Below are 63,632 nucleotides of genomic sequence, written 5' to 3' on the forward strand. Positions count from 1 at the left end.
GATCTGTAGGTGAGGGGACCCTGTGTGCTCTCTGATGGAGTCATTGACACAGTTAGTAGGATCCATGTTCCCTTGATGCCGGTCAAAAGTTCTGTCTGCTGTTCTTGCTACTACTACCTAACACCCAAATGTATAACATACTTACATGTATTCTGAATACAGTGAGAAAGAAATGGGCTTCTCTCACTCTCCCTTAGAAGGGTAATCATAGGCCAAGATCTCTCTTGGCTTCAGAGGTGCTGCTATGGATGAGGGGTAACATGGGTTACCCCTCTTCAGTGAATTCAACCTAGGAATTTTTTGATCCCATATTGTCCTGCTAGACTCCTGGACTTCCACAAAGATCTCCTGTCAATGGATATTTATCTAAATGGGTATTCTTTGAGTGGAAGACTATAGACAACTCTTATTCTGCATAATGAAGATGTCACTCATATCTTAGGCCGATTATTTAAAGCCAGTTTCTTATAGAATATTTAGTTCATGTGTCTAAAGTGTCATTATTTTCATAAAGAAAATAATAAATTTGTTTGATTGTTTTCCATGGCAAAAATGCTTTTTCCCCAGTTTTTTACTTTAAAGATTCATGAAAATAAAGAATATAAATGAAGCAATTACAGTAAACCACAATTAATATGTAGGAAATAACTCAAGGAGTAATATACATGCTGATAACATGTGATAAGTAATAGGTAGTATCCAACAGTTATTTTTACAAAATTTATTCAGTTAATCAGAGGTACTCAGGTAGATGTTGGGTTTCAAACATTAAAATAGTTATAAATATTGAATTTTGGGGTGTGTTCTATTTTTAGAATAGCAGAGGTTTTAAATCATTAAGTTATAAATTCTATTTCTTAATTGTCTTGGGATATTATTAATAGTAATAATCATAAAGTTGCAATTCGATTCTATTTAGGAATTTTTTAAATGTACAAATAAGAATAAAAATTGTCTATTACATGAAATCCAAATATACTTTATCTGCATTTACGGAAAGTGTATAAGCTAATAAGATTTTAAGATTATTATGTTTTTATTTTTTTTCTACAGTCTTATTTTAAATGTCATAAAGCCTCATTGATTTTAGATCTGATATGGTCATTTTTAAAAATTCCATTATGTTTGTTTTTCCTAATTCATTTGTGCATTTTCACTTAAAGAATGTTATTTTCCCTGCAGGGAGAAAATGAGATTGCTCCCCATACATGGTTATTTTAATTCTCTGTTTCTAAGAACATAAGCATTTTCAACAAAAGATCACTCATTTATCCATTAAAATCAATGTTTTTAAAATAACAAATGACATAATAATATATTTGCATTCCATCAAATACATATTACACATTTATTAAAGCATGAAGCTAGAAAAACGTTAATTCAACTATGTACATTTCTAACTTCAACTATTAAAATTTTTGTCTTTACATCGCTATGAAATGAAGTGTCTGTCACTTAAGTAGTTTTAAAGTGGCAAAATTCCATATGTCATTTTGAAAGTCACACACTGGATGGATTAGTAACACAGTATGAAACACTTTCCCCTTCAGGGGAATCTATTAACCCAATAAATTATAACAACTGACAACTGCACCAAGTTGAAATTTGCTGTTGCACGGCACAGTAAGCAACCAAAACATTTTTTAAAAATGGAATTATCAGTTGCCTACATACTGTCTTATGTAATATTTTGGACAACACTTTTCAGACTCAAATTTAAAAGTAGTGGTTCTCAGTTCTGGCTGATATGTTGAATCATCCAGATAATTTTAAAAATTCAGATGCCTGGGTTTGTTTGTTTGTTTTTCCAGTAATTTTGATATAAATGCTCTGGAGTATAGTTTGGGCTGGAGTTATTTTTATTTAGTTACTGCCATAAATATAGAACATAGCCAGAGTTGAGAAACATTGCCTTAAAAGTCAGTTATATGTTTACCCTTAGCATATTTCTAATTAAAGTAAATAATTATTATACCCACTATTCTTAGACCCTCCAGAATATTACCAACTATGGCCTGCTGTATCAGTTAAGCACTTCACATTTGGGAGAAAGTCAAGGTGAAGAAAAATAATTTCAGAAGAGTTGAAACATCATAACATTTTAAAAGTGTGTGTGTGGGGATCCCTGGGTGGCGCAGCGGTTTGGCGCCTGCCTTTGGCCCAGGGCGCGATCCTGGAGACCCAGGATCGAATCCCACGTCGGGCTTCCGGTGCATGGAGCCTGCTTCTCCCTCTGCCTATGTCTCTGCCTCTCTCTCTTTCTCTGTGACTATCATAAAATAAATAAATAAATAAATAAATAAATAAATAAAAGTGTGTGTGTGTGTTTTAAGATTTTGTTTATTTATTCATGAGAGAGAGAGGGAGAGAGAGGCAGAGACGCAGGCAGAGGGAGAAGCAGGCTCCATGCAGGGAGCCCGACGTGGGACTCCATCCTGGGTCCCCAGGATCACACCCTGGGCTGAAGGCGGAGCTAAACCGCTGAGCCATCTGGGCTGCCAAAAGAGTGTTTCTTTTTAAGGGCATAAATGCCAATTTCTATAGGCAATGAAATACTCTGCAGAATGATATTTGAAACACATTATCTTTAAATAAACACAAATCTTTAAATCAGATCAATGCAGAAACACAGGCTCTATTGTTTAATATTGGGTCAATTACTTTCCCTAAACTTTGATTTCTTCCTCTCTAAATTAGAAAAATCCCCTATAGTCATTTTGAAAATTGAGTTAAGGTAACAAAGAAATAATTTAATAGGTACATTGTGAATGCCAGTTTTCTCCCAAAGTGTTCTTACTTTTTTATGTATTAGAAAATTAATTACACAACTAAAAGTCAGCTTAATTCTTGGATAAAATATGTATGATTCTTCTTTGAAGTCCACCTAGTAATTACATACTAATTAATTCAAACTAATTAAATCAATGAAGTAAGGATTGACTACTGAAATTTCAAAAGGAGTTGTTTTATAAGCACTCCCACACATAAATACTGTAGTTCTTACCCAAGTCTTTCATAATATGATTTAATCAAAATTTAATTAGCTCTCAAGTTTTCATAAATATATCAGTTATGTAAAGTAAATTACATCTCTAGTTTTTCAGGACTATTGAATGATAGGAAATGTTCCTTTGGGTTTATTATATACAATACAATTTTGCCTTGATCACTAGTACTTCTTTATTATATGCACATTCACATTCTTCTTGCTGTGGTATTGATTGTTTCAGAGTTTTTCTCTATGGCCAATACATCCAAAATTTTGTTGCAAATCTGTATGGTCATAATTTTTAAGTATTTTTTACAAAAGGAGATAGGATAGGTTAATGTCCCAGAGATCCAGAAAGCTGTATTCAAAACCCAAAAGGTCATCAGTTCTATAAATTGGATGTCTTTGCTCTAATGCCCAGCCTGACAGGCTTGGGGTCAGGGTCATGGGATATAGAATACGGCCACCTATAAAACGGAACTTCTTTGGGCAACTCCTTCAAACAGAATGCTGTTGAAGCATGGCTTCTGCAGCATAAGTAACAGAATGCCTTTATTCACTGTAATCCCTTTCTATTGTCAACTATGCTGCCTAACTTTTAAGTCTACAAGTTTAGCAGTTTTTGACTATTATAATCTCTCTTTCTTCTGTGGTTTCCAGAATTGCGGTTCTCTTTACCAGGAATGACCTTTCACTTTCTTTTCCCCTAGTTAACTACACTTCATCCCTTGGATTCAACTCAGTGCTGCATCTTCTGGAAGCCACCCACTCCTGCATTCCACCTGCTGGCAGATTAGAAAGTCTGACCTGTGCTTCTCATAGCATAGTTTTCTCATTCCAAATAAAATACTTCTCAGAGTCTACACATCTCTGGGTAGAGACCTCAGACAAGCTGATTTGCCTGGCAAGTGTCTTATCTGTATCTGAACCAGTAAATTACTATCAGGACATTTCACAGAAAAGTCCAGATAGTTAGCTTTTGAGGAAAAACACATACATCCGCGGACACTGGAATGGCATGGCAATCATTAGGGCCGAGTAGCTGCAGTCTCCCTAGAAGGGGAATGACTATAGCTTTGATAAATATCATTTTAAAACTAAACCTGTGCTCTCTAGCTAAATGTTACAATGTGTCCATATAATTATCAAGATAGCAATCCAAGATCGATAATGTCAATGTAAAAATCACATTTAAAATTCAATATAATTGAAGAGATAGAATAACTACAAAATAATAAAAATAATAAGTCAGCAGAATATACATACATTCATGACACATCAATCATTGTATGCAAGGAATATTAGTGGAAGGATTGAACAAGACGAATTCTTCACTTGATAATGGTCTAAGTGGATATGTAAAATAATGAAAAAAATCTGTCTCATAAAGGTAACATTATTGTGGCTCTGGTAACATTCATGACCTAGAATGTAAGGGAAAGAAAAGCAAACTCTGCCTATAATGTATTTAATAAAGGCTGGGAGTCAAAACTAAGCACAGTCAAAATAAAGATTTATTACATCAAACTAAATTTAACACGAAGGAGGAAAATGTATCAAAAATGTGCTGTGCATGTTAAATCAATAGCAAGAATGCACTAGTTGTAAGGAAAAACTATACTTGTAATATATACAAAAGAACTAATATTGTGACTTCATGAAAATCAAAACCTACAGAAAAACTAAATATTGAAAAATCTCTTGCTTACTTTATAAAATCATTCTGACATGATTCTTTATAAAGAGTATCTTTTTGATATAGAACATTCTAATAGATGCTTATTACATAAAAGCACATAGCAATTAATATTAACATTTCATGGAGTAAGACCAACATTAAAAAATTGAAAACAGTTTAGTTGTCCCTTTTTAACTCTACACTTACATTGAACTGTAATTAAAGGCAATATATACAAATAAAAACAACTTCTTAAGATGTATTATGTCACTTTTAACATTTTAAACTGTTTTAGGGATCCCTGGGTGGCGCAGCGGTTTGGCGCCTGCCTTTGGCCCAGGGCGCGATCCTGGAGACCCGGGATCGAATCCCACGTCAGGCTCCCGGTGCATGGAGCCTGCTTCTCCCTCTGCCTATGTCTCTGCCTCTCTCTCTCTCTCTCTCTCTCTCTCTGTGTGTGTGTGACTATCATAAATAAATAAAAATTAAAAAAAAATAAATAAACTGTTTTAGATGGAACTAGATTCAGTTGTCTTTCAAATATATCCAGAAAAATGAAATTTTCCTTACAAAGTTATTTCCAATAAATGTACTATATTATATTCTGGAAGTGCAAAGATGAAGCTGCATGGCTCAACCACACAAGACAGAGTGAATCAGCCTTTTTTCCTGTCTGCATGGATCACTGTGTTGAGTGACTTCTGGTTTCAAATAGTCTGGAAGAGGGAGAGGGAGAGAGAAAAAGGGAGAACACGTATTCCAGTTGGAACTTATTATCCCTGAAAAACTGATGGAGTGCACATGAGAAATGCTCAGAAAACAGTTGAAAATATGTGTCTGAAAATCAGGCCAGAGTCCAGACCTATAGATAAAATTGGGGAGTTATCTTTCTGAAGGTCTAGAAGGATTTTTGTCATCAAGGCTTTCTGCCATCTGGCCCATGCTTTGTTTGCCCCTCTGCTCCTCTTCTACGACTGATACTTTGAACCTAGTGAATAACTTATAATACCCCAAATGTGTCATATTTCTTCAAGATACTACCTGGAATGCACCCCATATTTTCTTCCCCCACCATAGTCTTGGAAAAATTCTACACCTCAGGTAAGACCCTGCTGAAGAGCTTATGTCTATAAGGTTTTCCATGCCCTCTGAAATGAGAATGACTTATTCTGTTTATTGTTTCTCCCCCTTAGTATTTATCACATTAATCGTAGTTATGTGTTTGGTCATCTCTCCGCTCTTAGACTCCTTTAGGGAAGTTTGTACCTTATTTGCTGAGAACATAAGCAAATGTTTGACACATTTGTTAAATAAATGGATTAATTACCTATTTAAAAAATTAACATGCTTTCCTGCTAATTCATTATAGCATATTTGCTTTCGCAAAAATTCTACAAATACGTTTGCAAGAATTTTTCACGCAAAGTGGATACGAGTAATTCTGACTGTCCTTATCTGGAAATAGATCTGATTTTATCAAAGTCGGTTTTTAAATCAGTGGTAAAAAAATTTCAGAGCAATTCATATAACAACTCTGCTGTAGCCGATACAATCTGAAATTGGTTCCGTCTCCATCTAGACTAACATGACACAACAAAAGGCAGGGGAAAATGCTTTCATAAATGTATATGAGCTGTCACTGTTCAACTTCTTTTTGATAATACCAATATGATCCCCATTTAACTGATCCAGACTCATGTTTGTTTGATTGATGTCCATTTAGTACCCAGTTTGTGCCAGGCACTGCACCACTTGCCCCTGATCCCTGCCTGGTGATTCCTGGGAGGGACATTGTTAAGAAATTAAAATGTCATTATCTATAAGCAATAGCAAACATTGAAAAGGTTTAGAATAAATTAATAACAAATATTATCCTATAGCTAGAAATGTGAACATCAGTACACTCAATAGATTACACTTCACTGAAATTATTGATTTTGAAATTTCTTTTGATATTTTACAATATTTTACACACTAACATTGGGCACTGGAGAGAACAGTGCTCATATAGAATATAATAAGAAAAGTACTGAAAAGTATATTGTCTTCAAGAAAATCTCCCTCTTTGCTCTTAAACATGATCAAATTAGAATCAAATGTTTAAAAACTGAGAAAACTATAAAAAGTAAATATGACCAAACATGCTGGATATTTAAAGTTACATCTGTTTGAATAAAGGAAGTTAATTGAATTGGTATAGTATAATTTAATAGATGCTTCTTTTTGTAAATAGTTTTGTGAGATGGAGGATTTTTCCAAAGTTTTAATTTTTTCACCTTGGATTTGATTTTGTAGACTGAGACACTGAAGGGTTCATGCAACCCGCAAACCCACAAACAGGCTTAGGAGGAGTGAACTCCTATGGATTTGGCTCAAGGAGAAGGCAACAGAACTCCTAATGCTTACAGTGTCTGACACCTTCATGCAGTATTGTTGTGGCTCCAATCAAGCCTTTGGATAGTCTGATCTATCCCTCACCCTCTCTCAAAAACCTGAATTATTTTAAGGCAACTTGTGACAGATTAAAGGAATATCAGTGGTGACAGGATGGTTTCCTGGAGCCTTTTGTGGACTCAACTTATTCCAAGAGAGGAAATGGGATGTATACTTAACAGAGATTTTTTTTATTCCAATTTTAAAGGCAATCCAATGCCTTTACAGTAAGCAAGATGGATTATCATCCATTTCCTACAACTCAAAACCACCTGTTTGGATCACAAGCTCAAGATCCACTTGGTCTTAAGAACACACTCCATACAAATGCTTATCTCTGATAACAAATACAATTAGAAATAAATATTTTAAAAGTAAACAAGATTTCTTAGCTATTTGGTATTAGACAACACACATATAGATAACCTTTTAATCAAAAGAAATCAAAGTAAAATAAGATATGGAAGGTAATAAAAAGGATCTATAAACATTAGAATATCTATAGTTAGAGAAAAGTTTTTTAAATTAAAATAATGAAAACAAAGGAGTTTACACTCACTTAAAACCTTTGTAAAAAAAGGGAGGATTAATCAAAAATAAATTAATTATAGGGACGCCTAGGTGGCTCAGTGGTAGAGGGTCTGCCTTGGGCTCAGGTTGTGATCACGGGTTCCTGGATTGAGTCCCGCATCAGGCTCCCTGCAGGAAGCCTGCTTCTCCCTGTCTATGTCTCTGCTTCTCTCTCTGTGTCTCTCATGAATAAATAAATAAATAAATAAATAAATAAATAAATAAATAAAATCTTTCAAAGTAAATAAATAAATAAATGAATAAATTATAACATATAAAAGATTAAGAAAAGAAATCAAGTAAAGGTACAAACTGAAATTAATAAAAATCAATAAAATAGGTAGTCCCTTATAAAACTTATAAAAGATGGAATATAGATAAAAATATACATTAGGATTGAGAAAAAGTACGTAGGCACCTTAAAAGTACACTCTGTCCTTTCTCTCTCATTGAATGCAGCTAAATGTGGAGAGAATGCACAGAGAAGCAATTTGAAGATTCGAAAGAAAAGAAAATGGTAACAAAGGAGATCAGGGAAGAAGACCAGAATTTGCAGTATCACTGAATGGGCTTACAATCTATTTTTTTTCTTCCCTATCCCTAATTCCTCACCCCCAGCCCCATCCAATCCCACAGCCACTAAAATCTAGAAGTGGCCAGCAGTCCAAAAACGTTGACAGTTCCAAGACCTATCCCTCCCTTCTAGCTCTGGTTCAAGAAGAGGCAATAGAACTTCTAACACTCAGGGTGTGAAATTCCTCATTCTTTTTTCAGCCACTCACTCCAGTCTTGGTCCCCAAGCAATCTTGTGAGACCATGGCCTCAGCAGCTAAAAAGTGCAGAGCAATATCCAGGGAAGGTAATCTTCCTCTCCAGTTGGTGGAGCTGTAGTTCCAGGAGTCTGGGGCAACACCTCTCACCCATTTGCCTTTTTCTCTTTCTGTCCACCTGCTATTTATTTATAGAGAAATAAGTCTAACAAAAATAGAAGATTATTGAAAATTAGTACAGAATGAGGTCATGGCTCCTTCTATTTGCCTTAGGATCCTGAAAGGATCAGTAGTTAAAAAAGCAAAAGTTTGAGTCTTTCAAAACATTCTTACAAAAGATTTATTCTTCGACTTCTTTCCCCTACTCGCTTCACCCTTGTGCTCTCCTAATGAGACTCAAGTATCCACGAACACCTATGGGTTATTATTTCCTGAGTTGTGGGGAATATAAATGTGATGGTAAAACCTTCTAACGGTTGTCAATAATCTAAATGGGATCTTGTTTTCCAGTTGTTCCTGGTGGTACTGGGAGTGGAGGCAGTTGTAAAGAGTAAATGAAATATAAGCTAAGTGACTACTTTGCTAAAACTATATAAAGAAACCATGAAAAAAAAAGTGTCAACCTTGACTCTTAAACACGGAGAAGTAACTGGTACTTGCCAGAAGGGTGGTGGGTGGGGGGATGGGTGAAATAGAGGACATTAAGAGGTGCACATTTTCAGTTATAAAGTAAATGAGTCACGGAGATGGAAAATACAAGATAGAGAATATAATCAATAATACTGAAATACGGTTGTTTGGGGACAGATGGTGAGTACACTTATCATGTTGAGCACTGAGTAATAGCATTGTCAAATCAATACGTTGTCAATCAATACAAATCAATACACCTAAAAATAATATAACATTTCATATGTCAATTATACATCAAAAATACAGGAAAGATATGATAGAAAAAAAAAGGTAAAATGGCAAAAATAAATAAATAAAAAATACAGTTAACCAGTGCGTTGCATTTTGTGATCAATGTATACAAACATATAGATGTAATACTTTAAGGAAGGGGGTTCTATTTTTGCTTTTCTGCATTACTTAAATCCCTGTGCAAGAGTGCAGAAGTCATTTCTAGATAAAAAGAGGATTTTGTTGTAGTTCGGATGTGACCTAGATGTACACAGGAAACAAAGAGATGAGGAAAATTTTCTACAGCATTAATCAGACTGAAAGTCACTCTCAAGATTAGTTCAATTTTCAGGAGGCCAACTTCTGAACTGTTTTAACCTCGAAATAAGAAATAGGGTTCCCACAGTAGAGTCTCTTGGATGATTAAACCCTGTCATTTAAAGTAGGGCAGTTCTTAAGGGAAAGAGAGCCTGGGATAGTCCTGCTTGCAGACCCTGCAGTCATGTTGAGCCCTTTTTAGCTTAAGAAGCTTGTGATTGCTGTGTTCACCCCAAAACATCAGTGAATATTATGCAATTCTACTTTCTCTACAGAAAACTTGGCAGTAAAAAGCAAACTCAAGAGTAATAGAAAATAATGAGGAAAATAGTAGTTCAGACTGAGAGATACAATGTGAAATGAATTGCACTTTAACCATGTGAAGAGAAATGCAAGGCCGCCAGGTGTCCTGGAGAGTACCAACAAAGCCATGGCCTCCCAAGGGAGCGCTTGATAAACGAGGAACAGATTGATACCACTTCCCGGCTTATATTTTAATGTTGTTGTTGTTGTTGTTTTTAATGTCAGCACATTCCTGAATTCATATCTGAGTTGTTTTCTTAGTTGTATCTTATGAGAGTTGTCCTTCTCCTCTCTTCTGTGTAGAGGGATCTTGTACACTTCTTCTACCAACGTGAAATTATTTTATGTTCCGCCATGACAGCTGTTAAAAACCTAAGCTTATGCTCATGAAAAATGCAGAATACTAAACATTTATGTACCGACTCCGAATGTGAAATTAATTTTATGATTCTTGAGGTCCTGTTCTCTCTTGGCCTTCATTGCAAGTCTATTTATTCAACATCGGTTGCATTGCTAGTCTGGCCTATTCATGCGGAAGCGGAAGTGGAAGCTGAAGGTGTATGCGATGGGATGCCCTGTTGTGAGGAGATGCGTCCTGAAAAAGAAATTAAGATTTTTGACAAGCCTCCTGGAAATTCTGAAATTACCAACATGTGGTTTTTTTTTTTGTTTTTGTTTTTTTTTTTTTTGACTTTCTAACCACAGCGGTAAAATCCCCTCTTGGAATTTAAGAAGCACCACTGTATGCTTCACACAAACTTGAGTCACTCCCGAATTATGAACATTCCTTCAGCAGTGTTGCAGCTGATGCTAGAGGATCCGACAGAACATAACTGCGAAATATCAAATGGTGCTTTCCTTGAGGCAATAATGTTATTTTACCTGTAGGCCAAAGTCTTTGAGAATTTTGAACAAATAAAGCAGCATCTGTAGTTCTTAAAAAATACCTGCTAATGAGGTAACTGCTTAGGCCTCTACCTCAGGAATATATGCTGCCAAAGCCCCCACTAGCAACATTAATGGAGAATAAGATTGGAAGAACAAAAGCTGCCGAAAGAATGGAATAGTTATGTCTATGTAATGATATGTACAGTGTGTAATAATGTATACTATTATTATATAGAATATATTTTAACTATAGAACACTAATATTTATGTATAATTGATAATAAAATTTATTGTTATTTTAAATAAGTGTGCTCTTTAATCCCCATCACCTACTTCACCCACCCCCCACTCATCTCCCTTCTGGTAACAATCTGTTCTCTATAGGTAAGAGTCTGCTTCTGGATTTGTCTCTCTTTTTAATTTCCTTTGTTTTGTTCCTTAAATTCCACATATGAGCAAAATCATATGGTATTTTTCTTACTCTGGTTTATTTCACTTAGCATGATACCCTCTAGCTCTATCCATGTTGTGACAAATGGCAAGATTTCATTCTTTGTTATTATAGCTGGTTAATATTCCACTGTGTATATATTCCACATCTTCTTTATCCATTCATCTATCACTGGACACTTGGGCTCCTTCTATATTTTGGCTATTGTAAATAATACAGCAATAAACATGGGGGTGCATGTATACTTTCAAATTAGCATTGTTGTATTCTTTGCATAAATACTCAGTAATGTGATTACTGGATGGTTTGATTTTAAACTCTGAGGAAACTCCATTCTGTTTTCCCCAGTGTCTGCACCAGTTTGCATGCCCACCAACAGTGCATGAGTGTTCCTTCTCCACATCCTCACCAATAGTTGCTGTTTCTTGTATTTTTTCTTTTAACCTTTCTGACAAGTGTGAGGTGATATCTCATTGTGGTTTTGACTTGTAATTCCCTGATGATGAGGGGCAATGAGCATCTTTTCATGTGTCTGTTGGCCATCTGTATGTCTTCTTCAGATAGAAATATCTGTTCATGTCTTCTGCCTATTTTTATTTTTTTATTTTTTAAAAATATTTATTTATTTACGATAGACATAGAAACAGAGAGAGAGGGGGGCAGAGACACAGGCGGAAGGAGAAGCAGACTCCATGCCAGGAGCCCGACGCGGGACTCGATCCCAGGATTCCAGGATCATGCCCTGGGCCAAAGGCAGGCGCTAAACCACTGAGCCACCCAGGGATCCCCTGCCCATTTTTAATTCTATAATATGTACTGTATATTAGCAGGTGGAAAATGGGCCCACTTTATTTTTAATTTTTTTAAAGATTTTATTTATTTATTCATGAGAGACACACAGAGAGAGAGGCAGAGACACAGGCAGAGGCAGAAGCAGGCTCCATGCAAGGAGCCTGACGGGGAACTCGATCCTGGGTCTCCAGGATTGGGCCTTAGGTAGAAGGCGGCGCTAAACCACTGAGCCACCTGGGCTGCCCAAATGTACCCACTTTAGATGCTGAGAATAAATATGTTGACATACTGACTGACTAACTAAAAAAAATTAAAAGATGAATATATTTTTAGCCCTCAGACTACAGGATGATGCTTTGGGTTATAAGAAGTTCCCCAAAATAGTATTCCATTTACCAATCTGAGTTGTGTACCCACTGGCTAAGACAAAGGAATATGACAAATAGAGATCAAAATATAATCCTTGCTACCACTAAAGGCTAGATATTAAAGATTAATTATTTTGAGGACAATTAAATTTATCTACCCACTCAGACCTAAGTAATACTGGATGGGGGTATGGCTTTCAAGATATGGCCTTGCTCCAAGAGTCATAGAAAAGAATAGCTACATACTGCAAATGGCTTGATTCCCATAAAATTATCATATCATGCTCTTTACTATTTGGTTAGATCCAAATTTCCATTTGGTAATTTTCTTCCTGCAAGAATATACATTGTTAAGATATCCGTTCTCAAAAAAATAAAATAATAAAATAAAATAAAAATATCTGTTCTCTTCAAGATTCTCTGTAGATATGTAGATTCAGTGCAGTCCTTATCCCACCTCAAAAAAAAAAAAAAAAAAAAAGAAAGAAAGAAAGAAAAAAAATCCCAGATACTTCACCAAATTCTGTTGACGAATCACTTGCTATTAGGAAAATGAAAGCTAAAAGTGCAGTAAGATTCCATTACATAGGTATTACTATGGCTTATATATAAACAAACTGACAATGGTTAATGCTGGCAAATCTGAGGACCCAGCAACTAGACCTCTCGTATGCTAAGGTTGGGAATAGAAAATGCTATAGCCACTTTAAAAAATGGCAGTTTCTTATAAAATAAATCATACACTTACCATATGACTCAGCATTCCTTTTCCTATGTATGATTTATCCAAACTAAAAAAAAATTCATGTTCATGTAAAATACACTATGTACATGTTCATAGTGACTTTATTCATAATTGCCAAGACCTAGAAATGGCCCAATATCCTCCAATATGTGAAGGGATACATAAACTAGATACATCTTTGTGATGGAATACTACATGGCAATAAAAAGCAATGAACTTTTGATTCATGGAAGAACACATAAATAAACAATGATAAGTGGCAGGAGGCCAACTCATATAGTTACATACTCTGATTCCGGAGGGGCATTTCTACACACAAGGAGGTAATTTGGGTTGATGTAATTGATTTATATCTTGATGAGGGGCAGTAGTTGTATAGCTAGCTATATTTATTTGTCAAAACTCATCAGACCGTACAATGGAGTGGGTGGGTTTTAATGTATATAAATTTCATCACAATAAAAATAAACATGAATTGGGAATTAGGAGAATTTTGATTGAGATGAAAGAAAAACTTTTCCAAACATAACTTGCTTTATTACAATAATATTTGCCATGTTATCAACACCCACCCAGCTTACCTGCTTGCTTAGGAACCAAATTTAAGTTTAATTACATATAGTCACTAAAATATTTATTTTAATAAAGAAACCATTCTTTCAAAAAAGATTTAATAAGACCATTAAATACTTGTAATATGAGAATTGAAGCAGTATACTAGAAAAGAAAAAGCCAATTTATTATTATTATTATTGTTAATATTATTATTAAGAGAATTAGTACACAAAGAAAATGTCATTTTTGAAAGGAACTTTGAATTGTCCTTATAAAATGGTATAAATGAAATTATTGATTCGATTCATGTAATTCACCTACATGTAGTTGGTAAAAATAGATCTTTTATAGGTCAGACAATACTCTTAGCATTTCCGGTTCTCTTTTCATTATTCGTTTCAAATTCTATTTAAACTATTGTCATATATAGCAGCATTTATCTAGAAGGAAAACTAGTCATTATCTAGTCCAATCATTTATGTGGTGTTATTCCCTTTCACTGAAGGCAGAACAAATGAGGTGGAGTGAAGTAACATGCCACACAGGTCTGTCTTTAACCTGGGTTGTTCAACTATTACACCACTTATTATGAACCGTCGATTTTTGGGACCTTCAAAAATTCATTTAAATATAAAAAAAAAGTTCTTGACCTACAGAAACTTAGTATCCATTTCATCTGCACAAATGATATTCCTAAGGGTTTGAAGGCAAAGACACAGGGACTTTCATATGGAACTCAGAAAGACTGAGAAAACTAAGCAAAGATATGTATTATCAGACTGGGAAGTATCCTCCACATGCATACAAAGGGTAGCTATAGAGTGTTTGCAAAATAACTCAAAAAGAATAAACCAACATGCCTATCTCCACAGGATTGGAGTTGGGTACATCTGTCTACTTATTATTGAAGGAATCATATCATATTCATCTTCGAATTAGAAGAACTAATTCATAGTACCGACCACAGTTCAGGTTCTCGGGAGGAAACTACAACTACTTACTTACTGAATTTAACTCAGTCATCATACAAACCCTTTTTTGACTGAAATCAAGCCTGACTCATCAATATGAGGGGTGTCTGGCTGGCTCAGTCAGTAGAGCATGTGACTCTTGATCTGAGGTCAAGGGGTCAAGCCCCACATTGGGCATAGAGTTTACTTAAATTAAAAAAAAAATACAAAAAAAGTCTGTCTTACAAATATAAATATAATGCTTCCTGGAAATATGATGTTTATGGACTTGCTTTTTCTCTAGATTTTACATATGATTAAAATAAGGTAGGGAAATTAAACATAAAATAACTGAAATTAATTGCTTACATAATACAGAATCTCTTGTAAATCAAGTTTCTATTGTTGGCCCTAAGGAATATTTGAGTAAAACATTGACTAACTTAGATCCCAGATAATGTAACACAGTAAGCACATTGGCCAAATTAGCTTATAATACAAGAAATATGTGTAAGTAATAGTTAAACTACAAGGCAAACATACAAATAAATACAGACAAATAAATAAATAAATACATACATACATACAAATAAACACACTATTTAAGTTAATATGATTGTTAGGCGTCAAAGCCGACAGAGAAGCAACAGGCTTTACCACTCTCATTCTATAAGAAAAAGAAGTATCTCAGTTTTTATTTTATTTATATATATTTTTCTTGCCTTGAGCAAAATAGTGAATATTGCCTTGAGCAATAATTTGATGCTACTAAAGCATTATGTCCCTCACTATTGTAGCACAAGCAGTTTACTGACCCTGAGGCCTGATAAGAATTGCATTTTAGTAGCATGAGCATTTATAACTGAGGATCCATCTATTTTTTCATATGTTCATTTTCCACCAATATGTTTCTTCAATAATTATTTGTTCTATCTTGTTCTAAGATTGACACCATGATAAGCACCTAAAATTACTTTAGTTTTATAGAATAAAGTAAGCCTTCCTGATTTTGGCAAAAGGAGGTGAATGTTCACCTGAGATTTTTACATAATACTGTTTTCATCTATTTTCATCAGTTTTTAAGCTCAATCTATTGAAATACTATGTACTTTCTACTTTATCCAAAATAGCATTCAGAAACAGTTGGAAAACCCCAGATTCTTGGATGGTTTTTCATTTTTCCTCACACCATTTCAAATAACTGGCATTAATACAAGTGTTTACTGCTGAGTACAGTGTGTTGCTGGGCAAATTAGTGGGCCTCACTACATATTACAACTTCTCAAAAAGAAATCAGATAATTTTTTCTTCAGAAATCAATAGTGTTTATGATGATCACACTTATTTTTAGTAGCAATGCCATGTAAATATACTCTAATGTATACACGTATACACAAAATGCATTATACTTGTATAGAAGTTGAAGTTTTCAGTATATCAAAAGCAGTTGATAGCAGACAAAACAAGGCTAAGTTGTACGAGGATATATGCCCATCAGAAATAAATCAATGTCAACACCATGTGTATTAGCAGTGCCTTCCGGTACCAGTTTCAGAGCACTAAAAAAAGGTAAAGCTTTAAATTATTGCAGTTGGAAAGCAACAACAATATTTTAAAAAATAATATCTGTTCCCTTAGTTTCTCAAACACAGGTTTTTTGGTCTTGCCTTAAAACAAATCATTTAGATGACCTCTGAAAGCAATAATGGAGTCACAGAAGGCGACTCTATTAAAAATACCAATTGAGCTAATAGCTTGCTCTGTGTCCTGTGAAGCAGTGTTTTGTGAATTGAATTTCCATGCTGCTATTTTTAGCTCTGTGTCCATCACTTAAAGAGGATCATCCATCTCTTAACTAATGCAGTTTCCATTTTCTATCTTAGCCTAGAAATCAATTGAAAGCGATTGAAGGAACAGGGAATTCTATTTGTGCCTATAGAAGACTCTCAGCAGTTTTGACAAACAATAGAGAAGGTCTGCAATAGCCTGAACTTGTCCTATGCAGCCGATATTTCCCAAGTCCAAACTACAATCATTTATTACAGTCAGAGAGATCTCTTTGCTGCCCTCCAAATGTGGCGGATAAAGGCCCGGCTGGTACTTTAGAGCCCTTGCCCCACAGCCAGGCAGCCTGGATTCAGGTCCTAGGGCTGCCACTTCTTGTACTTTGGCAGCCACCCATTTTGAGACTGCTCCACATAGTAATGTGAAATCATAATATTACCTTCTCACAAGGTTAGTGTATTAATATATAATACATGTAAAAATTTAAAAATACGATCAGACACACAGTAAGGGCTGTATGAGTATTTATTCAATTCTTTGCTCAAATTCTTTTCCATCTTTCAAGTGCCAATTTTATGCTTTTCAGTTGCCAACTTGAGCAACAATTTTGTCTAACTACTGCAGTTTATTCAGACTTTGATTTCTTTTGAATTTCTAAAGCACTTTTGTAATACCAATATCATATTCTTGTTTCATACACTTCATCACTATACAAAGAAATTATTAATACTTTAAATAGATAAGTTTTCCTTTATTTCAAAGTTTAGCCCAGTGCTAGGAAAGTAATGGACCCAAATTATTTTTAAATGAATGACTTAGAAAACGTAATTTATAAAATTGAGGACTATTCCATTGCAAACAACTAGAAAACATCAGGTTCATAGATTTTTTTTTTTCCCCCTGAAGCCCCACTATGCTGTTAAGCCTGTTTCGGAAACTGTTATCGCAAAAACTATATCCTGAATTTAAAAATTCCACTTGTTAAAAGTCTACACTTTGGGGCTTCTATTCTGTGTGTACATACTAATAGCGATTTTAATACTTTATGCTAATTTCCGCAGTGTCATTTCTGAATCCATTTTTATTGATTCCTAATATACCTAGTTGTGGGTTATATTTTTATGTTTCTTGAAATATTCAAAAGAAATTGTGGGTATCATGTTGTTAATATTTATTCCCTTCATTTAAAGAATGCTGTTATTTCTAGTTCCTTCTTAGAATACAGGAAGCTGGTAAAAGCATTGCTTGCCTTCTTCAACCAACCAGCCCACCAGGTGAAACAACACGTACTGTCAGATTTTCTAAAACGCGGGGCCGGGGGCGCCCGGGGAAGGGGCGACGCGGGGATGGGGGCGCCCGGGGAAGGGTGTGTTCCAACAACACAAGAATCTTGTCGCTCATGTTTGCTTCTGGCCCTGGATTTCCAGAAATTAGAACAGAGACTGACACAAAGTAGACACTCAGTAATATTGAATGAATGATACGTGAATAAATATTTTGCTAAATATAGTCTTTTATAAGCTTCAGCATCTGATTTTTTTAAATTCTCATTTAAATTTCTTAGACTATTCCTTTTTTTTAAAGATTTATTTACCTATTTGAGAGAGCGAGCAAAGGAAAGGGCAGAGAGAGACAATTCTCAAGCCGACCCCCCTCCCCCCTCCCCTCCCCCCCCCCCCACCAGCCCAGCATGGAGCCGACGTGAGGCTCCATCCCATCCCACAACTCAAGGGATCACAACCTGAGCTAAAACCAAGAGTTGGCCTGCTAACTGCCCGAGCTTCACAGGTGCCCCTTCTTGGACAATTCTTAATTGTGGTATCTATTTACTTCCTTTTTTTCATATTTTATGTCCACGATTATTTAAAAGTGTAGAAAGTTTTCTTGCTGTCAAAATCAATATATATTGAATATGGAAAGCATTTATGAAAATCAGCTCTTCGGAGATAACTCTAATAACAGAGGACTCTTTAGGAAGGTGTATGAGTTTACTTTAACAAAACATTTCTTGGGATTACGATAGCTTTCTTTCCATATAAATATTCTCTAGTTCCACACAAATGACATTTATTATAGTAGTGCTATCTTTGTCGTTGGATAGATCGAGGTTATAAGAAATACCTTTGCTTGTCTATTTAAAGCTTTTTTATTTTCTGAAGTCTTTATATTTAAATAATTTTTGCATTTATGGAAAATTCACAGTGCAGAGTTCCTGTATACCATTCCCACAGATCCTTTTTTTTTTTTTTAATTTTTATTTATTTATGATAATCACAGAGAGAGAGAGAGAGAGGCAGAGACATAGGCAGAGGGAGAAGCAGGCTCCATGCACCGGGAGCCTGATGTGGGATTCGATCCCGGGTCTCCAGAATCACGCCCTGGGCCAAAGGCAGGCGGCAAACCGCTGTGCCACCCAGGGATCCCCCACAGATCCTTTTAATGTTAGCTTCTTACATAACCATGGTACAGTCACTAAGATTAAAAATTTCATGTTAATAGTTTATATATATGTCATCACACTTTATGCAGATATCACCAGTTTCTAATTTTTTAGAAGTTTTGGGTTCATAGCAAAAGTGAGAGGAAGGCAGGGAGTTTCCCTTCCCTGTATGTGCTCCTACACATACATAGCTCCCCCACAATAAACATGCCCTCCCCCCCAAGAGTGGCACATTTGCCATAATCATTTGAACCTACATTGGCCCACCATAATCACTCAAGATCCATAGTTTGCATTACAGTTCACTCTTGATGTGCATTTCTACGGTGTTTGGCAAATCTGTGTCTTATTCACCATTAGACTAGTTTGCCCTGAGAATCCTCTGTGCTCTGCATAGCCGTCCCTTCCCCCATTAGCCTCTGGCAGTCACCAGTATTTGTACTAGCTTCGTAGATTTGCCTTTCCAGAATATCATATCATTGGAACTACACAGTAAGTAGCAGATTTTCAGATGAACTTCTTTCACTTAGCAATGTGCATTTAAATTTTTTCCATGTCTTCTCACGGCTTGATAGCTCATTTCCTTTTAGTGCTGAATCATATTCCGTTGTCTGGATAGGCCACAGTGTATTTATCCACTCACTCACTGAAGGACATTTTGGTTGTTTCCAAGTTTTAGAAATTATGAATAAAACTGGTATCAATGTCCACATGCAGGTTTTTATGTAGACATTAGTTTTCAACTAAATCCTGTGGGATACCACATTGCTTTTTGCCATTATGTCTCTTTGCCAAATTTCCTCAGTTGTTATTTGTCTTTCATGACCTTAGTATTTTTGAAGAATACTGGGCAGGTATTTCACAAAGCACCCCTGATTTCCAGGTTTTCTGATGATTTCTCATGCTTGGACTGGAGATAATATGACAGAGAAGGGCCCTTTTTATCCCATCATATCAGGAGGTACATGGCATCAGCATGACTTATTATTGGGAATTTTAACCTTAAAATTAAAATTAAAATCACTTTGCTAAGGTGATATCTGTCAGATCCCTCCATTATCATTAGTGTAAGTAATATTTTTAATTATAGTAGTTGCTCACTTCCTGAATTACGTAACCAGTAAAATGAATTTTCATCCTTGGGCCAATAATGCTGATGCTGTTGCATTTTTTAGTCTAACCATGAGTTACTTATCAATTTCATCATAATTCCTCATGCATCTCTCTTGAGTAGTTTTACAAGCTGATCCACTGAAATGCATGAAAATAAATTTAGAGGAACTCTCAAAGTCTTACTGCTTTTATTCTATTATTACAATGGGGAGATTGATGAAAGGGAGGAATGAGAGAACTTCGTTTTCTATTTAGTTTTTAATAAAAGAAAAGTCAATAAAGCCATTAGGCTAATTTTAAGATAATGTTTAATCAATATTATTAACATTAATGTATTTTGTTCCCTTTGTGTTACTTAAGAAAAATTTGAACTGAGAAAATGTTTTCTTTGATGCTTTTTACCCTCCTTCAATCTCTCTTTCAAAGAACTTAAAGCCTCTGAGCCTCCTGGCTACACCAAGAACACTCTTTGGCAGACATGTTCCCACACTATCCTCCTTCAATTTTTCCAAAACCATTCATCTACATAAGGATACATAGCTAGGCTAAGCTCACAGGTGTACATGAAAATTATAGAAAGTGTGAACAGTATTGCTTAACAACTCACAATCTAACTGGAGAAACAATAGTTATCCAAGGAAGGAATCAGTGAAACCATAGTAAAGGAGATGGAAATTAAAATGTCTCTTTTATCTAAGTGGAGAAAAAAATATTTAGGAAGCATGATAAAATAACTGGAATGTGGGGCGGTGGAGGAAGTGAGCGTTAGAAAGCCAAAAGAAATAACGGGGACTTGTCACGTTAAGTAACAGGATGTAAAGTAAGAGATTTTTCTAAATCATCAATAAACCCACATTATATGCAGCAAAAATTAAGTGCTTAGCAGTTTTATTTCCAAATTATATTCATTTTTGTAGCTAGCTGATGTGATTAATAAGGTTTGTTAATGAGTGCTAATGGCTAATCTGTGATGTGTTTGTGTTTTTAGGCAGTAACCGAAATAAGTGGATATGATAAATGGAATTGGATATTGGAGAAAATACTCTGGCCTTGGTTATATCCAATAACACAAACCTTTAGAGATACTATTTAAGTGTATAAATTGACTAAACTCATCCATTAAATGCAAATCAGTACTCACTAATTATTAGGCATGACAAATACCTAAAAATATAACACTGCTCATATATCTAAAATTTTATCTCACTTCATATTAAAAACTTTTAATCCAATATAGAATCTAGAATTGTCCATATAAGAAACTTTTCAAAGATTTATTAAAAATTTTAAAAATAGGCATTTCAGTATGAGGTACATGATTGTAATCTTTTATTAAATTTGGATATTATTCTTTCTCCTAACATTCAGTTAATTAAATCATTTTAATGACTCTTTTTCCATCAGGAGCTTAATCACCACATTGCCTGATAATAAATGTACCAGGCATGTTCACAAAATGAACATGCTAACAAGTTTCCAATTACTGTACAACCTTCCGAGTGACAAGATTTCCTCCAATGATGTCTACTAATCTGTCTACATTGGTCCCTAAAACTCTAGTTAAGATATTTTTAGGAGCACCCGAGTGGCTCAGTTGGTTGAGCATCTGACTTCAACTCGGGTCATGGTCCCAGGGTCCTGGGATCAAGGCCTACATGGGGCTTCCTGCTCAGTGGGGACTCTGCTTCCCACTCTCCCTCTGATGCTCCCCTGGCTTGTGCTCTCTCTCTCTGTCACATAAACAAATAAAATCTTTTATAAAAGATATTTTAAAATGATACACTTAAATTATCTCTACAAAACTAAATTAGATTGTGAAATCCAAAGATCTTAAATTTTTGATGTAAAAACCTTCCAAGGTCCACAGTAAAATTTGTATACAAAGCATCTGCACAATGGTACCAAAATACTTTTACTAAGAAATAGTTAGCCATTGGATTACTGCACATAACCTTTCACATAGGGTATTTAAATAGTTATTTTCAGTTTCTTTATAATTCTTCTAAACAACCGGGCTTAGTGGAGTTTACTTTTTCCACCATTTCTTCATTCATATATATGTTTGATGTCAGGTATACAGAAGCGCACATGATAAAACTAATTTTGGATCAGTGTTGTCCATGTGTTCTGTGTTTGCTATTGTATTTACTCTGTATTTTTTTTTATTGTGGAATTTGATTAATCTTTTAAAAAAGGAAGAAAGCTATGCTGGCTTAGCTGTTGTTTCCCCAAATCCCATCATAATATTTAAAAACAATAAATCAGATTGCATATACTACTAGCATTTTCAGAATGTTTCAATATCTTCTGCAGTTTAACACAAACTGTTAATTATCATGCCCAACAGGAACTTTATGATGCCATCTTTTGATCATAACCCAACTTCATTTTGCACCTCTTCATTCTTCTGTCCTTTGTCCACTGTTGCTTTTTGAGTTGTTCACCACATGGTAGTGTCTATTTTTCACACATGTGTTATCTTAGCAAATTGCAGTCTTTCTTTTCTCAGTCCCCTGCTCCCAACCATGTGTGCATATGTACACAAACACGCATATCTCATACAAGGGTGACTCCTTTTGCCATTGCTTTCTGACAAACCTATATAAGTAATCTCCCACTGCATTATTTCTATCCTTAGGCCCTGTTTTCTTACTCAGTTTTGCTTTCATTACATTTATCACATTTTTAAATCATGTAATATTTTTTAAAATCTGTTTATCTGTCCCATATTCCAAAATGAAGTCTTAAAAAAAAAAAACAAAAAAAACAAAATGAAGTCTTGTAAAAGTAGATATTGTGAATTTTCTAGCACAGTTCCTGGTACATGTGACTTGCTCAGTAAATATTTCTTAGCTAAAATAAATCTTTCTCTCATAATATAATGCCTGTTAAAGCTGGTTGAACCTTTTCCCAACAGACTACAGGTACAATGACGTTAATCAAACCTTGCTGCAAATCATAGCAATCTACTATTCAAACCCCCCTCTCATTTCCCCATTCCCATGTTCTGTAGTCACGGGGACCTTGAATTATATTCCTAGGACTCTCGTTATACAAGCATGTGAATCAGAAGCATATTTTCCTTTATGTAGTGCAGGCAGGAGGCAGAAATACTCCAGCATATGCTACCGCTATTCTCTAATAGGCTTCTGGAAGCATCACCTTATATCACGCCAGCAGCTACGAACACCACGGCAGGCTCTGCTCTGCAGATATCCTGGTCCTCTGCTCAATGACCTGTACCCACATGGGCAGCCATTGTTCTTAGTCTGTCCTTACTCAGCTCAAGCACTTTCTACTTGGTTCAGAAGATTCTTACATAGATGATTCTTAATTGTACTCTTTTTCAACCAAACTTATAAAATAATACATTTTTCTCTTTTGGAGCATTTAAAGGATGTCACTGGGGCTGGCCCAAAAAGTCTGTTCAAGTGGTGCCATTATGTTTTGACTGCTTAGTAATCTTCAATGCCCTTAAATTTGTGTGTTCTGAGTACCAAACCTGGGCACTTTTTTTACAATCCTGATGTGAGTTCTCAGGAATTGGATTAGCTTTTATCTATATTTTTGTAATTGTTAAGTGTTTTGTTTTTATTATTCTTTTTAATCTTAATGTTGGTATACTGTAGGTCCAAAACGCTTCATTTCCCCCAGAGGAATGTAGGGTCTTCAAATAAGTCTATATTTTTATCATTTAAATTGCCTTACCTCAAGGGTCTTAATTTTGAGGGGCAGATCTGTACTTTGGTGACAAATAGCATTTAAAAATAAGGTCTTATCACAGGCTTGTTCAATGGATATTCTTTCCCTTGGATTTTGATCTAGAGATATTTTGTCTTTGTGGATGTATACATATGCTTCCAGATGAAAGGTTACAATCCAATATGTTTTCTCTTTTCCTTTGTTCCAAGAAAACTAAGAATAAATTTCAGTGCCATGTTGTAGCTATCAATTTATCTTCAAGTGTTTAGAAACATTTACTCCTTCTGTTTTCTATAAATGTATTTCATTTTGGTTAACCTCTTTATTTATTTATTCTTCAACAGTGTGTTTTAAGCAGGGGTTACTTAAAGTCTCCTTAGAAGCTGATCACTTGTAAACCACACACACACATGCACACACTATGTGTGCACACACAAATACTTAAGAAACTAAGGCACTGGCTAAAAGATAATGATGACATTAATAGGAATTGATCTATTTCTTGAATTGCAAAAATAGAAGTTATATCCCCTTCACATATTAAAGAGTAGCATTAAATAAAAATTATATTCTATGTAAATCATTGCAAATACAGAGAAGATATGAAAAAGTCAGTGGTTGGATAATATGACAATATTAGTGCATTAGGACAGTAGCATTACAGAAATTAAATAAAAATGTAAGAAAAATATGGATCAATTTAAAAAAAAGAATGATAAGCTTTAAAAATTTAAACTGTACAAACTTTATTAGAAGAAAATAATCTAAAAGATTTTCAAGAACTTTTTTCACTGTAATTTTGAATTATGTTTTTCTCTCTGAAGGATAGTACCAATGCAGCTGCATGATAAATTTGAAAACTTCATGTTTAAAGGAAGAAATGGACAGAAACATTTTGTGAACCCAGACATGAAAGCCATTAAAGAAAACTCTAGTGGAACAGTACAAGATAACCAGTTTCTCAAGGCTCTGTGAGACCCAAAGAATTTTCATTGGTTTTTATGACCTGTAAAGATCAAAGAGAATAAATTTTAAAGATTCTAAAAGAAGAAACCGTGGTTCATGTGATACTCGCCCTAAAATGACCTACTTAAAGCAATATGTTATTAGACATAACTAAAGTACTACAAAATTCTGGATGAATTAAATTTTCAGATGCATCCATTTGTATGTGTGTGCACACGTTTTGTTAGGGAAAGGGAAATACATAATTATGTGTTATTTGAATCAAGATGAGCAGAATATGATTATTCAGAAACACAGATCCATGGTTGTTTTCCTCTTTCCTCTTATTAATTCCCTGCCAAGAACTTAGAGTTTAAACCTTTTTATGAGCCCACAATTACTGACTTTTTCTATTCCTCTGCTGCTTCATTTCCCCTTCCCACCAGAATGATGCATCGATGAGTAGTGTTCTAAGTCCCCAGGAGATTCAGATGGTAAGTAAGCATCCTGTGCTCACATCATGGATCAAAATGTCAGGAACCAGAAATTGATCAATCAACTTACTAACTGCTGTTAGTTTCTCTGAAGCAAAATCATGCCAGGTTTATTCAAATACTCCCACATGAAACATCACAAAAGATAGAAGCCTGCGATCATTATTAAATGTACCTTAAACATGGCTTTACTAATATTTGGGATACACATGCACATTAGAAGAGTATACAATTTAGAATACTCACAGTTGCAAATTGAGATAAAAACTGGAAATGTGCATAATTATATTGTCCATATGGCACGGCAGCAGTATGATTTTATAAGATTAAATCTTGTATGGGGATGAGAAATGATAAGCCAGTGTTATTATTATGAACCCCACAATAACATATGGGATGTGGGCCAATAGCATCACTCTAAATCAACCTTAGAATTTCATAAGCCACTGAATGTCGCAGATGGAAGCTATTATTCATCCCACCTGCTTGACATGATGAGAGATAATGATGAAAGTTTAGAACTAAAATTAAAATGAAGACAGCTAAGCCTCCCTGTACTCTACTGGCTACAATTATTAGTGATGTGGTGGTTGCAGAGGCCAGAGGTTCATAAAGATTACCAGGCTATGACAAGATGACAGTACATTAATTCCAACAAAAATTTAATAGGTATCTAATTTCATAATTTGCATACTAAAAATAATGCTCATATAATACTTGTAAAAAAGATCCTAAAAAGAAGGAAGCATGACAGGTTATCTAAATATATAGATGACATGCATCATCTATATATTTAGGAGTAAGTCAAGTAGAGGAAAGGACTAATAATTTCTTCATAGTTACTTCACTAAGTATATTGTTTGTCATATTTCTTGAATTTTTATATTTTGGGTCCAGGTTGCAGGACACAATTGGAAACTGATCAGATGACTCAGCATGCTAACGATGTCAAGTCTCCCTGAACTGATCTAGGGATTTATTGTAATTGACTCCCTGCCAGCAAGATTTTGGTAGGTGTAGACAAGGTCTCTTGAAAATTTATATGAAAAGAGCAATGGACTAGTATAAAAAGTAGATTGGCCAAAGCAATTTTAATAAAAGAAGATCAAAGATGGAGGAATCAGGCTACCTAGATTTAGGACTCACTGCAAAGCTTGGTAAATATGAAAGTACAGAATTGGTAAAGGGATAAACACGTGAGTGGATAATAGAGCAGAATAGAATCCAGAAACAGACCTAAACAAATAGGGCCAGTGATTTTTTTTTTTAAGTACAGAGACAAATAAATGGAGGAAAAAAGTTTATCTTTTCAACAAATGATGTTGAAACAGTCAGATGTATTAAAAAAAAACCCTCAATTTCAACTTGATACATTATATAAAAATTAACTCAATTATAAATCTTGGTTTAAAATGTAAAACTAAAGAAAAATACATGGAAGAAAACTTTATGCCCCTCGACTGGGCAAGAATTCTTACATAAGGTAAAAAAAAAAAGGCTCTGCTAAATATACTGTTAATAGAATAAAAATGTCAAGAACTAGTAGAAGATATTTGCCAATCACATATTTAATGAATAATGTATCTAGTATACATAAATAATACTGAATACTCCACATTAAGAAAATAAACAGCTCTTGGGGCACCTGGGTGGCTCAGTTAAGTGTCTGACTCCTGATTTTGGTACAGGACATGATCTCAGGGTCTTGGAATCAAGCCTGGAGTTGGGCTCTGTGCTCAGCAGGAAGTCTGCTTATCCCTCTACCCCTCCCCCTGCTCGTGCTTGCTCTCTCTCTCTCTCTCTCTCCCTAAAATAAATAAATAAAATCTTTTTTTAAAAAAAAGAAAGATATAGTTCAGTTAAAAAATAGACGAAAGCCTTGAATAGACACTTGACTGAAGAGAATAAATGAACATAAAGTAGTACATAAAATTATATTCATCGTCATTAGACATTCAAGAGTTATGGGCACCCCGTTGGCTCAGTGGTTTAATACCACCTTCAGCCCAGGGCCTGACCCTGGAGACCTGGGATCGAGTCCCATGTCGGGCTCCCTGCATAGAGCCTGCTTCTCCCTCTGCCTGTGTCTCTGCCTCTCTCTTTCTCTCTCTCTCTCCCTCTCCTCACCCCCCGCATCTCTCATGAATAAATAAAATCTTAAAAAAGAAAAGAATTATACATTCAAACCATGATGAGATAGTGTTTACCTAATAGGCTCATTAAAATAATATATTGCGGGACGCCTGGGTGGCTCAGTGATTGAGCATCTGCCTTTGGCTCAGGGTGTAATCCCCACCCCAGGATCAAGTCCCACATCAGGCTCCCTGCAGGGAGCCTGCTTCTCCCTCTGTCTATGTTTCTCTCTCTCTGTCTCTCATGAATAAATAAATAAAATCTTTTTAAAAATTAAAAATAATATATTGCATACATATATGAGTATAATGTACATATTGCTGATAACAGAAAGTGCTGATGAGGATTCACAACAATGAGAACTCCCCTATATTGCCAGTAGGAATGCAAAAATGATACAGCTATCCTGGGAAGGAAATTGGTAGTGCTTTAGGAATTCTTTTTAAAGGAAATATTTCTTTCTCTCTCTTTTTTAAAGATTTTACTTATTTACTTGAGAGAGAGATCATAAGGAGGGAGGGGTAAAGGGAGAAGCTGACTCCCCACTGGGCAGGGAGCCCAATGTGGGGCTCAATCCCAGGATCCCAGATCATAACCTGAGCCAAAGGTAGACACTTCACCAACTGAGCCACCCAGGCGTCCTGTCTTAGGAATTTAAATCTATTCTTACCCTATGACCTAGCAATCTCAGTCCTAGAAATTTAGTCAAAAGGATTCAAAATTTATGTTTACACAAAACCTATATATTAATGTTCATAACAGCTCTGTTCACAGTTTTCAAAAACTGGAAACAATACTAGGTTTTTCACAAGTGAGTGGATAAACTGTGCTACAATCCATACAACGGGCTATTCCTCCACAATAAAAAGTAGTGTTATGCATCCATATAACAACTTGGATAGATCTCAAGGGAATCATGCTGAGCAAAAAAAGTTAGTCTCAAATGTTATATACTATATACTTCCATGTATTTGACATCCTGAAAAAAGACAAAATTAACTAAATGATGGAAAGTAAATTAGAGGTTGATGGGGCCCCTGGGTGGCTCAGTCAGTTAAGCATCTGCCTTTGGCTCAGGTCACCTCAGGGTCCTGGGATGGAGCCCCCTCTCTGGTTCCCTGCTCCATGGAGAGTCTGCTTCTCCCTCTCCCTCTGCCCTGCTCATGCCCCCCCCACCCCAAATACATAAATACAATCTAGGATAAAAGAAATTAAGGGTTGCTAAGATTGAGGGATTGAAGGAGGGTGTAACTGCAAAGGAATAGCATAAGACAGTTTTGCGGGGGAGGCCATGAAATTGTTCTGAATTCTGATTGTGGTAGTCATGACCACACAAACCTATGTATATATTAGAATTCATAACATTCTGCACCAAAAAAAAATTGTGTTAAGTTTCAAGAAAATAAACTCTGAAGAGAAAGGAAAACAAATTTCTCTTCTCTTCCATTCCAAAAGATTTCCTCCTGCATAAGGTTTCATTGGATTCTGGTTTTAAATATTTTGAACAATTTGACTTCCACCCTTGGAGACACTCATAAGGTTGGACCAAGAGGATAACCAAATCATCTTAGCATCATGAAAGATAATATCATAAAATGTGGATGGTGTGGACAAACAGGTAATGAACAACCTCTGAATGCCTACGTATCAGGAACTTAAACTGACAAGTTTCTGTTCCAAGGAATGTTTCAAGAATATAAGCAGCAGGTACTCTATGGCAGATTATATTTTCCAAATATGGCTACAATATCTCCCATGCCATTTGCTCTTCAACTTGCCACTTTTGCATGCAAAGTTAAAGATGGGATCCATCCCTCTCTTCCATTAATCAAGTCTGAACAGGCCTTATTACTGCTATAACCAATAAAATATCACTCCGTTCCAGATATGGTCCCTAACAACCCTGGCAGCTTCTGCTTCCTGTCTGGTGGGGCCTGCTGATAATGCTAGTCTGAGCTGTGTTACTTGACACAAACCCATGAGAGATCTCAAACAAGAATTCTCCAGCTGAGCCAAAAATCACAGAGCGCTAAGGAATCATCATAAATTGTCATTGCCACTAAGCTTTGTCATAATAGGTAACTAGAACATTCTCACTGCCTCCAAAGACTAGATTATTTATTCAAATGTATACAACTAAATGTGCTATTTACAACTAACTCCTAGCCAGCCTGTAGAAGAATCTGGAAAGATCAAGAGAGAAGTCAAGTACAAGAGAGGCGATTTCTGTGGAGAGAGTTGTCAGTGTGCTTCCTCCTCACAGAAGAGAAACGAAGAGGGCTCCGCAGAGGCCAGGGAGAGGACTTCCTAAGTCTCCTCAAGGAGTTTGTAGTGGGCGATAGGAAGGGGGTACCTACCTCAACACTGAGCAAAAGCTCTGAGGAGTGAGCAGCTTGATGAAGCGGCCTGTAGCAGCAGAGTAAAGGACTGTGGAAGAGAAACAGCCGCCCTCCCACCGCCGAGGAGCAGAACGTGTGGTTTCAGGCGTTGAGGTCCGACCACCTGGAGGAAGGGCGGGATGGAGCGAGGGGGGCCCTCGCTGGCCGTGCGCTCGCCCCCCAGGTGCCTGCCGAGGGGGGGTCTCCACTAGCCACAGCAAGGAGCACCCCTTATGTGCCCGTGTCCTGCTCTCTGCCTCACCTTTGCCTCAACTCAGTGGGGAGTAATAGCTAACGAGGGGGAAGGAGGAGCGGGCTGGGCTGTCTCCAGAGAGAAGACGCCTTTTGCCCTCTTCTTCCACCCTCACCTGGTCTCCATCTCACCTTCCTGCCACAAGCGAGGCTGAGCTAGGAAAGGAAGAAGATTTTAACTCTAAATAAACTGTGAAACTTTGCCGAGAACCTGGAACATAGATTTTCATTATGGAAGTGAGAGCACTTTTGCATCTTGAAATTCTGAAAGGGATTTTTTTTTTTTTTTCATTGTCTGAGAATGACCAGAAAGCCTTTCCTGGATTTCACCCCGGGTCAGGACAGATAGTGTTGATATGGACACCGAATAAAGTCATTTTCTGTTCATCTGATGAGTCTCACTTGTTTATGATTCTGGTTATATTCTAGGCATAGCGATAAATTATTTGGTTCTCAGAAACACCTGGTAATGCAGTCACTAATATCTTCATGAGAAAAATTGAAGGTTGAGAAATTTAATGACCAAAAATTTTTTTAATTTTATTTATTTATTCATGAAAGACAAAGAGAGAGAGAGAGAGAGAGAGGCAGAAGCAGGTTCCTCTCAGAGGAGGGAGTCCAACAGGAGCCTTGATCCCAGGACTCCAGGATCATGACCTGAGCCTAAGGCAGATGCTCAACCACTGAGCCACCCAACTGTCCAATGACCAAGATTTTGGAACTAGAGAACAGGAGAGACAGCCCAAGAGTTCCCTTCTAATCACGTAGTAGAACTGCTCCTTAGCTGTGGCTTCAGGCATGTCCTCTCTGAGCATGACAAGGAAAGAGGACAGACAGTGAGAACAGCCTCTTGCTAAATCATGCCTATTCGTATTTAAGATACTTATTAAAATGAACACTATAGCTCTCACCTGGGAAAATTCTTTGCTTTCAGCTTTGCGTCTATAAGAATGGTAACTCATCCTTAAAATCTAGCATTGAACATTTTTTAAAACAACAAATTTTAAAAAGAAAAGTAAATAAAATATTTTAAAAATATATTGTGTATTTCTTTCTTTAACCATTGGTTTGGGGTCTGGGATATTTCACTTTTTTCTTGCCTATTTTAGACCTGGTTAGTGGTGCCTGTTTGAACTACCCTTATTCAATTTTTAGAAATATCTTTTCTTATATTTAGTATACATAATAACTTTATATTTTAAAGAGGCTTCTCATTTATAACTTGCCATGAAATGTTTTGTTTTTGTGTATATCTAAGAGATATGTGATTCCCATCTGATATTTAGCCTAATAAAACCTCATATGCTTTGTAGCCAACGTGGTGCAATTTAATGACACAGTTTCTGGTCACCAGGCAATGCTCTTAAGGTTCTTTATATCTCTTTTCCAGGTTGGAAAGGTTATTTGAGTAGAAGAATTTTATTTAAAAATTAGTGACAAAAGACAGCAATGCATATACTCCCAGAGCATTCACGTTTGGACGCTGAAGGTGATTCCCATTAAAAAAATATTTTATCTTATTTCTTCCTTCTTTTAGCTTTATTTCTTTTTTTCTCCTTTTCTTGGGCTAATATATTATTTCTGTTTCTTACCTATGCATTAACATTAATGAGCCTACCACAGTCACTGAATTCCAGGAACTCTGCCTCAAGTTCATTAAACTTGTGAAGTTGCTTTACAAGTTTTGATTTAGTTTCTTTCTCTTTTGATAAAAAAAATAGGCACTTGAAATTGATTTTGAAACATTTCTAAATAATAATACAGAGTAACCATCTTGGTTTCTCAATTATAAAATATATTTGATTTCCCTTACCTGCTTAATTCACCCAGTAATTGTAGGCGGTTTGTTTGTAATAACAGAAGAGAAAAAAAATAATAATGAATCACCTTTGTGACATCTTTCATTCTGTCAACTAATCTTGACATTTGCTTTAAAGGCTTGATATGCTTCTCCGTGGGATAAGTTTTGCAAAATCATCTTCACTGACTAAATTCGATTTTCTCTTAAAATGTCATATAGATTTTTCTTCTCACGCAGCATAAATACACCTTGCCTCCTAAGTGGAGTACATCTAAATACATTCTTGATTTCTTTTACATAAGCTAATATGTGAGACTGATTTAATTTTGTTAAACACAAAAGACAAAATTAAAAAGTATTTTTACAATTGAAAGTTTTTAAGAGCATGCCAAGATCTTAATCACCACTGTCTAAAAATAAATTAAGTTGGGATCCCTGGGTGGCTCAGCAGTTTAGCACCTCAGTTTAGCACCTGCCTGCAGCCCAGGGCGTGATCCCGAAGTCCCAGGATTGAGTCCCACACCGAGCTCCCAACAGGGAGCCTGCTTCTCCCTCTTCCTGTGTCTCTGCCTCTCTCTCTCTCTCTCTCTGTGTGTGTCTCTCATGAATAAATAAATAAAATCTTTAAAATTAATTAATTAACTAATTAATTAATTAAGTTTCCTTTATACATCTACCACATTCCTAAAAGAAAAGAAAATCCCTGAATAGATCCTATATGTCATTTTTCAAACAACTACATAGAAATATTATAAGAATTTATGTTCTGTTTAACTTTTATTGGTAAGTACTAGGAAAGAAAGAAAAGGAAAAAAGGAAAAAGATTTCCCTTTTACATGAGAAATTTAAGTCTAAAAGCCATTTGCTAAAGCTGTAGAACTAAAAATGAATAAATAGAAGTCATGACTTTGGCTCAGCTGTCAGTTACTGGGCAACAGGAAAACAGATTTAGTCAACAAGAAAGCTGAAAATCCTTTTTACACCATAGCAAAACATTTGGAAAAACAGCAGAAAGATAACAGATAAGGTTTAGATAAATGGACAGCTTACAATCTCCCTACTGAGCGTATAATCCTAGAAGATTTTGGAAAAAAAGTCAACATTTGGTGTATGTTGGCTTCTTCTTGATTCTTCTAACAAGATATTTTGGAAAGCAATGAGGTGGGGAACAAACTAGGTCTTCTGCAAACACATTGAGGACAATGTGGAGAACCCATAATTTAAGTTCTTCCCAAAGTGGAAATGCCAATTGTCCTGCAACCCAAACAGCCAAAAAATGAGACTGAAAAAGAGTTTGAACAACAAAGGCCCCAGAGAAGAACCAGAAACAAAAGGAGGGTGGGGGGCCTTGAGCAATAAAAGCCCTTGAAGAAACAGCAAATGAAAGGCCCTAGTTTTGTGACAAATACATAGATAGATAAATAAATAAGAAAAGCATGCTCTCTCTGGTCCATCTAAGGTTTCAGATGGTTTCAAGGTAGCTGCCATTTAGCAGGCAGAGAAAGAGAGGCAATGGCACAAAATAAGCAAAGAAAACAGGCTTAAGAACTATTTCTAGAAAATAGCTGGGGGTGTGGTTATAATCACATAGAATGGTGTAGCAGGGACATCGAACACTTTTAAGATTTTAAAACTAAATTATTAAAGTATGCAAGCATATTATAAGCTTGATGAAGTTTAACACAGTTTAAAAAAATCCCTATATAACCATCACAGAGGGGAAGAAAAATAATGTTACCTGTGCCACAGACGTCTCCATGCCCATATTAATCTAAATAAAATAAATAAATATCATCAAATATATCTTGGAATATGTTTTTATTGGAATAGTTTAATGTAGTGTTACTTTAACGTCCCCTCATAATAATTTTCTATTGAAAGGAAAACTTGAGGTGTGCCTGGGTGGCTCAGTCAGTTAATGTCTGCCTTCCACGTAGGTCATGATCCCAGGGTCCTGAGCCCCCGGGTCAGGCTCCCTGATCGGGGGGAGTCTGCTTCTCCCTCTGCTCAGGCTCTTTCTCTCTTTCTAATAAATAAATGAAATTTTTTTTTTAAGATTTTATTTATTTATTCATGAGAGACACAGAGAGAGGCAGAGACACAGGCAGAGGGAGAAGCAGGCTCCATGCAGGGAGCCTGACCGTGGGACTGGATCCGGGAACCCCAGGATCAGGCCCTGGGCTGAAGGTGGCGCTAAACTGCTGAGCCACCTGGGCTGCCCAATAAATGAAATCTTTAAAAAAAAAAAAAAAAAAAAACTTTGAAAGGAAATTTTGTAAGTTTTCTCTAGTTTGCCTTTTTCTATATAAGACAAAGATGTTTTGATTTAAAAATCAAATATATAAAATATGTTTATATATTTGACTAGGATGATAAGACCAATAGACAAAACTTATAGACGTGTATCTTTTCCAATAGGGAACAAGTTAATTTTATTTAATATGAAACAAATACACCTTCATTGATTCTTCCTTATTTCTTAAACTGCATTGAGCAAAAAGTGAAAAAAGCAGGCCATTCATTTTCAGGAACAGTAGTGAGTGATCAGAACCAAATTAATACCCTTCTGATCACATCATGAGCTAAGAAGATACTGAAAAAAAAATGTAAGTTCATATTTTAAGCTTAAACTAATACAGTTAGGAGGACCAAATCAACAAATTTAATTTTATAATAAAAAATTTTTAAGTCAAAATTAAATTCATCTTCTTATTTCTAGAGTTTCACTTTGTCAACTCACTGAATATTATAATAGATTAGAGAATCAGACATACTTTCAAAAATAATCAACATTGGGAGCAGCCTGAGTGGGCTCGATGGTTTAGCCCCGCCTTCCGCCCAGGGCATGATCCCAGAGTCCTGGGATCGAGTCCCACATCGGGCTCCCTGCATGGAGCCTGCTTCTCCCTTTGCCTGTGTCTCTGCCTCTCTCTTTCTCTCTGTGTCTCTAATGAATAAATAAATAAAATCTTAGGAAAAAAAAAGAAGCTCTATAATTTAAAAATAAATAAATAAATAAATAACACTTTAAATATACACTACTCAAATATTAATCAAAAGAACATTGCAGTGGTTATATTAATATAGATAAAGTAAATAACTCCATCAAGATTTTCAAAGGTTCAAAATATATAAAGCAAATATGCATAGAACTGAAAGGAAAAATGGGAAAAATTACAAATAGTTGGAGATTTCAACAAATATCTCTCAATAATTAATAGAAGTGGGCAGCCCAGGTGGCTCAGCGGTTTAGCACCGCCTTGGGCCCAGGGTGTGATCCTGGAGACTCGGGATTGAGTCCCACTTCGGGCTCCCTGCATGGAGCCTGCTTCTCCCTCTGCCTGTGTCTCTGCCTCTGTCTCTCTGTCTCTCTCTCTCTCTCTCTCATGAATAAATAAATAAAATCTTTAAAAAAAATTAACATTGAAAAAAAATTAACATTGGATTCAGGCTAATGTAAACATTCTTAACAATTTTTAGAGCACAGGGTAGCTGTCTTACATTGTTTGGGTAAACTATTGAAATCAGGAAATTGATCAAATGATAACTATTACAAATCATTTAATGTCTACTACAAGCATTGAATAATTTTGATGCTATCAAAAATTAAGGACTAAAAGCTTTGACTCTAAGGACCAGTAGCTATTTATATCCTGTTCACTTCTCTAATCTAAATATGAAATTCTAGATATAAAAAAAGTGGCAAAGCTTTTATAAATGCAAGTCCAAATATTTAAAAGTGGCACCCACATACAAAAATGATAACAATTAGCAGTTGCCACAAAGTGTTGGAGAAGTATTAAGAAGTTAGTGTATTCCTTTAGTGCACTTTGATGAAACTCGTATCAAATACTATCAATAGGGTTTTTCACTCCTTCAAACTACAAAGAAAATCTGTCGCCAGACAATTTTCACAGCTCTAATTACAGCATTGCTTTTGCAACTCTATAATTAAGAGTGAACTACAATTTTGCTTCCTACTCTCAGCTGTAAGAAATAAAAATAAAATAAAAATAAGAGTTAAAAAATAAAACTTGTTCTGAATTTAACATGGTATTTATTTCTGTAGTTCTTCATCTCCTCCAAAATTTTGTTGAAATCAAATTTAATTCATTTATAGATATTTCTAATTTGCAATAGATGTCAGTCTTTTAAAATGTATGTCTATCTCAGAATGTCAGCTTCTCACAATGTCTATGTTTTTTTCCCTAAATTTCTGTGTAATTGTTTTCAGTAGCTCATCTGTATGACTCAACATGCCTACAAATAAACTCCTCGATTTCCTGCTTTCATTGTCTCTTTCCAAGGTATGTGAATGTTTCTCGATGTGTTATAATGTTACATATTTTTATCTCAGATTAAACGCAATTGTTTAAAAATTACAGGATGTTTCAGATGTTCCTCCTGCTAGCATCTGGATTCATTCTGCAAGCAACTCTTGAAATCATTGCTGTGGCTATTAAACCATAATACAGTCTGTGACCCGCCCCCCCCCCGTATCACGTGATTTTGCAAATCTTGATAAAACTTCCAAATAAGCAAAATTCACCTGGCATGGCAATTTGGAAAATATTTAACCGTGCAGGTGACTCCAGTGACAGCGCTTTTGCATACGTCAAGGCCCGGGCTGACATTCACATGAGACATCGGAAGGGAAGTACTAGGACTGCCTCGGTTGCAGTCCCGGGAAGGGACAGGTTAGTCGCCTCCTCCGGGCCCGAGGCCCGGGCTCTGCAGGCCATCCTTTGTGGATCCCCGGGAGAGCCCGCGCTTCAGCCCGGTGCTGAGGCAGAGACCCCCGTCGAGCGCCCGCCCGCGGGGCCGCCACCGAGTGACCCCCCGCCCCAGGCTTCCACGGGCTTCCCGCTGCGGAGGCGTCGGGGTTCCGCCCTCTGTCCCTGCGCCTTCTGCCCTCCCAGCTGTTGCCTGGGTGATGTGATTCTTCTTGCAGTTGCTCTGGCCTCCGTGCTCTTGGCCACCTCTTCTCCCTTCTCCCTGCACCCTCCGGCTTGCTTCTTTCCCGGGCCCTTCCTCTGATGGAAGAGACAGTCTAGCTTTAGAAGTAGAGCAAAGAAGGCTGATGAAACTTTTGAATAAAAGCCCCATTTCCCCCAGTACTGCGAGTCTCCGGAGCAGGCACCCCAGCGGCGACCCCAGTGGAGTCAGAGGGGGGCCGTGCTTAGGGGCCGCCAGGCGTGGAGAAGCGTAAAAGGAATCACCGAAAACCAAACAAAAGCCCCCAAGAAGTCACCATAAGCTTTTCAGTAAACAGGCCTACCCAAACACGAAGACAGCTTTTGGGCCATCTAAGACTGTAAAAAATTGACTACACTTTTGATGTGAAATGATGGGGATCAACAAATACTTGCCCAAACGAGAGCATTTGCGGCCCTTCTCGAGGTGCCAATTTATCACCATCCTTCTAAGCAGCTCTAAATATTCTGTTTATTGTGATTTATTATGTTTATGTGCTTGCTGCCTGATACAAACTGCTGTGCCCCTGCCCAGACTTATTTATCACTCGTCAAATTTGTTTTGATGGATCTGTGATTTTATTCTGCATTATGCTGAGAATGTGGGCTCAGTGGTATGGCTGGGATTGATAACGGGAGCAAACAGCAGGCTAGCTGGGCTCCTCCACTGGCCGGCCACTCCCTAGGCGCCGGCTTCCTCTTCGGCTCATGAGGAGTTGGAGGTGACATCCTTTATCAACCTAATAGTCTGATCCCCCCCCCTTTATTGGGGAATTAAAAAGTAAATGAATGGATGTACTTTTCTGAAAATAGGTTCTTCCCATTGTATTTATTAGTGTTTGTGACTCCTTGTTACAGGAGATGAATGATGTTTAAATAAAGATCTCCATCTTGACCAAATGAGGATTTCATTCTTGCTCTAGGCTGGTATCTTAGGGTTCTTCTATGCTGTTTGAAATATTATCTGTCATGTCTTTTGCTTCTGTTGAGCTTGAACACACTATATCTTATTTTCATGCATAAAAGGGCATAGTATGAGTGTGTCTCTAGAAAACATGGAGTGCATTTCTAAAACTCAACACCATTAAGTTGAATTTACCCAAGAAGAAGCCCTTAGGTTAGAGCCTCTGTACTTCACGGCTTCTGCACCACACGTACTCATCACACCACTGTTACCCAAGGGGGAAGGGCTAAAAATACTACTAGCATAGTCTCAGCCCTACATAAAAAAAAAACCTATCTACATAAAGAAGTATCAACTAGGAGACTAAACTTATCAGTATTTCTCATTATAATGCATTGCTGTAATACTTCCATTCAAATAATATTTATTGAGTACCCACTTTCCCCCAGAGCAGGGTTATAGCGTCCGTGCCCACACACACACACACACACACACACACAGACAAGACCCTCCTTCATGTGTTTATATAACAGTAGAAGTAAAACTAATAATACCAATAATAATAATAAAAGTATTTGTCAGATGGTGATAAACATCATGAAGCACAATAAAGCAGAATAAAAGAATAGAAGAGACAGAGAGTGTGAATTTAACTTTTAAAGAGTGTGAAGAAAATCTCTGCTAAGGTGGCATTTGACCAGAGTTCTGATGAGAGTGAGTGTGCAAGCCAGGCAGAGAGAACAGCACTGAGCCTGAGGGAAGAGCGCTGTGGTGTGTCCTACAAATGGCAAGCTGCCACCTGGGCCTCGGAGAAGAAGCAAGAATATGAAGAGCATGATGTTGGGAGCCCCAAACACTTTAGCTTTTGCCCTGAGGGAGACGGGCTGCACAGGCAGTATTTTGACCTTGGCAGTTACATATTGTAGGCACAATAAAAGTAACCACTCGGGCTTAGCATTTCAACACACCTGCATGCAGGTGTCCTTCCGACTCATTTTATCTATGTGATGAGTAGGTTTAAAAAGGCCACTCTAGTTCCTGAGGTAACAAAGGACCATGAAAGCTCATGGGTGTGGAAAAAGAAATTATTTGGATGGTACATGAGAAACACATGCAATCCAATGGATAGGTGTGCATTCTTCTACGTTTGAGCTAAATACACAGAATGTTCACACAAAAATAACATTTTGAAAGTCCAAGTACATGAATAACTTTGGAAAAATACGCAGCTTGATGATTTTGAAATTCAGTAATGTATTTTTTTAGAGATTTCTTTCTTTTTTTTTTTTTTGGAGTAGTTTTAGGTTTATAAGAAAATTGAAAGGCATAGAAATTTCCCATATATTTCCCTGTATCCACACATGCATACCCTTCTCCTTATTAATATTCTTCACAAGGATCTTTTCTTTTCTTTTCTTTTCTTTCTTTTCTTTTCTTCTTTCTTTTCTTCTTTCTTTTCTTTTTCCAAGGATAAACCTATATTGACACATCACAGTCACCCAGCATCCATGGCCTACCTTCTGGTTCATTTCTGGTGTTATACATTCTATGAATTTAGACAAATGGATAATAACATATACCAATCATTTTAATATTATATGGAGTTTTTTCACTGACCTAGAAATCCTCGGTGTCTGCTTATTCATTTTGCCACTACTATTCCCTGGCAACCATTGGATTTTCTATTGTCCCCATAGTTTTGCCTTTTCTGGAATGCCATATACGGTGTGTAGCCTTTTCAGACTTGGTTTCTTTCACTAAGTAATAGACATTTAAGTTTCCTCCATATCTTTGCATTGCTTGATAGCTCATTTCTTTTCAGTGATAAATAAAATTCCACTGTCTGGATGTATACAGTCTTTGTATCCTTTTATCTACTGAAGGACATATTGGTTGCTTCCAAGTTTTGGCATTAGGAATAAAGCTACTATAAATATCTGTGTGCAAATCTTTATTTGGACATTAGTTTTCAACTCCTTTGAGCAAATATCCTAATTTCTGGGTCACAGAGTATGTTTACATTCTTTTCTTTCTTTTTTTTAAAGATACTATTTGCTTGATTGAGAGACAGTGAGTGGTAGGGAGAGGGAGTGAGAATCTGAAGCAGACCCTGCACTGAAGGTAGTCTAATGCAGGCTTGAGCCCACGACCTGGAAACCATGACCTGAGACAAAACCAAGAGTCAGACTCTTTTTCTTTTTTTTTTTTTTTAAGATTTTATTTATTTATTCATGAGAGACACAGAGAGAGAGGCAGAGACACAGGCAGAGGGAGAAGCAGGCTCCATGCAGGGAGCCCGACATGGGACTCAATCCCGGGACTAGGATCACGCCCTGAAGAGTGGGAGAGTCGGACTCTTAACCAACTGAGCCATCCAGACACCCTGAGTATGTTTACTTTTGTAAGAAATTTCCAACCGTATTCCCAAGTAGTTATACCATTTTTCATTTCTATCAGCAATGAATGAGAGAATTCCTATTGCTCCACATCCTTGTCAGCATTTGCTATTGTCAGTGTTCCAGATTTTGGCCAATCTAATAATAAAGGTGTAGTGGTATCTCATTGTTGTTTTAATTTGTATTTCCCCATGATATATGATTTGGAGCATCTTTTCATATGCTTATTTGCCACTTGTGTATCTCCTTTGATGAGATATATCTTGAAGTCCTTGACAATATTTTCAATCTAGCTGCTTATTTTCTTATTATTGAAATTAAATGTTCTTTGTAAATTTTGGATAACAGTCCTTACCAGATATGTCTTTTGTAAATATTTCCTCCCAGTTTGTAGTTTGTCTTCTTATTTTCTTTTTTGTTTTTTAAGATTTAATTTATTTATTTGAAAAAGAGAGAACACTAGGGCAGAGAGACAAGGAGACTCCCTGCTGAGCAGGGAGCAGGGCTCAATCCCAGGACCCTGAGATCATGACTTAAGCTGAAGTCAGATGCTTAACTGACTGAGCCACCCAGGGGCCCCTGTCTTCTCATATTCTCAACACTGTCTTTCACAGAGCAGATTTTTTTTATTAATTTCATTAATTTTAATGAAGTCCAGCTATCATTTATTTCTTAGACTGTGTCTTTGGTGTTATATCTAAAAAGGTCACTATACTCAAAGTCATCTAGGTTTTCTCCTATGGTATCCTCCAAGTGTTTTAAAGTTTCAAATTTTATATTTGAAAATTTTATATTAAAATTTTATATTAAAATTTGTGATCCATTTTGACTTAATTTTTTTGTGGAGGTTATAAGGTCTACATCTAGATTCATTTCGTGCACAAGGATGTCCAGTTGTTCCAGGGTAATAATGTATTTTAATAATGTTTTCTTTAGTCGGAGTTTTTAATGACGTGCTAATTTAATCAGCAACATTTTAGATAGCCTAATATGTGTTGTCATTTTTAATAGATGGAGAGATATTTGGTACAGAATATATGAACTAAAACATACTTATAGTCAGTTGGAAGCAATAGTAAGTGGAAGCAATACTATGTATTTCTATACATTTGCACATATATAGCAAGAGTCTGGGCCTTGGACTATGGCAGGCAATCCTTGAGACTCTTAAAAATGTAGACAAGAGCATTTTTCCTGAGTTCAGGGTGAGTGATGTAAGCAAGTCGATTGAGCTTGCAGCTGCCACCCCTTGAGATTTGGGCTTGACCTCCTTGGGCTTGACAAGAGCTTTGATTGCCTGGGCATGTGCACTCACAGCCTTAGAATTATCGGCCTGCTTCTTTTTCACGCCCTTTTTCTTGTGCTTCTTGGCTGAATACATATTTCTCAGGAAATTGGGGTCTATCCCCTTAAGAGAATCATATCTTCATATCCTTCTTGTTGCTGTTTCTGGGTCATTTTCATGACTAGTTGTGCGTGATGTGGTTCTTGGACTTGGCCATGTCTGCACCGAAGCACCTTGTGTTGGAAGAGAAAAAGAGAATTAGAATGTTTTAAAACCTATTTCTCCATGCAGTCATTTTTTTCCTTAAAAAAAAACTCACACAAAATTCCAAACACAGTGAAGACACAATAAAGATAAATGATTAGTCTCTAATCACATGTTTCTTCGTGTGTGTGTGTGTGTGTGTGTCCAAGGTTTATTGAAGATACTCCAGCACAGCAGAAAGATTCAAACAGCTCCCCGTGGTGTTTTGAAATTCATCCCAACTGTAGGCTGAGTGACCTGCAGGTTGGACAGGCTTCCAAAGTCCAAAAGTTTCAACATCTCCTGAGTGTCAGGATCTACCTCGATGATCTCCTGATCCAGGGCTGAGACCTCGGGCACGTAGGTCTCCTTCTTCCTCTCTCCCCCTCTTGCAACCGGGCCCTGCTGAATGCGCTTCGTCAGATGTGCGACATAGCCTGCGATCCCGTTGCGGAGCTTCTTGCTGGGGCTGATGGCAATGTCCTCGCACACGCGCTTATTGGTGTGGAAGTGGCTCCCCAGGCGCGGGTAGTGCTTCTCGAGAATGACTCGGGCGCCGTCGTCAGGGTTTAGGTGCGCGCGCGGCCCATGTTGGCGGGTATAGTAAGGAGATAATCACATGCTTCTGTTTGGATGATCCTTTGGTTCTCCACATTGTGCAAATGGGAAATATCTTATTGAACATTTTACCTACAAACAATTCATGTGCAATTCAGGATGCCTTTAATCTAACCTCAGATTTTTTTTTTTCTCTCTCACAATTAATGATGGAATCTAAGTCAAAAGGATGGTGGCGAATTTTCTACCTATCAATCATCTTCCAAGTTTTCCACCTCATGGTGTGATTGCTAAATGAGATTATACACATGAAAGCACTTTAAAAAGAGCTGCATAAATGTTAATTATCATTTCCAGAATTTTTTTTTCCCTAAATTTCAAGCTCTGCTACCTAACTAGATGCATGACTCTGGAACATCCTTGAAGTGATTGGCTAGATCTGGAGAGTTTTCCCAAGATTTCACATGACTGGGGCCTTCTTGTTCTTCATCTTCATTATCACCTTCTCAGGGAGGGTCTCCATGACTCACCAAAATACATTATTCACTCTTATTGTTCTCTTTCCCGGGACCTTATCCCTTTTTCCATCCAATTTGCCACAGTTTGCAGGTATATTTTAGTTTCTGTATGGGACTATAATGCCCATGAGGCCAGGGACCATATCCATTCCATTCACCACTGTATCCCCAACACGAATCATAAGGCCTGACTCAGAACAATGGCCAGATGGGGATAAAAATAATTCATCTCTTTACAGTGAACATTGTTATGATGATCAAACAAAATCATTTATGTATAAAAGTTTCACAAATTTACAGAAAATAGAGGAAATTTAAGGTGTTATAATTGTTTTGAGGAATAAGTTTAAGATACTAGTTATCACCAACCTATTCTCGACCAACCCCCCAAGGTAAAGGGCAAAGCACACAGAGGACGTAGACCCATAAATGCATATGCTTTACTATTTTGGTCTTTGGCTTAAAATGAGAGTGTGCAATCATGGACAAACATCGGGGTCACATGAAGAATACCTTTCCTAAGGTGAGAGATGGTGAAAGAGATGAGATCTGGAATCAAAGCAAGACTAGTAGCTACTACTGCTTGTCCCCACCACCCAAGGCCCACCCAACCTTGAACTCTCCTGACTCAGATAGAAAAAAGTCATTGTCCAGAGCAAAACATCAGTTAACATGAGCTGTTTCACACACAAATGAAACACATTCTGGTCCCCTATAACTTCTAGTGAGGAAAAGCCTCACTAGAATAACATACTTCCTTCCATTTTGAACTTGTCTGGATCATCCTCTTTGGTAAACTAATGTATAAATACACAGTGGTGTATACACACACACACACACACACACACACGTACATTGCCTACAAATATTTAAATATCTTTGTGTGTTTCATACTTATACAAAGATATGAGAAAATTGAACATTTTCAATATCTGTCTAGATTTTCTCAAGTTTTTTGCTTTATTTGTGAGTTTCCATCAAAGAAATATGCACAGAGTATTTGTTTTGCCTGTTGATTATCATACAAATGCTGGACAATCAAGAATCTCCATTCCTCTTTAATTCTGCAATCAACTGTTGCTACTAACTGCTAGCACCAGAAATGCACTTTTCTCTATTTTACATTCCATAGCAGAAAGAGGGAAAATAAGAGGAATTACATAAACTATTTGGGTTTTTGGAGACCAGGGAGCGACTTACAGATTTGGGATTCAGCATTAATGACTCTGCATCCTTCTGGGGTAACTTCCGGTGTTACAATCACAGACAACATTCACTATCCTGTCCTGAACATTCAGGAACTCAAGTTTAAATTTTTATTTCTATTTATATGTTGGCAGATGTAGATATTTTAGTCAAAATTAAATGCATATTCTAAGGCAAGGAAGTATAATTAAAGCCAAGAAAAGGAGAGATCACTTGTGGTTTGTATGAACAGGCGACACATGTTAAAGATGATGGATAGTGATAATTTAGTCTGGAATGTCAAGTCTCATGAGATCTCATCAAGTGTATGTCAAGATGGGGGATATTTTAATACTTGAGATAAATTTCTGGTGATTTCCTTCAGGGATATACAAGCATCTAATTTAATATATGAAGAAGAGTAGAAATAAAGAAGGTCATAAAGGTAATTTCAGTCCAAATGTGGATGTTCTTTAATATCAAGTGAAAATGTAACACTTAAAATAAGAAACAATCGATCCCTGCCAGGTTTTAAGCAACAGAGTAACACAGTTAAAGCTTTAGTGAGATTTGTGTCACAACTATAAGTTAAAGTGAAGAGCAACCAGAAACAGAATTGAGGTTTTTAAAAAGCTAAGAGGTTAAGTTATAGGGCCAGATAAGAATGGCTAAACCAAGAATTGTAGCTGTTCAAATAGTCTAAGACAGAAGAACTACCAAAAGACTTTTCATTAGAAATGTGTCTCAAGGTTATATGAAAATAAAGCTAAAATTTCATAAATTTGCTGAAATTATGATGGACCTCCAAATGAAGCATTTAAGTTTCTGCCAGCCCACGAATATGAGCAATCCAACAATTGTCATGAATTGAGGCAAAGTCGATGCCAGTATATACCATTATGTTCTGAGAAAAACATAATTAAAGAGACACAAGAGAATGATATACAAATCAAATGAGAAATATGATAGAAATGGAAACAGTTCTAGACTGTGAGTCAATCTAGACTCAAAAATCATTCAGTTTCCGTGGACTTTAGTTCTGTGATTACATCATAATAAGTGTGCATATGCGTCCTACATGGCCCCTTCCAGTTTTCTTAAACCCTATCATCTATGACTCAAGAATTGGGGATTTCAAACTAGATACCATATAATACTGTTCCCAGCTATAAAATGATATTATTCCATAAATCTATATGTTTACATGTTCTGAAAATGTTTAAATCTCCTGTTTTCTTAACTATGATTATATTTACCAATAATTGGATTAACCCTAATTGACATTTCGTTGGTTGTACACACATTTTGGGAAAATGCTGAGGTGATTGTTTTCCACCATTAAATTCAGTCATGTCCCTCTTACCAGCTTCATCACGTTATAGTTGACATGCGATGAACTGCACATCCTTAAACTCTATAGTTTGATAGGTTTTCACAAATTTATTCACCCATGAGACCATTACTACAGTCAAGATAATGAGATATCCATCACCTTAGGAAATTTCCTTGAGACTCTGCATGGCTTTCTCCTGTCCCACCCTCCACTTCTTTTGGACGTTGGGGTTATTTCCAGTTTGGTGATATTGTAAATAAAGTTTCTGTGAATACGTGTATACAAATATTTATATAGACGTATACTTCTGGTTGCATTATTTTCCACAAGAAATCAATCATCCTTGTCTTTGTTCCTCTGTACATAATTTATCTATGACTGCTTTTAAGATTTTCCCTCTACTATTGGTATGTGCAATTTTATTATGATTTATCTTGATGAAGTTTCCATCCTATTTCTTGTACTTGGGGTTCATTGAGAGTTTTGAATCTATAGATTTATAGTTGTGGTCAAAGTTGGAGAGATTTTGGCCACTACTTCCTCAAATATTTTGTTTGTCTCTTCATTTCAGCTCAGCTCATGATCTCAGGGTTCTGAGATGGTGCCCCGTGTCCGGCTCTGGACTCAGCGTGGAGTCTGCTTAAGACTCTCTCTTCCTCTCCCTCTGCCCTTCCTCCCTTTTCTCTTCCCTCTTTCTCAAATAAATAAGTAAATATCTTTTTTAAAAAAGAGAGAGAAAGAATTCCAGAGAAATGGAGAAAGTTCCAAGTATTCAGATGAGTACTAATCAGTAAATGTATGTGAGAAAACCACCCAAAAGGATTAGAGGGAACAATAACAAGACATCCCACAGGGCTTATAGGTTTGCAAATAGAATTAGTGCAGAATATAAATTTGAGTTTATTAAGATAGAGTCAAATGCTGCCTTGAATTGTTAAACCTTCCACTGTATCTTAAACATGATTCAATTTGAAAACCACTTCTCTTTATATTAGATTTTGAGTGGAATTTGCTTTTGTAAGATGAAGATCGTTGCATCTACTGTGGGCTTTGAAAGAATATTACATTCCAGCTACTTAACGGACTCCTTCAGCACGTATATACATGTTTTAGAAACTATCTTAAAGAAATGCAAACAAACATTTTCGTTTGTCTGTCTTTACTTTGTACTTAAGATTTTCATGCCACATCTTAGTATCACATTTTAGATCAGTATTGTAACTTGCAAATTCTCCTCAAGTTTTTCTGTACTTGATTCTACAACACTAAGAAACTCCATACTTTTATTAGAAAGGTTGCACACATCTGCATTCCAGTCTTTTCATAGTACCAGAATGTCCTTGTATTTATTTATTTATACCACTCAGGATTCCCTACTGTTTCTGTATTAACAATGTGACAATAACTGAGTTGTTTTATCTTGCTGTGTTTGCCCCTATGCTACTTAGAGAAAATTGTTCTTATTCATTAAAAAATGGAAAGAAAAATATCTTCTATTCAAATTTCTATAGTATAAAAAGAATATCTGTGTACTTTGAAACTGGTTTTAAAAAGTTGAAGCATGTACCTAATGAGAACCAGGAACAGAGGAAATGGAGCCTGGCAGACATGAGATGTCATCAAAATAAAATTAATTAAATGTGACTCTTCCTACTCTCAGAGCAACAGACTTGAGAGTAAGGAAGCAGCTAAAGGAGTTAGCCCAGCTCTCCAAAGTGAGTCTGCTAGGACACTGCAGAGTGAGCTTCAGGGCTAGGCCCTGAGAACCAGGGCAGTTCTCACAATAATGTACCCACACACTGGCTCCCTCCCAGACCCTCTCTCTCAGATATAGTAAATTACTTTATGATAATCAAAAACTGTGTCAGAGAAAGAACATGACTCTTTACAGACTAAGAAATAGACCCCATTGCCCAGAAGGCTCAATATACCTCTTTCTCTACACATGCACAGGCAAAAACAATGACCATTTTTGAGAAAAAGTTTCAACAGAATAGAAGAGACTAGGGACGCCTGGGTGTCTCAGTCAACAAAGCCTCCAACTCTTCATTTCAGCTCAGGTCATGATCTCAGGGTCCCACATTAGGGGGAGCCCCCTTAAGAGATCCTCCCAGTGTGGAGTCTGCTGAAGATTCTTTCTTTCTTCTCCTTCTGCCTCTCCCCGCCACCTTTCTTCTTCTCCCTTTCTCTCTCTTAAAAAAAGAATTAAAGAGACTAATCAATATTAATAAACTGAAAGACTAACTCCACAGTAACAGAATTAATATAGAAAAGACTTAAAATTAATAAAATGGATGTTCTTGGAAATGATTCAAGAAGGAATCACATTCTGAAAATTTCAAAATCTAAAAATCAAAAGAAAATCTTCAACACGCAAACTTTTAAAAAAGATATTAGATCCCCATGTCACACCTAACATGACAACCAACACAACAGATAGATGCTGACCGAAATACCTTAAAAAAAAAGTAAGCCATGTAACAACAGAGAGCATTCAATTGCACTGTATCCATTCTTTCATTGCTGAATTCCCAGCATCTAGAAAAGTGTCTAAGAAACAGTAGATGTTCAATGGATAATAAGCAAGTTAATGAGTTTGTTACAAACCTTAATTTCAGTTGGTTTATGACCCAATTCTTTTCACTTACAATGAAACCAGAAAAGTTGAACCAGAGAATCTCTGTACTTGGGGGCATTCACAGTGAGTAGTCACCAATGGAATGAAAATAAAGAGCTGTGGAAATCTACACACTGAGCAGTAAGACCACAGCAACTTTCCCTCAGTTTTTCTCAGGAACACCAGCAGTCAAGTACCCATCCTTCCCTCATGAACTACCATTGATTAGGAAATTGAAATATTCATTTCTGCAAATGAATGAATGAATGAATGTCCCCAAGCTAAAATGAATGTCCCTAAACTAAAAAGCCCTCTGCATTGACATGTGGATTTCTTGCGAGGAAGAAATTGCTTTGCCTCCTCCACAACTTGGTGAGTAGTGAAGCTCACTACTCACACCCAGAGCCACCAATCAGATTGTTGGTGTCCACCTACTGAAACGAACACAGTCAAATTTCACCTGACTTTTGGAGAAGTCCATGTCAGAGATTCCAAAAATTATGAAGAAAGAAAGAAGAAAGAAAGAAAAAAAGAAAGAAAGGAAGAAAGAAAGAAAGAAAGAAAGAAAGAAAGAAAGAAAGGAAAAGAAAAGAAAAGAAAAAAGAAAGGAAGGAAAGAAAGAAGGAAGAAAAATAATGAAAGGAGGAAAGAAAAGAAAAAAGGAAAAAAGATGCATGGACAATGTAGAGAGCAAAAGAAAACCTCAAAAATCTATACTGTGTCCAAGTCCCTCCATAAAATAAAGCAAGGATGCTATGGGGAAAAAAAAGAGAACAAAAAAAAAAGTAAAATATGGATAATAAAAATTTTAAAATTGAAAGCTAATAAAACAGCACTCAGAAAATCTTTATGAAAATTTTCAAGCTCTACAATGTGATAGATGGTTGAAAAAAAACAAATTAGAGGACCGACCCATGCAATGTTAGGATAGCTGAGGCACCATCAAACCAACCATACTACGTGTTTGTCTTTATTTTATAAAGATTTTATTTATTGATTCATGAGAGACACAGAGAGAGAGAGAGAGAGAGGCAGACACAGGCAGAGGGAGAAGCAGGCTCCACGCAGGGAGCCCCATGTGGGACTCGATCCCAGGACCCCAGGATCACGCCCTGGGCTTCTGGGGCCACTGAGCCACCCAGGCGTCCACTCCCTGGGGTTGAAGCCTAGATTCTCAATTTATCAGCAGACTTACCTTACTAGTTACATGACATTGGAGGTCAGTTATTTTACTTATAAATTAGAGATCATAGTTGGATCTTCTTCATATGATTGTAAGAAATTAAATGTTAATATTAGCAAAGTTCCAAGATTAGACCTGATAAGTTAAAAATAGCATATCACGTTTATTACCGATGGGTATCACTTTATCCCTTTGGTGACCTTAGTTTTTCTTGAACAGAGTAAGGTTTGTGGAGGCATGCTTCTGACATCATTTCAGTTCTGTTCAAATATTATCTCTTTAGTGAGGCTTCCCTAATCATCCTGTCTAAAATATAGCTCCAGATTCTCTCTCTTTATCTAACTTTATTTTTAGTTGTATTACATATATATATGTATAGATAAAATATAAATTTTACACTTTCAACTTGAAAGTGTATTATAAACATACCTATTTATTTGGTGATTTTTGTTCTCCATAACTGGAATATATTTTCCACGAGGCAGAAACTTTATCTTTTGCGTTTATCCCTGTGTCTTCAATGCCTAGAAAAGTTCCTGGCACATAGTAGGTGCTCAATAAGTCACTGCTTATCATTGCATAGCAGAGTGGTTAAGAATTAAAGCTTTAGAATGAACTTACCTGTGTTCAAATTCCGCCTCTGCCATTTAGCAGCTCTGTGGTCTTTAGTAATTCACTTAACTTACATGCCACTCATTTAGCAAAATTAGGATAAAAATAGCAGCACCAATTTTTAATGTTGTGATGTCTCAATACGTATAAAACTCTTGGAAGTCTGTTTGGCACCTATCACTGATAGATGTCAGCTATTATTATTTCTAACCTATGCTAAAAGAATAGAAGCATAAATGATTTTATGAATGAATAAAGAAATGAAGAGTATAGAGGAAAGGGGACTTTCATTTGTGCACTGCCCTGCTTAATTCTTTTATGACAATCATGTTGTTCTTTGCTACTTTTGTAATGCTTAGAAAATTAATTTTAACATTAAGGAAAATACGGAGTATTTGTGTATTGGGGTTTTTTTCCCCTATAGAAGAGAAAGCATATGGTTTAAGATGTCTTTCCCACTTCTCTGTGTTCTCTGCCAAAAACATACTGCCCTCAACCTTGAAGTTCATTTCAGGTTACTCAAAATGAGAAAAACAGCTGTGCAAATATGCCAGTCATTCACTTTTACTGTTTTCTCCCCAAACTCATAATCCAAAGTTTGCCCTTCTGTGCCCTGCTTTCTAATTTGAGAGGCTGAATTCTGTGGACTGTGTCACTTCCACTTTTTTTTACTATCAGGCTCCAGTTGGACTCCACAAATAAGAGACACTGATAGGATATCAGAGAAAAGGAAGAGAGAGCATAAGGAGGGTGAGCTGTGTCCCCTCATCTCCGCTCGGGGAAGCAGCAGTGCCAGTGGCCATCGCCCCTCTTCTAAAGACCCACGTTCCACTCACTCTCTGTCCCTTGTCCTTGCCATGTAAAGAACTTTCCCAAGGTTTCATACAACCACTTACAAAACCATAGAATTATTTTTTCCTGGTTCAATAAAGAAGATCTTATAATAAAAGCTGAAAGTGGAAATGCAAAATTATTGTTCTATTTTTAACAAAGAACTAGATAACTGAAAAAACTAAACTAAATATACTAAGTGGTAAATTTTTAAAAGAGTAAGTAATTAAAACCTCCATAAATAAAATTAATACATATTTTGCTCCGTTATTTAAGAAACATATCAATCTAGTTTTACAGGCTGATTAAGTATCTATACTCAAAAGAGTCTAAAATTTTTATAAAGGTACCCTCAGAGGAACAGGAATATGGCTAAATATACATACTCAACCAAAAATAATACAAGTAATCATTAAACGGATGAATACTTTTATTCACTTTTTAGTTCCCAAAGATTTTTCACTACAAATTCATTTCACATTGATGTCTTTAAAATACAGACTTGGATGTTTATTTAGAGTACAATAACTATCAGTGTCAAATGTTTTATTCCTTTCTAGTTATTCATTCCTTAGAGCCTTTTTTCCCCCCTCAAAAAATCAGGTAGGCAGGGAAGACAGTGCACACGGTGAGTAGGAGGGAAAGGATCGGTGTAATCAAAATACAAAGTTCCCTGTTTGGCCCTCGCTGAAGCTGGCATTAAGAGAGTTTGAGTAGTTATTTTCATCTTAAAAATGCATACCCAGGAGACTTAACATTTTGCTAGATAGAGGAATGTTCGAACATTTTTATGCCAGGTTATTTTTCCCCTATGATTGTCAATTGCAAATTGTCATCCAAAACGCCAAAGAATTGACTCCTGAGAATTTAGCTAAACCTAATTTCTTTCCAGAGATTTTTAGCAGAACGGTTTGTGGACTTAATCACAAGCAAAGCTCTCATTTATAATATGGTTCGGTGGAAATGGCCATCTTCCACCCACCCTCACTCCGCTTATAATGACCGATTAGGAGAAGCCTCAGGAAATGAGGAGTGAGAAACGCAGAACAAAGAATAAGGATGGCTGTGGATTGTCCAACAGAAGCTGAATAGTCTTCTTCACTGGACGGCTGCTACCTCCGTGCATTGAGGGCTGGGGGTGAATGTGAATGGATTTGTCACATGCTGGGGACACCTCATGAAACATGATTTTCTGACTGTCGGTCAAGAAATATAAGGGGAGTGGAAGGTACAGGCTTCCAGCTATGGAAAGACTAGGCCACAGGAATACAAGGCACAGCCTGGGGACGGACTCCAGTCAGTGGAAGAGCCTTGTATGGTGACAGACGGCAGCCCCACTGTGGTGAGCACAGCATAATGCAGAGAGAAATTGAATCGCTCTGTTGTACACCTAAAACTACCGTAACACTATGTGTCAACTACACTTGAAAAAATACTTTAAAAGAATATACTGTATATTTAAAAGGCTTTGACTGAAATAATTTAATGAAAGGACTATTTGTAGGCTAATATTTACTATGAATGATGAGACACCCAGAGATTAGGAATAGCAGGAAGCCATTCAGCTGACTTCAGAAAGGTTATTTTTTGGTACTTACCTTTGCTAGTTATTTTCTTAATCAGTTGCATAATGCCCCATAGGAATCAGCATTAAAATACATGCATATATTTGTATTTTAATGAACAAAGCCTGGAGTGCATGAGGGAAAGAAGAAACAGATTTAGAAGGAAAAAGAATCCCACATGATAGAATGTGGTAGCACGTATAAAGAAGAAAAGGGAACATGTTCAGTCGTTAGGCCTGCTGCAAAAGGAAATGCAGAAGAAAGCAAAGTAAAACAGAACAAACAATCAAACAAGCAAAGAGGAGAGCTGGCTTAACAGTAGAAAATCACCTCGGTCACTATCCCCATAGGCCACTCTCAGTGGTAAGGAGCAGGGAGTGAGGAAGAGAGTCTGGATACCTGAATCACTTATAACATTCTTTTTTTTTTCCAGGTGCAGAAGCAGAGAGTCCAAGAGAGGGCCTGCCTTACAGTGCAGCAGTTGCTAGGGGCGTGGTGACAGTGGAGGGGCCCAAGAGAGCCGGTTAGAGGGCGCTTCCATTACCCCCTTAGTTCACTGGCACCTTGCAGTTCATTCCTATAGCTGAGAAAATCTGATAAAAAAGAAAGGATGGAAAAAAGGGAGAGAGGAAGGAAAGAAGGGAGAGAGGGAGGAGGAAGGAAGGAAGGAAGGAAGGAAGGAAGGAAGGAAGGAAGGAAGGAAGGAAGGAAGGAAGGAAGGAAAAGAATGAACACTTGAAGCCTCATCAGAAATACAAACCCTAGTGTAAGAATTTCATCCAGTGCCTTCTGGATGAAAAAGTTTTTGACAGACCAAGGATGGAGAAAATAAGAAAGAAATATAATACTGAGTGTCTGGAAGAGTTTGAAGTGGGAGGGCAGCCAATGTGGCTGGGGAGAAAGGCAGAGAAAAGTGCAAATTTGGATGCCAAAGATAAAATTGGCTTCTTTCTAACTTTGCCTAAAATGACATAATAAAACCTTATCCCAAGCACATGCAACATCTGACCACCTTGGGATGAGAATTGCCTGAAAAAGACAGAGGCCTGTATGTGCTAAGCAGAGTGCTAGAAAAGCATTCCTGTCATTCCACAGTTGTTTCTCGGGTCTACCCCCGGGAACCGCGGGACATTTCCTGTAACTGTCTCTGGGCTCTGTTTCAAAAATACCTATTACATGGCATGCTTCCAGGGTCAAACTTTCATCCTCCCAATTCTCTGACATTTTCTGCAGAAATTTGACTTTACGGATCTTAGTATCATTGCAAATTCACAAAATTTACTGAACTAGTCAGAAGGACACAAAGCGATGGTATTAATTCATTCCCCATCCGGAAGGGGACCATAGGCCAAATCAACTGGATTCAATGACTGGGGTACCTGTTGTTTCACTGGTTTTGACCAACCCTCTGCAGCTTGCTAGCTGGTCCCGTGTCCCTCATACTGCAATGGGTTCCGGCGGTCCTCAGGGAGTCTCTAGAATGAGCTACTGTCACACTCAGCCTTCTACCAGTTCCGCGGATTTGGTCAAATCACCTGCTGGGTTCCAATTTTCGATTTCTTCAGCGAGATACCTGACTTCGGTCAGTTGTTTTGCGGCTCCAACAAGAGGAGCTTGAACCTGCAATAAACCATTGAAGGTTATCAGGGGAAGAAAGAACCTGTGGCCTCGAATCGAGGCGCCCTTAGGAATATGCTAGGCCACAGCAGAGAGTAACACAGGAGAACCCAACATAAAAGGAACAGACTGGAACACGAAGTCTTTAGTTCTAAGAACCCTTGTGAATTCTTAGAAGTGCATGCCTCAGTTTCCTCCTGCAGTTAGACCTGCACGCAGAGTTGAATATAAACTACCGCAACCAACCCAAGTCCTCAACTTGCCTCTCTTCCTACACACTAGGTTTTTGGTTTGGAGACTGAACATACATCTATTTGCCCAACTTTCAAGTACTGGAATTATCTTTAATTTCTGATTTTCTTTGAATTCTCACATCCATTCACGCATCAAATGTTGTCAGTTCTGACTCCTACATACCTCCAGAATCCGTCCTCTTTTCTATTTTCACTTCCATGTCTTTAATTTGTGCCCATCTCATCTCTTACCTAGATTATTCTAATAGCTCTCCAAGTAGTCTCATTCTATGCCTGTATCACCTTCACACTGCTTACCAGAATGGATTTTTTTTTTTCAAAGAAAGAAGTTAATTTGTAAAAATCTCTTATTTTAAATAAGCCAAAGAGATAAAATTCTAAAATATAGCAAGCAAATCTAGTCCTTTCAGGCTCTGGCCTGTTTCTATTTCCTATAAACATCCTTACATACCCCCATAGATGCCTTAACATCCCACATGTTGTTGAATGAGTCATTTTCTCTTGCTCACTCTTCTGCCTGGAATCCTTTTTTCCCCTCTTGTCCACTTAGCATACATTTACTCATTCTTCGAGATTCATCTCAGGTATCACTTTTCCAGTTAAGCCTTATCCTGAGCCACTTTTTTCCAGTCAGAGAAAAATGACCCCATCTCTTGGCTTCCCAAGAATCACAGGCATGAATCTATTAAATAGTTCCTATGGTATTAGTTAAATTTGTCACATGTAAAAGTTCATTTCCCCAGGCTCGAGCTATAGGGATTTATGGGCCACATCTTATTCTTGTGTTTTAACACATTGCTTCATGTGGACAGTAAGGATGTCATGACTATTTCTTGAGAGTGATATCTGAACTCTACGCAAACCTAAGGTAGTTTTGCAGATACTGTGACTTTCTAAGTTGGGTTGATATTCTTTTATTGTGTGTACTGTTTCGTTACTTTTGAATCTCCTTTATGAATTCCTACATTTTAATTTCTTATTGTCCTAAGCTTCTTAGGAATATGAGTCCATTATGATAAACTGTTTTATTTACACAGACCCTCGCATAGCACCAGATTGCCTGTCGACTCTCAGATCAGATACCTTGCCTGGAGCATCTGAATGGGGGCATTGTCAATGATCAACATTTCCAACCTCTGAAATTAGAACTAGCTGAAGAGAGAAAGAGAGAGTGAACTTTAAAAAGATGTTTGCCCGAGAATCATCTGGTAAGAAGCCATTTCTGGAAAATAATCTGTGCTAATGAGAAAAAGAAGTGAAGAAAAAGTGGGCTGTGAACATTGCTATTTTCAGCTCTTTGTTTTGCTTTCAGCAAGGTGTCTTCTAATCCTTGCCATGAATATTGTACACGCTGTCTGGGTTGCATACTCTGAGAAGTGCGAATGAAATCATACCAAGCCCCAGCCGCATGATACGTGTAGGAAGAATAACCTAAATCATTAATGTAAAGGCCATACCTCCAGAGATAGTTCTGCTGAACACAAAAGACACATTAATTTGTTTTATTAATTTGGACATGCAAAGCTCCAAAAGGGACACTGCAAACTGAATAAACAAGCAAAAATATGGCAAACCATGAACACATAATTTCAACTATTAGCCATTCTGTGTTCAGATGCTAAAATGAAGGGATTAGAGGATACAAACTCCTACACTGCCTCTGGAAAACTCAGAAAATTGCATCCTGCATTATTTTTTTCATGTTCTCTATTTTTATTTTTAATTTTTTAATTTAAACTCTAGTTGGTCAACATACAGTTCAACATGGGTTCAGGAGTAGAGTTCAGTGGTTCATCATTTACATCATCCTGAGTTAATTAAACAAATAATAGGGGAAATCTTTTGCAAACACAATGTCATGAATTTGAGGAGACTGAGTGTAAGAAAACTTGCCATTTATAACTTTTGCCTTAAATCATTTTCCTCAAGTCAAAGTAAGAAAACCCAAGTCTCTTACTATCTTCTTATTTTTCCATTCCCTTAGCATTCACAAAGAAATAAATAAGTAGCTACTCAACCTGCTTTAATATTTCATTTTGTACAATTTTGCTTCACTATACATATTCTAAATAAATAAATAAACAAATAAATCACACTGAATCCATTTTCTCCTTACACAAAATATCTAAATAAAAGACTTTTCCTTTTTATCTCTTTGTCATTCATATTGTGCCACAAACTGTGCTCTAAATGACACAACCCCAGAACACACTGAAGCATAGCTAATCACTTTGTATTTAGATATAGTCTCACCTTTTAAAGCAAAGAAATGGAATTTTCTCAGATATGTCTTCTAGAATGCCAACCTGTTCCATACTTGTTACAGAACCTACTCTAATTTGGTGAGCTTCTTCAGTGTTATGTAGCCAAAATGTAAGACGTCTTAGTTCAGGTTTTTCTCCAGGTGAAGTGATCATTTAAGATAGAAGCATTTTAATGTATAGATCTGGGAAGTTGATGGATAACTATGTTGCCCTAAGAGTCACTAAAAATCAAGTTGTTCCTGGTTATCTTTATCTTTCTTTATAAGAAAAAGTACAGGTTGATGGTGTGCACCAGATACTGTCGTTCTGCTTCATGTGAGGATAAAGGATTTTCATGCACAAAAAGCCAGAATTGTCATTGTTATTAGATTCATAACCCTTATCTCTATACTCAGCAAAGAGCATTTCTGTGTCGTAACTACCTAGATAATCTTAACATAAGATTATCTTATCTTTTTACTAAACTCAAAGATGGAGAAATTTCTGGTGTTTAGTCATTGTAATAATTAACATACCAGCATACCGTCCGTACATATAACTCATACCTTGCAGATAGCATAGTAACAGGCAGATATTACACCTCAGTATAGATGTTATAAGGTATGTATTATACATATCATTCCGGTCTTATATTTGTTCAGATGAGAAAACCGCAAGCTCCAAATTTATGTAACGTGATGGACATTATGGAGTATAGAAGTGGTGAGCACAAGGCTTAAATTAAACTCTTCTCTTGGATCTATACAGTCCGGTGGGAGAGCCACTAGCCACATGTATCTATTGAATACGTGATACATGGTGAGTTTGAATTGAGATTTGTTACAAGTGAAAAATTCCCATTAGATATTGAAAACTTGAGATGAAACAAAACTTGTTAAATAGCTTAATAATTTGTATATTGATTGCATGTTAAAATAAAAATCTTTTTATATATTAGGTTAAATGAAATATATTCTTAAAGTTTATATCACTCACTTTTTTTCCATCTTTTATATCACAGCTATATTAAAAAATTTGGAATTCCACATGTGACTCACATTTTGACTCATATTATATTTGTATTGGACAGCATTGTATGAGACCATACTGTCTACACCTCCGCAAGAAAATTCTCATTTGATTACCTACTGGCATTTTTTTTGTACCTACTGGCATTTTAAGAGAAATAAAACACTAACAAAATTTGGTTGTAATTTCAGCCTCAAACTTACATATATGCTTCTGATTTATATGTACCCAAAGTGCTGATTACTCTAGAAAGAAAATCACTTTTCCCAAGAATGTGCTTCCTGGTCTCAACCTGGAGAGACATCATATTCTCTGCTCTGTATGGGATTTTTTTTTTTTTCTCTACAACGACTGTACTGGGCTGTACTATTGAGTATCATCTATTCTTGTAAGGATAATTTTTGCTTCAGAGCTCTCAACACCTGGATGCTCTGCATTACTGGACAGTTTCTCCAGGTAATCAAGAGTGTCTGGAATGAAAATCTCATATTGGAGGAAGGTCATAATCAAATGGTGAACGAGCAGCAGCAGTTCTCACACTTTGATGTCCATAACAATGATGAGGGCAGCCAATTAAAATGATCAATTCAAGGGTTTTACTTTCATGGAGTTTGACTCAAGAAGTTTGCATAGTATTGAAATGTTCATTTTTTCAGATTTCCCTAGTAATTCTGATGTAGACAGACCTCCCCTTGGAAGACGCTTCTCTAGACAAAGGGCTATGTATGCATCTGAAAGCAAGAACATAAATATCTTAACAAATGGTATAGATATCAGTCATCAGAACCCAGGTCTTATCTGTATGTATTTGTTTACAAAACTATCAACTTTTTATGCAGCCCTGACATGAATAATGTCATGTTGGGAAGTAAAAACCAATCAGAGATGGAATGATTATGGATAGATACAGAGGTTTCAAAGCCCTCGGTTTGTCAAAATGACATTTGAAAATGACAAGTCTTTTTTAATTTCTGAAATTTCAGTTTTACCATCTATCTGAAATAGAATTATTTGCATCACTAAAAAAATGCTGTAAATATTGTTATTTATTCTTTAAACTTTATACATGAATAATACTTTAAATAGATGGTTATTTTGTAAGATCCAGTAAAAAGCCTTCCTTGTAGTTTGGGGAAAAAATACAACTTAAGTAGAAATTCATCAGCAATCTGATATTTATTCTCTGACTCAGATCGTACACAAGAAACCTTTCAAAAACATAGAAATCGGATTGATACTTTGAAAATACATCACTTAATTGATAAAAGGATTTATATTATATTAATTATATTAGTTTTCAGATGATCAATCACTGATCTTGTCCTTTGGCATTTACTGAAATTTATCCGTGGGTATGTCCAGAGCCCAAAGCAATCTGTCCTTGCATTCCAGAGTGAATTCTTGAACTTTGCAATCTATTTAATAATGTCAATGGAATATTGAATTGGCAAAGATGTGGCAAGGGTATGCAGCAGTAGACATGATTGGTTTCTAACAATAAAAGATAAGTACTATGATACAGAAAAAACAAAGTAATTGCCTTTATATTAATTAAATTCCAGCAACCCATCTCATTTCCCTGTCATCCTATCATAGGGAGACAGAAAATGTTAAAGTAAATGTATCACAGCAATTCTTTCCCAAGAATCATCTTCAGTAGAACTGAGTGATCATAATACGTAAGGCATCTAAGTACATAATTATAGGAAAGAAGAAGTCATGGTCTGTGCCTTGCAGAATAAAGCCTGACATATAAAAAGTCATTTAGAATACACTCAGCATTCATTAGCACATTTGATGAATAAATGAATTAATGAGTAAACAAACAAACAAATGCAAATGTAAATAAACAGCTATGTCAAAATTCAGGGGAGAAGGGGCGCCTGGGGAGCTCAGTGGGTCAAGCGCCAGGCTCTTGATTTGCTCAGGTCATGATCTCAGGCTCCAGACGTGGAGTGTAAAGTCAGGTTCCATGCTCAGCGTGGAGTCTGCTGGGGCTTCCCTCTCCCCTTTTAGCCTCTGCCCTCATTCCATGCCCCACACACTCTCTTATCTCTCTCTAAAATAAACAAATGAAATCTTTTAAAAAAAATGTCAGGGGAGGACACATCCTTAACTAACAGCGCTCTGAGGATATGAAACATTACCTCTCAGGTATCAACAGCCACTCCCTATAGTTGTGGGGGAAAATTTTTGAATGCTAAATGTAATTGTCATAGACACAACTATGTGTAAATACTATACCACAGGCTGAAGTTTGTTATAAATAAAAAAGTAAAAACAAAAAAACAAAAACCCTCCACTTGGCCATCTATGAGAGTGGAGCCTGAGAAATTAAATAATTCACTCAGTGTCAAGTCCACTTTTAGAATGACAGGATGCAAAGTTTGATTTTTCATTACCGCAAAAGTCTAACAATACTCAATGCTTAAATTTGCAAATTTACTCTAATTATTAATGTGCCCTAACCAGCCAGAAATAAGACTAACAGCATCAGGACAATAAGAATGGGGAAACTAAAAAAAGGGGTCCATTGTGTGTTGAGGGCTTGCTATATGCCAGACCCTTTAATTTTGCTTATCTCAATTAATCCTAATACCAACATTGAGAGCTAGGCATTACTCTAATTTTTTAAAAGATGTTATTTATTTATTTATTTATTTATTTATTTATTTATTTATTTAATATTTATTTATTTATTTACAAGAGACACAGGCAGAGGGAGAAGCAGGCTCCCTGCAGGGAGCCCAATGTGGGACACGATCCCAGGACCCCAGGATCACTCCCTGAGCCGAGGGCAGTTGCTCAACCATTGAGCCACCCAGGCAACCCTATTTTAATTTTTGGCAATGAAAATTGAACTCCTATATTGTCAACTACCTAGTAAAGCTGTATGGTAAGTAAATGATAGGGTCAAAATATCAATTTTAATTCTTCAATTTCCTATGCTTTTTCTTTCCATTCTGCTGCCCCTCAAGAACAAGTATGGCTTCACGACCATCTACATAATTTCTGACATTGCTGGTCTTTGTTTTAACTTTCATTCTACTCACAGAACCTGGTGCCTCCGAATATTATTTGCTATACAGAAAAGAAGAAATAATTGCATATAGGAAAATGTCCTAATGTTCAATCCAAACAAACTCTGTGTTCCAAAACCACATGGAAGGTGGAAGTGCAAGCAGGATGGGTCTATAAAGTAAGTAGAAAATTTTACTTACGTAGGCAGAGTTTGGAACAATCTATCAAAGAGCCACTTACCTTGCATGCATCCCCATGCTGATCCTATTCATTTCCCCAGAGCAAATTAGAGAGGCGAGAGGGAAATAAATAATTAGCAGTTTGGCCAGTTCCAGTAGATTTTTCCATGTAGTTATTTGTGTGTTTTCATTTCGCAGCAAGTTGGAAACTGTGAAATCAATCACAGAACCAAAACGAACATGTAGATAGGTGTCTCTAAACTGCTCACGTTCTGCATTATTTTTATGCAGTTACTGGATGTCTATAAAGAAGGGACCTACTTCATTGAAATGAAAGAGAACTTGCAGGGAGCGGGGAGAGTTGCAAGGGATGTAGGCATTTATGTTAAAGAGGGAGAAAGGCAACTGCTCTGAAAGAGCAAGCCCAAAACTAGTCTTGATTTGTACAGGTGACGAAAGGTATACAGTGGGTGTAGCTGAGAGAAGTCTAGGGATTGTGGGAGGCCATGAGTAGGAAAGTAGACAGTGTGTGCAGTGGGTAGCGAATCTCTGTGGAGAGATGCCTGGAAATCCCTTGCCTGCATCAGAATTCAGCTCCTCTGGAACTACTGAGAGGGGATGCTCTCTAGGTCAGCAAAGCTCAGACTATGTCCCTGCTGCGCACTTACTCCCACTGGGCCCTCTTATTGGCAACATGCCCTAGGAGCACCTCTGTTCTTGTGTTTGCCACACTTGATAGGAATCATTGATCTACACACTCACCTTCCCCCATTTAATTATGAACTCTTGAGAGCAGTGACCGTGTTTTATTTTTTGACTCACTTGATTCTCAAAACACAGTGCCTGGCGACATGGTTCTTCCAGCCACCAACTTTCCCTCTACTCTCACCCACACATACAGTCCCCATTAAGAATTAGCTACTAGTTTCCTGACTTGGTCCATGGTCTAGATCCTCAACCACGTACTTCCTTCCACTTTTACTCTCTTCATGTCTCCATGAACACCTTGGTGGCTGTCGTGTTGTTGTCTTTCTCTTTGGTCTGTGGTCTCACACATTCTGCTGTTACAAGTAGCCCTTTACACGGCGCCATAATGATCTCCTTCAATCATATTCCACTCGAGTTGGTACTTATGGCCTGAATTAGGTTGAGTTTGCACACGTGGGATGGCATTCCAGTGTCATCCACTCAGAATCTCTACGGGTTGGCCCATGAATTTGGCGTCAGTGACCAGGCTTGACTTACCCATAAGCGATAACCAGACATCTAGTTGGCACTCAAAAAATATCACTGGTAAGTTAATATTTAAAATGCAGGATGCCTTGCAAGGCTGGATGATGATGTCACACAATGAAACAAAATTAAAGACTGATGCAATTCTATGCATCTAACATTAAAATAGAAAAAAAATAAATAAAATAAAAAATAAAATAGATAAAAAGCTTAATTTATGATCCCAAAATAATTTTAAAATAATTTAAAAACATACTGGTCTTCCTTAATATAATAATTTCAGAGAGAAACTTCAAAAACATACACACGAGGCAAAACGACAAAAAAATCTGTCATCATTTTTGAAGATTCCTATGCTCAAGCACGGGGAATTATGATGTGAATTAAAATCTAAATTAGTTGTAATTTGCATGGGTTCACAAATCCTCATATGCAATTCCCAGAGCTGCATACAACAGCATTCCCAATATGGGCTCATCAAGCTGACTTGGTTTCTAGGGTGTCCCAGTGCTTGTTTTGGATTTGTTCACACGCAGATTCAGATGCATTTTAATCTCCAGCTCAGCCCATATGGTCACCCCATGAGCATTTGGAATAATTCTCAGGTACATAGTCACTCAGCCCTAAAACAAAAGTATGAACATGTCAGGCGTGTAACTTATTCATCATCTTTGATATAGTAATTCATGAACCTTAAATAAATGGTATAAACTCTATTGAAGCCTCTTAATTTTCAATTCCATTTAATAGCAGGATCAAAAACTGCGTGTGCTCTGAATGTGAGGGGCACACACGGTTAGAGAATGGATACTCAGAAACGTTTTCACCACCAAGCTGAGGTAGGAAGCTTCCATCTGAGTAGGAGTTCAGGATCTGTTCTGTGATTTCTGTTGCTAGGCAACCGCTTCCTTTGTCTGCTTTGTTCAGAACAGTTGCTTTATTTATACTTGGTTTAAATGATGCAGATCATAATGTGGAATCATAAAGAAAATAGGAAGAAAATTTATATTAAAATTGTTCCAGAAAATTTGTAATTCTGTATGAAAACTAATGAATGTTGATGCAAATAGAGCTCCCACAAATATATATATATATATATATATATATATATATATATATATATATATATATATATATCCCAGCAGGCTCCATTTACCTGATACTTTTTGAATAAGCTACATGATAACCTAGAGTTAACTTTTGAAATAATCTATGACTGACCAAAATAAAACCAAGTAATTAGGCCATAAATAATATATTAAATCATAATAATAAATAAGATAAAATAAAAAATATCTTGAGGACAATTTGCAAGAAGAATTTGTTTAGTATGAGATGTCAAGATGATTTAGAGAAGATTAAAATGCACTAAAATTTTCAAAAATTAAAAAAATAAACTGAGAAACAAGGCAAAAGAAGTAAGAATATTAAGAGATACAGGAAAGGAAAAGTATGTAAACTTCCCAAAATTTTGAAATATGTAATACATTTCTCTGTATGTCTGATTTGTACATACTTGTAAGAATTGAACTAAATAATCTTTTTAATTGACAAAACTCTAATTTTGAACCTATCATTATGTGATTTTTTTAATGGTTGTGGTTTTTTAATAATAGATTTTTTAATGGTTGGTTTTTTAATAGTAGATTGTTATTTTAAAGGTGATTTTTAAATGAAGTAAAAACAAGGCTATATGCTCTGATCATGTTGTCACTTAAGTTTTGCCTATACTTTACATATTTTATTCTTTTTCTCATTAGCAAGTTCTTCAGTTTTTTTCTTCATGCAGTAGTAACAATAAACAACTGAGTGCCCACAAGGATCAGATATTTTCACACTTTACAGATCTTAGTTCATTTGATCTTCAGAGGACCCTAAGAAGAAAGTACTATTATCATCCTCGTTGTATAGATGAGAAAAATGCAACACAGAAGTGTGAAATAGTTTTCCCATAAAGACCCAGCAACTAGGTAGCAAAACAAGGATTCGAGCTCTCCTATTCTGAGGTGGATCTCACCTGCTGAGCCACTCATTATGAATTGTGATTTTTTTCCCCCTGCAACACAATTTTGTGATTGACTATTTTTTCTCTAAGTA

The 63,632-nt window shown here is 36.6% G+C and overlaps 1 long non-coding RNA gene and 1 pseudogene across 1 annotated transcript; both read right to left on the reverse strand.

Annotated features, from left to right (window-relative positions):
* Positions 1–40,779: 40,779 nt before the first annotated feature.
* Positions 40,780–60,489, reverse strand: LOC140624144 (uncharacterized). The gene is made up of 3 exons (XR_012023674.1): positions 60,364–60,489; positions 53,339–53,579; positions 40,780–41,547 (listed from the first exon to the last, which is right to left on the reverse strand). It is a non-coding gene; the product is annotated as an uncharacterized lncRNA (long non-coding RNA).
* Positions 41,720–42,147, reverse strand: LOC140624207 (small ribosomal subunit protein eS17-like; annotated as a pseudogene).
* Positions 60,490–63,632: the final 3,143 nt, after the last annotated feature.

The sequence above is a fragment of the Canis lupus genome, chromosome 34 (genome assembly GCF_048164855.1).
Source record: "Canis lupus baileyi chromosome 34, mCanLup2.hap1, whole genome shotgun sequence".
Classification (NCBI taxonomy): domain Eukaryota; kingdom Metazoa; phylum Chordata; class Mammalia; order Carnivora; family Canidae; genus Canis; species Canis lupus.